We start from the raw sequence: 72,089 nt of genomic DNA on the forward strand, positions 1-72,089 counted from the left end.
AAAAATCTATGGGGTATTTTGAGCTGAAACCTCACAGACATATTCAGGGGACACCTTAGACTTATATTAAATCTTTTAAAAAGAAGTTCTAGGGCACCTTTAAGCGAATTTACAATATTCACATTAGGGGTGTCACAATATACCAGTACTGAAGATAATTGTGATATTTAAAATTTAAATATTGTTATAGTGTTAATTAGGAGTGTTGCAATATACCGGTATTGGTGATAACTGTAATATTTAAAATGAATAGTACACATATGATAATATGGCACGTAAATAGTCCAGCGCCAGTATCTGGTTGACATCCCAAAGTACAGTAGGTGGCGGTACCTGTCACACTGGTTGCCACCTGTCATAAAACACAAGCAGACACAGCACCCAGCTGCTACTGCCGCATAAAAGCATGTTGCCGGATATGACAGACAAGACAAGCACTCCAAGAAAGTTCGCTTGCAAGTGTGGAAGTGTTTTGGATTCTGCGAAAATGTAAGTTGCAATTATTTTGCTATGCCAGAAAATAGAAATGTTATTAACCGGTTATTTTCTGACGCCTTTCTGTGTTTTATTATACTTACACCCCTCGGGGCTTTTAGTCCAAATGTGTTTTCATTTGGATAAAAAAAAAAAAAAAAAACTTGATTATCATGTTTAATTCAAATATCTTTAGAGAGTAGTATTTTTAAAGGTAGTATTTTTACCTTTTTTTTTTACCCAAAACAGGGCGATATGAGCACTATGGATCATTTAAACATATAGTAATTTATGTTTCATTCATACTCGACGCCTGAGGGCGCCCTCATGCAGAAAGTCCACAAGTGAGACTCATAGAAGTAATAAAACTTATGACGTTCCAGGAAATCTGTAATATGGACAAAGACATCCAGCTATCGCTGTAGCTTAGAGACATTTTGACTGATTAACCACGAAGAGACATAACACTTTGACAGTATATGGTTTATCTGTGTTCTTCGAGCCATCTCGGCTATTTTCACAAGGCTAATATACAGTGCACAGCATAAATGAGTACAGCCCCTCTGAAACTTCTGAAAGTCAGCAACTCAATTACTTAGAAGACATGTTAGGGTTCTTTAGAGATATAATGTTCCAGCAAGTCTGTTTAATCAATTACCAAAGAAGCATGTCAAAATTATTCAGGAAAATAAGATTTTCTTATCAAGGTGATAAAATGTTGTGTAGCAAAAATGAGTAGTACACCCTCCTAAAAGTTACTAAATAAAACTAAATAAAAATTTTCTGGTGTAAGTTTAAGGCAATGTTTGATCAACAGGTAAGTATGTTGAACCAAAACATTTAAAGAGAAGTAATTTCTTGACAATTAAAAGTGTTATATAGCCCACTGAATCATTCTCAGACTTAATGCTGACAACAATGGAAGCACTGTCAGTAGACTTATTTCTTAGCACAAAAGAGGACAGTGGTACAAATCATACCAAATCATTGTTTTAAGTGTGAAAATAAAGCAAAAGTAAAACAGAAATTCAAAAACAATGGACTTGTGACAAGGCCCCTGAAATAATCAGGCCTTCATTTTAAGCTTTCATTTAGTGATGAGGGATTTTTTTGTTGGACAAAGAGCAGGAGAAATACCAAGCGAGAGTCTCAGAGACAGCAAAAGCTATGAAAAGAGTGACTGTTTATCTCATAGAGTGCAGAAATGACATGCATGGTTGTTGTTCTCACTGGAACTACCTACTGTAGCCAAAGCACAATAAAGTCAGTTCGCCATTTCCAAAGCCCATATTTACTAAATATAGATTCTGGGAGTCAATACTCTGGTCTCATGAGACCAAATCAATCATTTTGGATCTAACAGCATTCAAAATGTTATGATGTTGCTAGAGGAGGAGTACACGGAGAAGTGCCTGGTTCCCACAGTAAAGTTCAGTGGTAGTAAAGCTCTTATATAGGGATGTGAGAGGTGTTACCCTTTCCTCATTCCCTGCATTGTTGGGCATTTTTTCAACATAACAATGAGGATATGCATTCTCCCAAGGTGAAAACCCTTCTGTGGACATGTATTGCACTCAGTCTTAACACTCTTGAGCACCTGTGGAGGATTCTGTATATAGAGATGAGTTGAGCAACACTCCCCATTAAAGATCAGGGCATTTAAGGAGCTCATCATCCAGGAGTTAAACAGGACAGATGTGACAATTTGTCATGAACTTGTACACTCTGTGCCAAGAAGGGTCAGAGCAGTATATTCAAAATTATGGAGGGTATACTAAGTACTAGAATATTATATAGGGATTATATAGGGACAATAAAACTTTTTAGTAACACTTTAGTATAGGGAACACATATAAACTATTAACTACGACTTTTCCCTCAATAAACTCCTAATTTACTGCTTATTAATAGTTAGTAAGTTAGTTGTTAAGTTTAGGTATTGGGTAGGATTAGGAATGTAGAATAAGGTCATGCAGGATAAGGCATTAATATGTGCTTAGTAAGTACTAATAAATAGCCAATATTCAAGTAATATGCATGCTAATAAGCAACTAGTTAAAATAAAGTGTTACCAACTTTTTCAATAGCTGCAACTAAATGTTCTTTGTCACTTTATTTTCTCACTAGACCAATGCTCTCCTCCAGTTGAGTGAGTCAATAAAGACGCACAGATTTGGAGATCATAATTAATTAGTCGTAGCAATCAGACCTTGTTGACTTTGCAGCCTGTCTTCTGAAATCTGGATGGAAACCAATGTGAAACCTTTTTTGTGACAGCTTTGGCTTTTTGTGACAGGGATTAAAATGTTTCTTTTAAAGCACAGACAGGTTAAGCTGAACTATGCTTGCACAGTCACAAACTGCCATCAGCCCTTTTTGATTGAGCAATGCCTTGGTATCGAGTTCTCTTTCACATTGTTCTCTAAAAACAGCTGATCCAGCTTTGAGTCAGACACAAGTTTTCTTTATAGATGACAAAACGCAAAAGCTGGTGGGATATAATAATACCTTTCTGCACTAAGTCTCCAGAAAGACATGTATTTAGAGTTATACATAAATATTCTGTCTTTCCCATTTTCAGAATTTAAAAGTGGCACTAACCTGTAGATGGCTGGATACTTAATATGATAGATGACACTTAGTATGAAACTAAAAAGAAGAATAGCTGCATGTATTTGAAATACGGTCTAAAAACAGTCCTCGTAAAAATGACAATGGACATTTGACACTTCAAAAGTTCATAAAGAGTAAATCATGCTTGCTTGACTTATGAGAACAGTGAGGTGTTCTCACTCTCATTCTCATTAACCATTTCAATCGTATCCGATGGCTCCGTGAGGCCTCCATAGGGAGCAATGACAGTTCCTCTCTCAAGATCCATAAAGGTACTAAAAACATATTTAAATTGGTTCATGTGAGTACAGTGGTTCAATATTAATATTATAAAGTGACGAGAATATTTTTGGAGCGCAAAAAAAAAAAAAAAAAAAACGTATTTAGTGATAGCCAATTTCAAAACACTGCTTCAGGAAGATTCGGAGCGTTATGAATCAGTGTGTCGAATCATGATTCGGATCACGTGTCAAACTGTCACGTGACTCTGGTGCTCCGAACAGCAGATTCGATACACTGATTCATTTATGCTCCGAATCTTCCTGAAGCAGTGTTTTGAAATCGGCCATCTCTAAATAAGTAGTTATTTTGTTTTTTTTGGCGCTCCAAAAATATTCACGTTGCTTTATAATATTAATATTGGACCACTGAACGAACATGAACTGATTTAAATATGTTTTAGTACCTTTATGGATCTTGAGAGAGGAAGTGTCATTGCTCCCTATGAAGGCCTCACGGAGCCATCGGATTTCAACTAAAATATCTTAATTTGTGTTCCGGCATGAGCGTAAGTAATAAATGACAGAATTTTCATTTTTGGGTGAACTAACCCTTTAAGAAATCTTTTTTTAATTTTTTGGGTGAACCAACCCTTTAAAGAAATTAAAAGTGTTAAAATTATACCTCATCTGTATGCTGTAATTTATGCTACTTAGGTGAAGGCTTGACTCATGAATATTAATTCTTATTAATTACTCCACCTCAGAAGGTACCAATATTCACTTTTTAAAATGCACATGGAGACCCCTGTTCCATTTCGTTAGGCTTCATTTAACTTTTTGGACCAAACTGCGTCCTCTGTGTGTGCTCCTAATCCAATATGAAATTAAGGTGTGTGAATCAGCCATGCAGATGCAAACCATGCAGTATGAACTCACTCTACATGTTTTCTCTGTTCATTTGAGTAGAAAATGATGAAAAGCAGCCACTGGCAGTGTGAAAGTAATTTGTGTAAGGTTAGATGTATTAGGAAGATTATGTTTGTTATTATGTGCCTTACTTTCACGCTGATGATGACGACATGGTCTTTTTCTTGCGGTCAAAGGCACCATCTGTTGATCAAAATAAACGCACAAGTCACAGACAGAGTACCATTTGTACAAATATTATAAAACATGCAATAATACATAAAACATATGTGGTATTCCATATATGTTAGTTTTATGAACGATTTCCTAAAATGCTCTAATTTACAATACACTTAAGCAAGTAAATGTAGCACACCCAAAAATATTGGTGTACGAAAGCAGTTCAGTACTAAATTGAACACATGGCTGTATGGATCAGTAATTAAACATGATGAGAACATTAACAATGTGGGACATCCACACTAGATGCAAATAAAATGTGTTAAACACTTCATAATCACAGCTGTAACACCTTGTCGATCTTTTCACCTGTTTTCCTCGTCCCTGTTTTTTGTTTTGTTTTTCTTCCCATCTGGAACCATATGGAAAGTTTAATGGACATCAAATGGATGTCACTGTGTCTCATTCCATATGCTGCAGCAAACATAAAGGTTTATGGAGTTCATTTAAAATGTTGTACTGCATTCAGGTCATTTCATTAGCTAACTGCACATCAATGCATTCAATAGATCAGGGGTGCGTTTCACGAAAGCATCAGTAGTTCGCAAGTTCTGTTGAATTGTATTGGTAAGGACGGAATTTGCGACCATAGTTGGCTTCGGGAAACGCACCCCAGATTTGGACACAATGGGCCAAATGAAATAAAACATGTTCTTAGTTCATTCCACTTTTTACTAATTTCTATAAGAGGGCATCCTTTACATTTCTGATCAAAGTGTCTTTTCACTTGGCATGCAGCCAAGAGATTTTAATGCAGTCGCCTTCTTCTAACTGTTTTTACAAAGCTTTTGGGTAAAGACCAGTGCTTCATCAAGGCTGAAATGGAGAGAAGAGGGAAGGGAGCTCACTGCAGGCCCATGAAAGGCCTTTTCTCTATATTAAACCTGAGCAAAATCAGACAAAGCACAAATGGCAAACCAGCTGCTTTATTATTTGTCAGTAATTTAAGTTTTCATACTAAAATATTGATTGTATATATCTTCAAACACTCACATTACGGTTACCAGACATATTGAAATGTAAAAAGTCAGAGTGGGATAATGTCAAAATTTGCTAGAAAGTAAAAGGTAGGTTTTCGGTTTATTCAACACCCAAATCACCTGTCATTGTTGTCACACTTGCTGAGCATGATTTGCCAAAAAGCATATCGGACAGATTGCATTTCTCTGGTCTGAAAATTTTTTTCACACTGAACAGCCTCTTTACTGGCATGGAGGACTTTTGTTTTTCGAAGTGTCAAACCTTGTTTCTAGTTTGAAGATCAAGCTTACATGAATCTTTAGCTTTTAGGTCATTAAGTTGCTGCATAAGGAGAGCTGTACTTCACTCAGTGGAAAAGGAACTGATCTTCAGTGCATTTCAAACTGTGCTTATATTTATATATACACATGCACACACAGGGCTAAAGCCAAAGAAACAAACCAAACAACCGCAAACTGTTGAAACCTACCTATCATTTAAAAATTCAGATGGTGACAGCCACCATATAGCCTAGTGTTTCTTACAAAGATAAACTAGCCTACGTGATTAACAGAATTGGTCACTTACCTGCTCTTACAGGGGTTTCCCTCCGATTTCTGACATAATATAAATGATAAAGATGTTCATTATAATCTTATAGATAAGTAGTTAGTTTAAACTGGCATATTCAATTTGCTTAGTCCTTCAGATGCATTCTATCTGACATTGATAAAAATCTATACATCTTTCTGTCAGCATGCCTCTATCTTCCGCCACACTTTTATCTCTTTACATAATTCCTCTCACACTAAGTGACAGGACATTGTGTACAGCTGAAAGTACAACACTAGAGCTGTCGCTCACTGACCTTTTTGAATGTCTACAGAATACAACCATTAGATGAGAAAGAGTAGAGTAAAGAGCAATGAAATTGTTTAGACCTTTAGGTGGGCTATACATTAACATACAAAAGAAAAAATACATTGATTTTAAAATAAGAAACATTTTACAGAAATCATGTGACTTTTCACACCAGCTTTTCTTGTTCTTGAATTAGGTTGTCTAGCTCTTTCCTCAAATAAAGACTGACAAGACATTTAAAATCTACAGCACTGAAAACATAAGCTAAAAAGATGACCATATGACATTAGCACAAAGCTGAAAGGCGTATGTCTTTTAACCGCCTTCCCAGACGCCCAACCTGAATTCAATCAATTATTTTTGGAATGACTTGAGTCTATCACAGGTCATCACCAGTATGACAGAGCTTTTAATATTCTTCAGTTTGTTCAAAATTAGGTAAAAATATCTATAAAAATAGTATTCACTTGGAAGTTGTTGTTTTTTTTTTTTTTTAACACAGCTATTCTATTTCTTTTTTGCATTCCTTATTTATTTAGTTGTTGCAAGGTCTGCTTTGTGTGTGTGTGTGTGTGTGTGTGTGTGTGTGTATACCATGGCCTGTCTGAATCCTCAATTCCGATTGGCTGAAAGTTGTGCATTAAAACCGTTTAATGCACAGGTAGTTCCAAGTCAGTTTAATTATCGTCCTAAATTAATGATCTATTTTCACTGAAGCGCACACACACATCACTCGCACGCAGAGATTGGAGATCGCACTGCACACACACATAAACATTCAGGAACACAGAAACTTATCAATGTGCCCACAACTTTTATTATAAAAAAGCTTTGCTATCGAATCTCTACATTTCTTAGCAATGAATGAGGGTGTTAAAGGGATAGTTCACCCAAAAATGAAAACTCATTAATTATCCTCATGTCATTCCAAACCCGTAAGACCTTTGTTCATTTTCGGAACTCAAATTAAGATATTTTGGGTGAAACCTGAGAGCTCTCTGACCCTTCCATAGACAGCAATTTAATTACTACTTTCAAGGCCCAAAAAGGTAGTAAAGACATCGTTAAATTAGTCCATGTGACTACAGTGGTTCAAGCTTAATTTTATGAAGCTACGAGAATACTTTTTGTGCGCAAAAAACAAACAAAAATCATGACTTCCAGGTTCTACGTCAGAAAGCCGGCTTTCCTGCGTCAGCATCACATGCATGTGTCGTAGTGCTCACGTGAACAGTGTAGGCCAAAACTGGGCCAGCGTTCTGACTTAGAACCTGGTATATAAAAGTACATGTATGCATATTTTAATGCAAATTAATGCAAATATTTGTGAATAGTTCAAAATGATTATTTCCAAACTAGAATTAGAATTACATTCACTGTTCTATTTCTTTATGCTTACCATATACACCGTGTGCAGAATTATTAGGCAAGTTGACTTTCTGATCATATTTTCTTTCCAGGCGCAGTTTACCAATTCCAAACCACATCAATCTTAATAACTACTATTAATTTTGTATTTAATCATTTATAAGTGATATATAATTATTCATGAAGGCTGGAAATGAAAAACGCCTTATAGACCCCTTAATCGCCTACGTCACTGTGACGTCACCGCTCTAGCTGGAGGCAAAACATAAGGAAGAACCCATAGCAGCCGCGCTAAAAGTTTGAGGTTTTGACTTTAAAATGTCGTCTTGTTGTGTTTTTGGCTGCCAGAATAGAAGGAACAGCACTTTTGGTTCAAAACTTTTTGGTAAAGTTTTACCAGATCCCAGCAGACATTCCTTCACAGAAATCATAATTGTGGTTGAATGCAATACGGCGTACAGACTGGACTGACACGATCATAAATAATGCTCGTGTTTGCAGTGCACACTTCATATCAGGTAAAATAATCGATGCATACAGTACAGTCCAAAAGTTTGGAACCACTAAGATTTTTAATGTTTTTAAAAGAAGTTTCTTCTGCTCACCAAGGCTACATTTATTTAATTAAAAATACAGTAATATTGTGAAATATTATTACAATTTAAAATAACTGTGTACTATTTGAATATATTTCACAAAGTAATTTATTCCTGTGATGGCAAAGCTGAATTTTCAGCATCATTACTCCAGTCTTCAGTGTCACATGATCCTTCAGAAATCATTCTAATATGCTGATCTGCTGCTCAAGAAACATTTAATGTGTACAATTGTACAAAATATTTGTGTACAATATATTTTTTTCAGGATTATTTGATGAATAGAAAGTTCAAAAGAACAGTGTTTATCTGAAATCTAATCTTTTGTAACATTATAAATGTCTTTACTGCCACTTTTGATTGATTTAATGCATCCTTGCTGAATAAAAGTATTCATTTCTTTAATTTCTTTTCAAAAAAATAAAAATAAAAATTCTTACTGACCCCAAACTTTTGAACGGTAGTGTATAATGCTACAGAAGCTTTGTATTTCAGATAAATGCTGTTCTTTTGAACTTTCTATTCATCAAGGAAGCAGCAAATCAGCATATTAGAATGATTTCTGAAGGATCATGTGACACTGAAGACTGGAGTAACGATGCTGAAAATTCAGCTTTGCCATCACAGGAATAAATTACTTTGTCAAATATATTTAAATAGTACACAGTTATTTTAAATTGTAATAATATTTCACAATATTACTGTTTTTACTGTATTTTTAATTAAATAAATGTAGCCTTGGTGAGCAGACGAAACTTCTTTTAAAAACATTAAAAATCTTAGTGGTTCCAAACTTTTGGACTGTACTGTATGTAATGGTTTGTTGGTTTTATCTAGTACAAATCAGCAAATTTCTGTTTTATAGGTGAAAAGTCGCCAACCTTCAGCGCACTAGCTAGCTTAAATGTTAAACAAACATACAGCAATAGATGTGTGTGCCATCCTTTGAATGGTCTCTTAAAATAATCCACATTGTTAGCCATAATCATAGTTAGCCCAGTGTTAGGTTACATTAGACAATAAGCCTTGACAAAATTCCCTGAACCACCCGAAAGTAATTCATATGTTGTCTAGAAAAAATCCAAAACTTAAGTTAATTTACAAAAATAGCTGTCACGGTCCCGCAGAGTCAGTGACTGTACATATTCGGACAGTTCTGAACCTTCTTCTGCATCCATGTTCAATAAATCCCTCCTAAAACATGCTAGCTTACGCTTGTCAACATTGCGTCCAGCGCCTCTTTTTGCCTCCAGCTAAGCCCCGCCCACCAGGAAACGTTGCAATGTTTACAAACTTTTAAGGGGTCTATAGTTGTGCATAATTAATAGGCAGGTTTTCTTTTACAGGCAAAATGAGCCAAAAAAAGAGATTTAACTCAGACTGAAAAGTCAAAAATTATTAAATGCTCATGAGAAGGATGCAATACTAATGCAATACTAGAAATTGCAAAGTTAAGGCATGACCAAAGGACAGCAAAATGCTCATTGGGTCAGCAGGGTCAGACAAAAACAGGCGGAGAAAAAGAGACACATGTTAACTGCAAAAGAATTAAGAATTACGGTGAAGAATTAAGTGTGAAACCTTCAGGAACCCAGCGCCACCATTTTCCAGAACTGCAACCTACCTGGAGTCTCAGAAGTGCAAGGATCTCAGAGACTTAGGTTAGGTAAAGAATCCTAAAAAATGACCCCCACTTAATAAGAATCACAAGCTGAAGTGTTGTGAAATACATGAATTCTGATTTTATTTATAGGCCTTATAGACAGACAGATTGAGAGTGACTCTTAAAGGACCAGCACCACATCCTCTTGTACCACTGTTTGAAGAATGTATCTTCCAGAATCTGGCAGTAAGGTGTGGGAGTTCATATTTACTCCATGTCTTATCCTGAAAAGTCCATCTTGCAGATATGGAATAAAAATGACAAGCATTCAGCAAAAATAGTTTATTCAAGCTAATTTTTAAAAAGAATAGTTCACCCCAATAATTCAGTAATTTTTTACTTTCCTTCATGTCACTCTAAAACTGAATGACTTTTCTTTCATGTGCCACAGAACAACATGGCTAAATGATGAAAGATTCATTTTTGGGGTGAAATATCCCAAGTTATCACTATAACAGTGAACCATTCACAATGGGCTGATATTGTGCAATTCCTTACAGTATATGAAGGTGTGCTGGTCCTCCGGACCTCATTATGATCTCAGTGTTCAAGAGCTTAGTATTATCAACTCCTTATTCTTATAACTTATATAATCATGTCTATATCACTTATATGACAAACCAAAAAAGTGAAAATTGCAATGCCATACAGCCATTATATCTTATTAAATGAAGATTTTTTGTTGTTGTTGTTGTTAAAAGGATCTCTGCCAGGGTTAATATAAAATAAAATACCAAATACCTTCATTTTAAGTGTATCAAAATAAACTACAAAATAGCCACACCATGTATCAAAATAAACTACTGTATTTTTGTATTTTAAAAATACTACAAAATACTGTTACAAGGGAGCATGAAATTTATGCACAAACCTTCCATCAATTGGCCTATTTGATCGATCCCTTCACCATTACACTGACTCAGTTGATTAAGTAAACCATGTTTGATAGCAACAGCTTTTCTCCGCCCGAGTCATGCAATAAATCTGACATATGCAACCAGTTAAAAGGCACAATATGTAGGACTTTTGGATTAAAATATCCACTAGAACAGTTATATATTTTGTTGACTTGTGCACTTACATTATCCAAAATGTTTCCAAGAATGTTTAATTCCAGAGGAATAAGCAATTTTAACCAGGACACAGACCGTGTCCGTGCGTCGCCTATCAGTGACATCATTACCCTCGATTTCCAGTTATTTTGTGGAAACCATGGAAACATCAAAGATGCTTTAGTATATGATGTGTTTTATTAGACAGATGAGCAACTGTTTGGATACATTCATTAACAGAAAACTACATGTTATATAGCTCAACACATCAAGTCTTTTTGTTTGAATCTTGTTTTCTTGATATACAGCGAGTACCATGTTTTACCACGACTAATATCAATCTAACTTACTGCAGTGTGCATTAGCACTATAACAACTTTCAACACACAAATGTATCTAATATGATAAAACAGCCCTGCTTTACCCCACATACGCTTGACCGGAAGAGGAGGAAGCGGCGACTGTGGCATAATAAAAGTCCCACTGCTCTCGAGGTTAGTGTCGCACTCGTCTCTCATTATCAATCGCTCCAGTGGCCTCATACAGCTCTCACAGCACTCAGCCATGCTCTGCTTCACACTACAGTAACATTAATAATCTCATCCATGAACATGATTTCTGCCCGAGTCTCGTCCCGATTTTTTCCCACCTACTGTAGACGTAAAGACAACACCTCCCATAATTCCGTGAAAACAAGGCGTCTTCAAGCTATGCCTTTGTTTTGAATAAGCGACCTCTAGGACGAAAATTTACATATTGTGGCTTTGACAGATCCAATATTAACATATCCCTGTGATCTCCCGGATGAAGGTTAGTTTTAAAGTAACCAACAATTTCCTAATTTAGTTACTTGGTGTTTGGTAACAAAGGGCCTACTTTGCATCAGCAACACTGACTCAAAGACAAACAATTTATAAGAGGACAACTGATGGCACCTGTAATCATGGAAATTAGTTTCTAACTAATTAATCATTTGATTGTTAATCCCAAATATAGGGGGCTACTGCTCAGTATAATTGTTTTCAAGAACATCATGTAAATCGGTAAACTATTTAGCCTAGGCTACCAAAACGAACACCAAAACTTAACATGAACTGTTAAAAATTATAGCAATTTATGCAAAAAAAATATGGAAAGCTGGCAGCCCACACGTTTCTTACCTTGACCACCTTCTTCCATATGGATCAATTTTCTGTTCTGATCTCAACCCTGACAGCAACAGTGTTGGGCCAGATCTGGCCCACATCTGGTCTGCGTGTAATCCACATGTACCATGTACCAGATTTGGGCCACACTATGTCTCTGCTGAGTAGCCACCAGTCAAAGGCTGCAAATTTATGATGTCATCATGTAGACTTCTTACAAAGTATTTTACAGTATTTTAAAAATACAAAAATACAAAATACGAAGCCATTTTCATCAACCCTATCAAATACAAATTACAAAATACTATTTTGTATTTGAAATACGTATTTGAAATACATGTATCATAAATACTGCCCATCCCTGATCTCTGCATTATCAGATCCCAAGAGGAATGAACAGTAATGACCAAATGATGCTGAGAAAAAAAAAAAAAGAAAAAAAAAAAATGATACTGTTAAGAAATATCATTAATTCCATGGAAAACCATTCAGTGATGTATGCATGCCACAGAACAAAAAACAGCAGCAGTTGTGTGGGCAGTTCTGATTTATTTTGTGTTGTGTAACAAAAACAATATTTCTAAATCTCACAGGATGCCAATGAACCAGAAACAATGAGTAATTTTATTCAGTTTTTATTTTGAGAGCGTGATCCTGGTATAATGATACCCAACAGTTGCAAACGGCTCCCTTTAAAATGCAAGTCTCCTCTTTTTTAAAATTAAAACCTGAAGTTGTGGACTCAACACAACATGTGTGGATTGCAGTTTGACATAATGAGGTTTATCTGCTACGGTACATACAAAAGCTTATGAATATGAGCAAAACAGTCATCAGTGGTTGATAGTTGAAGGGAAGGGTAATTTACGGTTTTTGTATTTGTGAAATTAACATCAACATCTAATCAGTCTTGTCATACAGCATACAAACAGGATTAAAAGACAAAAGTAAATAATACATTTGATTTGGTTAAAGGTGGCATCCACTCATCATAAATCCAAAACTCTAAATGAATCAATTTAAAATAGGCACATCAGCCAAGGTCACTAACTGGCTGCTGTTTTGCAAATAAATTGATAAAAATGTTAATATTATGCATAAAAGTACATAAAAGTAACACATTTCAAAACATTAACTATTATCAATTGCAGCAAGCTTCAAGATTTGAAGAAACAAAGATTTAAAACAAAAAGTGCATGACAGTGAACTACATCTATTTAGTAATCACTCACAAACCCATAAAGACCTTTACCAGTACATAAGCAAGATGAACAATGTGTCTGTTTTATGAATACTTAGTGTCATGCTCCAAATTCCTTGGTCTATGATGACTGTACGTCCTCAAATCCACTGGAAGTTTTCAATCCGGGGAGGCTGATTGAATTAAAATCAATAACAATCTTTCCTTGTTTAGGCTTGAATTGCCTGTAGGACAAAAAAAAAAAAAAAAAAAGGATTAAAAAAAAAATACATATTACTAAAGCATGTCAAAATAAAACACAAGTAGTCTGTCACTCTTGTCAAATTAGAAACCTCCTTTTAAAACACCTTTATAAAATTGACAAAGAGAATTCACTTCTGGTCCTCATTGTCCAAGTTGTCACACCTATAATTCACCTCAGCATGCTGGAGTTGAGGAAACCAATTACACACTAGTCCTCATGAGAGAGCACAAGCAGCAACCCCTCCAAAAGCAATCCCAGCAGGGACCAAGCACCCCAACATCTCACGAGAAAATACCCTGCCAAGAAGAACCAAATCAGCAGGTGGTAAACTCCTTATTTTCCCACTTTTAGCCTTTTCTTCTGTCTGCTCCACAAACCCTGCTTTTCCTTTCCTTTTATTTTTTCCCTATTCTCAATTCACCTTCTACCCCAGTCTTTTTACTCTTCATTCTTTTATTAACCCCTCCTTCTCAGCGTGAGATGAGCTGGATGTGGCAAAAATCTATTCCTCATCATCAAACCTCTATATCAACAGAAGCTAATACATACAAATAGAATCTCTACTGACAGCGAAATTATTCAAAGACTTTGTCCACGAACATCCACAAAGCTTGGTCTCTCACTCTCCCATGTTCCTTAATGCAAAGCCGGATTCAGCTGATGCCTGAGCAAATCGATCCATCATCTCATTCAGAATTCAAAATGCAGAACTCTGCACAGCAATGGTGAGGTTTCAATAACACCTCTGTCCATCCTTCATTCCTCTTCATCTAGCACTTTATATATAAAAAAATTAATAAATAAATAAACTAAAACCATATGGTCTACTACTGCAGTTCATTGTCAAAGTCAGTTCTAAATTTTTTATCGGACATGCAAGCAGCACAATTCCCTTTTCTGCAGGTCAAAAATGCATGGGGGAACATTATATGCAAACATAATAAAAACAAAATATTAAAGTATAAGAATAAATAAAATAAGAACAAAAATAAGGAGAAGGACGACATTATATAATTTTTTTTCAACAGACATGAAATAACTTCTCCCTCTAATCCCTAGTTTTCTACAATAAGATTTATTTTCTGAAATATTTTATATAAAAAAATTCTACAAAATATCTATTATTTCATAATAAGAAATCTAACTATTTTGTAAAATGTTTTGCTTGAAGTGTTTTACTTTTATATTTCCTTAAAATAAAAGCCACTTGGTTTGACATTTTGTTATATAAATGCTAATCATGCCTAAATTTAAGAAAGGCTTAAATGTCCAAATACCGTGTAGTAGAAATGTTAAATGTCCAGATGGACACAGACTATCTGGACACTGGGTCCAAAAAAATTTAAATTGTGTTGAGTATGGAATAGATTTGAATGTTTTTATTAAATAGCCTATGGCTCTACAATCAAAGAGCTGAAGCATTGGAAATGCAGAGATCCATAGTAATGCTGAAGTATTGGAGAACAACCTTCAAAAAGCGGCAGCAGGGGAATTAACCTTGCTACCCTCAAAAGACAGGCAAGAGGCATGAAAGTATCTTCAAGGATTTCCTGATTTTCATCTTCAGGCGGATCTACTCCTTTTGTCTCCTCAGGCTCATGTCCCCCCAGTCCTATTTGATCTGACTCTGATGAAAGGCTTCAGAGTTTATTTACCGTGCATCTATATATAGTGTGTACATACAACTGGGAAGATGAAATTTCCGTCCTGTCCGCTCTTGCTGTGGTTCCTGTTGGCTCTCTCTAACATAAAGAGGACTGTGTTAGGACTGCAAACCCCACAGAGAGTTCAGTTAAGTTGTCAGTTAACCCTGTATCTCATTAAAAATAAAAAAAACGAAGGACTTCTTCGCTCACATTATGCATTTAAACTAAAGCGTTTACATTTTGCTCTTTTAATCCCAGTGTCCTTGAACTTTAAGCGGACACATTTCAGCATGGAACTCTTTATGTTTGGACTGTCTGGTAGATCTCTCACACACACACACACACACACACACACACACACACACACACACGCGATAGGTTACACTGATGATCTTTGAACTGTCAACTCAAACTTCTTTGTCATGTTTCTGTCTGACCAGTCTAACTGTATATTATGTTTGAAACATTGCTTGGTATGCTTGTTTATTGATATATGTCCTTTAAGTTTTGTAAAACACCTTGAATACTGATTAAAAGTGTCATATAAAAGTATTTAAAGGTGCCGTAGAACGTCTTTTTTAAAGACGTAATATAAGTCTAAGGTGTCCCCTGAATGTGTCTGTGAAGTTTCAGCTCAAAATACCCCATAGATTTTTTTAAATTAATTTTTTTAACTGCCTATTTTGGGGCATCATTAAATATGAGCCGATTTAGGCTGCAGCCCCTTTAAATGCTCACGCTCCCCGCCCACGGAGCTCACGCTTGACTTAAACAGCATAAACAAAGTTCACACAGCTAATATAACCCTCAAAATGGATCTTTACAAAGTGCAAATTGCAGAGAGACAAAGATAATAATAGCCTACATAACTGTGTGCTAAGTTAAGATTCTAACAGTAGCACTTTGTTTTCTGTTCGTAAATATATCTCCCTCAACGAAACTTAAAGGAAGCATATGTCTCAAAATCATTTTGTTATCAGATAAGTTATCTTGGCTCACTCGGGGATAACTTACAGTTGCGCTTACCTGTCATGAATGCAGTGATGGACAGCTGTCTTTCCTCACTCGACGGGTATTTAGATTTCATGTGCTTTCTCATTATGGTGCTGATATTATGATAACTCTGTTTCATTAATTAATTTGATCAAAAGTAATTCCATTTTGTAAGATCATTTTCATCAAAGTAATTCCAAACTTTGCGAGGCAGACGACAACATTGTGATGATCAAATAAAATAAACTTGTTAAACGCGCTCCACAGCGCCACCTGGTGCATTTAGTTATAACTGCGAGTTTTAGTGCTTAGGATTTATCATGGATTCACTGCATTTACGGCCAGCAAAGCAACATAGTAAAATTCAAATAGTATTTTTATTTTTCGAATATTAATTACAGAACGAATATTTGAATATTCGACTATTTGTGCACATCCCTAGCGACGGCTCTTGTCTCTGTGAATACAGTAAGAAACGATGGTAACTTTAACCACTTTTAACAGTACATTAGCAACATGCTAACGAAACATTTAGAAAGACAATTTACAAATATCACTAAAAATATCATGGATCATGTCAGTTATTATTGGTCCATCTGCCATTTTTCCGCTATTGTCCTTGCTTGCTTACCTAGTCTGTTGATTCAGCTGTGCACAGATCCAGACGTTAATACTGGCTGCCCTTGTCTAATGCCTTGAACATGGGCTGGCATATACAAATATTAGGGGCGTACATATTAATGATCCCGACTGTTATGTAACAGTCGGTGTTATGTTGAGATTCGCCTGTTCTTCGGAGGTCTTTTAAACAAATCAGATTTATATAAGGAGGAGGAAACAGTGGAGTTGGAGACTCACTGTATGTCATTTCCATGTACTGAACTCTTGTTATTTAACTATGCCGAGGTAAATTCAATTTTCAATTCGATGGCACCTTTAAGTTATTATTATCATTATTATTATTATTATTAGCAGTAGATACTTGTCATTGATGTCAACATGGCCTCAAGATTTGAGGTATCGTTTATGTCCACTGCACAAACAAATAAATGTTTGTGTAGAGGTTGGTGTATAAAACAACAGCAATATATAAAAATATATTAATAGTAATATATAAAACGTCATTAAAATGGCTAATCAATTGTGGCTGTTTATTGCACTTTTGAGGTTGTTATGAAGGTGATACAATGAATGAGACAAATACAGACTTGTGCACAGTGCTTACTCATTCTTCCCCAAGCATGTATTTTTTTTTTGAAGGCTCACACAAGCTTTTTGAGGCTTCAGGTCACACGTACACCCACACATCTGAGGGTCGGGCTCCGTTACAGCCTTGATTGTACAATCGTTCGGGCCAGTCAGAACCGACAGGAATGCAAATGAACCCTCTTAATTTCCAAGCCACACACCAACCCCTTACTAAGGTCAGATTTGAGAGACTCACTTGTACGTGATGCCCGCCAAGTTAAGCAGCCGTCTTGAGGCAGTCATTTCTGGAGTGTCATGGTATTTGTCTGACAAATAGATCACATCCTTTATACCTGTAAGGCAGAGACAGCAGAAGGATAACATGGGTCAGACAAAGGCACACTTGCACACACACAAACACAAGCAAACAGAAGGAGAAATTCAAACAAACACGCCCAAAGAGAACAGGGACCCAAAATAGCCTGTTAGGAAAGAACAAGAGCTTGTGCTCGGGGAGAAGGAAGGTGAGTCGATAACTTGTCGCTGCAGGCTCAAGCCAATATCAACCAATCCCAATTGAGACTAAATCTGCCCTGTTGGTGTCTAAAAAACATGGTGCATTTGGCAGCACCCCCACGCATCCTGCTGACTACTCACAAGCGGCCCACATGAGGAGAGTCTATAAAAGGCCCTGTTAGCCAAGCTTTACAGAGAAAGGCAAGGAATCTGGTGAAACCACTTAGACTCCCTCTTGCCCTTAACGCTTTCAGAGGTGAAAAAGAGTAGTCCAACATTGCCAATGGTTGTTGCAATCGCAGATGAGTATACCGGAGAGATACACACCCCCACCCCACCCCACCCCCAAAATACACAGCATCTCCATCATGGACTTTTATCTGCACAGGAGGAGAAAAGTGCTCTGATCGAAGGCAAAATGACTTGCACAGAGTGAATTCCAACTGTCATTAAAGGCTGTCATTACAAGCATGTGGCCTCTCCAAGGTACTATTTGAACAATTTTTAAGAGGAAACAGATGAAATTACCATGGAACAGCCTGGCTATGCCTTTTTAAAACCATTTTGCGGGTGACATTTTATGGTGCAGCGGGGGTGGGGGTGGGGGGGAGAGACTTTGTACATCCAAGTCTCTTCCGGCTATTTAAAATAAAAAGCAAGCACTCAACATGGTCCAAATAAGCTCTCAATCCATTTAAAGTGTTCCAACTAAAATCTAACATGATACGTAAAGGAAAAGGCATAAGAAATTCCACGAGTGCTTCCATGTATACATGCCTTTTCATGAAAAGAACATGAGAATAAGTATTGAAGCTGCTCAAAACGCTTCCAAGACGACAAGCTGTCCAACAGAAGGGAAGGCTCTGATGGAAGGTGGAGCAGAACTCTGGAGATGCCACGTTTCCAGAATGCTCTCAGGAGATGAGGTGACAGTACAGTCCCTCAGTCCCTCCAAAAACAGTCACAGGAAGTGACAAGATGGCAGCTGCTTGAGAGCTGAACACTTTAATTCCTCAGAGAGAGGAGAGGCTCTAAAGCCGTGCTTCAGAAACGCTGTCGCCGGCACCGAGAAGCTAAAGTGCAGGGGGGACATCAACATGGGAGCCAGAGGAAGTGAAAATGATTTGGTGTCATTTCATACAGTGAGATTGAGAGATGGACACATTGAACTGCATTCAAAAAGAGCAGTAACACTTTCTCACTGGAGGAATAGCTACAGAATTAGATACAGAAGGGGGGGAATGTAATATCTCGGGTCTTCACTTTCTTGATGCCCCCGTCTCATTTACAGTGAACAAAATTGCAGATCAAGAAAAAAGGGGGAGAAAGTACAGTCAAAGCTCTCATTTTAGTCCATGAACAGTTGACAAATGGCGGACAAGGCACCCATTTAAGTGGGAACAGGATTAAGGCAAAGGGAAAGCGGTGTCGCTGGCACAAAAATGTGTACCAATGGCACCAAAATATTGGAAAAACTTCATTTTAATAAATCCCTCTGGTTGTAATTAAATTATGTTAGTTTTCTCTTAGAGAAGCACACACCAGCAATATCAAAAGGTTTACCATGCACAAATAAACACGATACAGCCCGGATGCCTTTATAAGAGAATCAGGGTGGATTCGCATCCCAAGTCTACTAATATTCCCTTTATCCTCATGTTTTTTCCATGCAGAGGCTTTTGTGTTTCCTCATATCGTGAGGCTTTACAACTTCTAGTAAACAAACATGGCCATAACACCTTCAAAATTAACCAACAGCGACGACACCCCTGACTCATTTCTTTTAAACTCAGCATTCAAACATTAAACATCCGCTTTGTTCAGCTCCATCTGATTGGCATCATCAGAGGACGTTTTTAATGAGGTCGGACGATCATTTTTAGCTGTGTTTTGTTGCATCCTATAGAGTGTGAGGAGACGAAAGGGAGAGAAAGTGCTGTGTGTGTTCCTTAATGATGCCGGAGCATTGAGAGGAAGCTGACACCCCACTGAGAGATGGGCCGGGGCAAGGCCAAGCATCCTGAAGATCAGACGGCATCGGAGCGTGTGTCATGCTATCTTCAGCACACAGCTTCAGTAGGCTTTGCCACAAGAGTACATGGAGGGGAATCAGGAAAAGCAAAGAGAGAGAGAGAAGATCAGGACAAAAAGACTTGGAGGGGAGGAGAGAGAATGGAGGAAGGGGGTGTTAAGAGAGTTCAACAGATAACAAGAGATTGAAAATAACAACAGAGCAGGGTTTGGAGAAGGAAAAATAAGAGGAAGACAACCTGTCACCATGTAGGCTGCATCTAACCAGCCAAGAAAGCTCACAAAGAAGCTGGCTGCTCAAAGTGACGCCCACTGCAGGTTTCTCAGTATGGCAGGGTGACCATAGAGAACCTCAGTTTCCACCTGTCTCCTCTGTCATTTTATCTCCAGCCACATCAGCACTGGCACATATATCTGAGCAGAAATGCAAAGCCTGATGTGTGTGAAGCACAAAGACGGAACGGATAAATGCATAATGCTTGCTGTGTAATCCAAGACGGGTGAAAAGGTTGCCATTTAAAAAAAAAAAAAAAAAAAAAAAAAAAACGCTCACGGTTTGTACAGCGGATCATCTTGTGTCTACCTCAGAAAATATAAATATTAAATGAGTTTGAAGTGGAAAGTGCATAAAGCATCAAAGTGTTTTCAAGCATAATAACAGTCACAACTAACGGAAACTAAACAAATGCAACAAACTAAAAACAAAAGTTATGAATATACAACCCCAAATCAGAAAAAGTTGGGACAGTATGGAAAACACAAATAAAAAAAGAAAGTAGTGATTTCTAAATTTACTTTGACTTGTATTTCATTGCAGACAATGTGAACACAAAATACTTCATGTTTTGTCTGGTCAACTTAATTTCATTTGTAAATATACATCCTTTCCTGTCATTCAGACCTGCAACACATTCCAAAAAAGGTTGGGACAGGAGCAATTTAGGGCTAGCAATCAGGTAAATTGGTTAAATAATAATGTGATTTGAAACAGGTGATGTCAACAGGTGATTGTAATTATGATTTGGTACAAAAGCAGCATCCGAGAAAGGTCTAGTACTTTAGGAGCAAAGATGGGCCGAGGATCGCCAGTTTCCCAACAAATACGTATGTTCAAAAACAATATTCCTCAAAGAAAGATAGGAAGACATTTGCTTATTTCACCTTCAACAGTGCATAACATAATTAAAAGATTCAAGGAATGTGGAGGAATTTCAGTGCGTAAAGGACAAGGGCGCAAGCCTAAGCTGAACAACCGTGATCTCCGATCCCTCAGGCGGCACTGCTTCAAGAATCGGCATTCGTCTATAAGTGATATCACCACATGGGCTCAGGACTACTTTGGCAAACCTTTGTCAAGTACCACAATACGTAGTTACATCCACAAATGCCAGTTAAAACTGTACTGTGCCAAAAGGAAGCCCTATGTTAACAGTGTCCAGAAGCGCCGTCGACTTCTCTGGGCTCGGAGGCATCTGGGATGGACCATCACACAGTGGAAACGTGTGCTGTAGTCAGATGAATCAGTATTTCAGGTATTTTTGGGGAGAAATGGACGCCGTGTGCTCTGGACCAAAGAAGAAAAGGATCATCCAGACTGTTACCAGCAACAAGTCCAAAAGCCAGGGTCTGTCATGGTATGGGGTTATGTCAGTGCCCTTGGCAAAGGTAACTTGCACTTCTGTGATGGCACCATTAATGCTGAAAAGTACATACAGATTTTGGAGCACATTGCTGCATATTGCTGCCTTCAAGAAGACATCTTTTCCAGGGACGTCCATGCATATTTCAACAAGATAATGCAAAACCACATTCTGCACACATTACAAAGTCCTGGCTGCGGAGGAAGAGGATACAGGTACTTGACTGGCCTGCCTGCAGTCCCGACCTGTCTCCAATAGAGAATGTGTGGCGCATTTTGAAGCGCAAAATGCGACAACGAAGACCCCGTACTGTTGCCCACCTTAAGACTTGTTTGCAGCAAGAATGGGACAAAATTACACCTGAAACACTTCATCACTTGGTGTCTTCAGTCCCTAAACGTCTTAAGTGTTGTGAAAAGGAATGGCAACATTACAAAGTGGTAAATGCTTTACTGTTCCAACTTTTTTTTAAATGTGTTGCAAGAACCAAAATAGGAATTTTGTTTTTTTGAAGAAAAAAAAATAAATAAATAAAAATCACGAGGAACACATTAAATAATGTGCTGTTGTATTTTCTGCAATGAAATACAAGTCAAAGTAAATTTAGAAATCACTACTTTCTTTTTTTATTTGTGTTTTCCATACTGTCCCAACTTTTTCTGATTTGGGGTTGTAAATCAGATTATACTTGAGATATATGCATGGCAGATGGCAGTCAGACTGTGTGCACATTGATAGAAAGGCACATGTACACTCTGTCACACTTAAGAGTCACACATCACAGTGCGAGACAAAGTTTAAGAGCTCAGAGATTGCATTTAGTAAACTTGAAGAAAATCCTAAAGAGGGTAAACAATTTATTCAAATGATTTCTCACTGAATCCGTTTTAGTGCTAGTATTGAATTTTTCTCTTCTTTTAAGCACATCCTCTGGTGCCACAGTGACGATTGGGACTGTTCAAATCGGTTCCCTACATATTGCAATTTACAGCATGGTGCCATATAACTTAAAGGCATACTATGTAAATTTTCGCAGTTAGAGGTCGCTTATTCAAAACAAAGGCGCAGCTTGATGACGCCTTGATTTTGCGGAATCATGGGAGGTGTTGTCCTAATGTCTACAGCCAGCGGAAAAGAATAGGGACTCGGGCAGAAATAATTTTCATGGATGAGATTATTAACATTACTGTAGTATGAAACAGAGCAGGACCAAGTGATGTGAGAGCAGAAAGGAGGCCGCTGGAGTGATTGCTAATGAGAGACGAGGACGATATCTCGAGAGCAGCAGAACTTTTATTATGCCGCTTCCGCTTCTTCCGGTCAAGCGTATGTGGGGTAAAGCACCGCTGTTATCATATTAGATTCATTTGTGTGTTGAAAGTTGTTGTAATGCTTCTCTCCGTTCGCTCGGTGGCTACTATGAGACACTTAATGCACACTGCAGTAAGCTAGCTCAATATTAGGCATGGTAAAACATGGTACTCGCTGTAAATCAAGAAAATGAGATTTAAATAAGACTTACTGTGTTGCGCTATATGACATGATTAGATTTCTGTCGATGAATGTATGCAAACAGTTGCTAACCTTTCTAATAAAACACATAATATATTAAAGCGTCTTTGGTGTTTCCATGGTTTCTACAAAATAAAACTGGAAACCAAGGGTAATGCGGGTATGATGGCATTGATAGGCGACGCACAGACATGGTCCGTGTCCTGGTTAAAATGACTTATTTCTCCAGATTTAAACATTCTTGGAAACATTTGGGATAATGTAAGTACACAAGTCAACAAAATATGTAACATTATTCTAGTGGTTTTTGGATATTTTATTCCAAAAATCTTACATATTGTGCCTTTGATGCTTTTGAATATGTGGTGAAACTGACTTTTAATTGACATCGGCCAGACTGAAATAAAAAAATAGAACTAAACAACAACAACAACAACAAAAAAGTTAACATATCCATCAAAAATTCCCTGACCTGTGAGTTCTTAATTGTGACTAGTAAAGGCAAAAGTGCCGGTACATTGGCAATTTGGCACCAAGTCAACAGTCAAATTTATAAAAAGATGCATCAATACCATTCTCTCTGCAGTATCAGTTGTTTAAGGTATGACAATTCAGACATAAACATGTTATATTATATTATACTTGTGCATGTCCTGTGTAAAGAGCACTTGCAGTATGTGGCTGTTCAAGGCAGTGTGAGACTTCTGCTCCTTTTAAATGCACAAGTAACATTTACTGAACTGAAAAATAATTGCAAATATAAAAATCACTTGAATTAGTAAACTGAACAGTCACAAAAGTGAACAGTTAAATTGTTCTTAATTAGTGTCGAGAACCATTCATTTTCACTGGTACTGAACATCATGACCGCACTAGGACGTATCTTTTACACACCAATGTTGCCGCAAAGAAACGGAACATAACCTTGATCAGAGTATTAATGAACTAATGCCTGTTATGAAATTAATATCACAATTAGCAGTTTACCTGTCACTATAGGTTCAATGTGCTAATATGATTACTGATCACTGGAATTAAAAGTGTTGATTGAAAAACCTAAACATGCACAGTTAGAAACAAATGCTTAGATACACTCTCACCTGCTTGAATAATGAGTTTAGCACACTCGTTGCAGGGGAAGAGTGCTACATACATAGTGCAACCCTTGACATCTGCCGAGTTTTTATTCATGATGGCGTTCAGCTCTGCATGACACACTGCAACAAGAAATGAAAGTCCTGTTAGAAACGGTCAGAGGTCACAAAAGCACATACGTGCAGCACAGAATGATGCATTATAGCTATAATTTACAATTCTGCTTCACAACAAACATGGCTTGAGCTCTCTTGGCTTGTCAACATTACACCACTCCACCAGAAAAAGGCTCCAGTCACCAGTTCACTGTTAAAAAGGAAAAAGATTTCAAAGCATGAGTCTGAACAGATGTCAGCTCTCCACAACATCACCCAGAAAAAGCCCTGTCTAATCACTCACTCTGCTCGCCTTAATTACGGAGAATGAATTGGCCCATCAGCGGTGGCACATTACCACTGCACCACCAAACACCAGCCTGACACACGTTTATTTTGGCAGAGCTTCAGCACAAGGCAGAGAGAGAGAAAGGGAGGGCATGTAGTTATGATGGAAGAGAGATGTCAGTAATTCACACAGATACACACGCTCATTGTGTGTTTTAACTGGAACCAGGCGCACACACAAAGCTGAGAGTACGCATGATAAAGTTCATGATGGAGTAAAATCAAATGTGTGCACGTGGGAGGGACTGAGCTATTAAATCTATCAAAATAGCATTTGATGCATGTTTATAACTATTTATCTGACTGGACTGTCATGTTTAAAGATAACATAAAAGATATTGATATAAATGGACTGCAGCAAAATAAACCAGAGCATCAACTAACATCATTCTCTATGATAGCAGCATATAAACATTGTCTCCTATTAGAGTACGAGGTGAACGTGTCGTTATGTTCACAGGGCAAAAAAAAAAAAAGAAAAAAAATCTTAGGCCAATAAGTTTGATATTTGGTATTTCAGCATCCTCTAGTGGCACAATACTGTACAGACAATTCATGAAGTAACAATCATTATTACTATTGCTCATACTTAAGCTTAAGGGTTTGCTCAAATCAGTCATCATCCACTCTCATAAACACTGTAAATAACAGTGTAAACATTGTTATATTATAAACAACTTAATATATTATATATTGACCGATTACAGAAGAGACTCCAAACTATGATTCTTAAGACTAGGGCTACCTCCGACTAAAGATTTTCCTTTCATTTAAGCCATTAGTCGATTCCTTTAAGCCATTAGTCGATTAGTCAGGGGAGAAATGCTAAACCATAATAATGAGCATTTAAAATATAAATTAAGTGCTCAAGCGAGCGCATAAAACTTGCCGCAGCGACACCAGCAAACATTGCATGGAATTTTCTGAGAACGGAACGCAAATAATATAACCTATAATATGAATAGAAGCCTCATCTTAAAATAACAAAACTTAATGAAAATATTTTTTAAATGTAGGACAAATATAAACTATAAACAAATGAATAAATAAATATACAGCAAACTGAAATACCCGTGCAAACATAATCAGGCTGATGAACAAGTAGCCTTAACATCGAATGAAAACTCAGTTTTTTTAGAGGTCAGAACACAAAAAAAATAAATATACATTAATTATACATTACATTATAACATTATACAAAAATACATTACACATTAATAAAAACAAATAAATGAATAGCAGCAAATTGAAAGAGGCAGCCTTTGCAATTTGGAGGCCCGTTTCAAACACCCCCACCACAATAAAAAAAACCAAAAAAAAAAACATTGTCATAATGAGACAAACAGCTGATTCATTTAGGGACAAAGCAAACTTAATGAATGAGTCATTAGACCAATTCATTCAAAAACGCGGATTCATTCAGTAACGAAACATCACTGTGTTGCTCAGAGACACGCAATGGCTCTATTGTGGATCTGTTTGGAACCATTTTCATTGGCAATATCAAGCAAAAACAGACAACATTCTGAGTCTAAAATGTACGTGACCTAGTATTAACTTCTTTTTTTTATTGAACTGTTGTATAAAATCAGTATCACATTTGCAAATGTGCTGATATTCAGGAAAACAGCACTGTTGCTTGTGTGGTATTGTTTATAAATATTAACAACAAGTGAGCTCCGTGTCTAATTTAGGCTAGTTTCCACACTCCGCACGAACACTTGGATGAGCGCCTAATATTAGCGCACATTTTTCTAGCTTAACGTTAATGTTAGACCAAGTGGCCATGTAAATGGCTATATGTTAGGTTACGTTTTAAATTAGGGCTGCACGATTTATCGCACGATACGAAAAATAACATTGAACTTGAACGCGATTATCGCTTAAATGCAATTCTTAGTGCAATTATGAAATTGCAAAGGCTGCGATTGTTTTTTTATGCGCAGCTTGTTAATGAAGTATTGGTCCAAATGCTAATCCATCTGAAAGCACTGCAAGTTTGAGTCGCTTATAATGTTCATTTGAAAAAGCAACACGCGTTAAACTTCTTTTCAGACACAAGAAGCATTTATTAACATCTTGTCCAACAAAAGACAACATTTAATAACATGTTTTTACTCCAAACTCACTTCATAACGACAGTTGAGCATCCTTCTGTGAGATGATGTGGCTTCTTACACAGAATAAGGCAGTCGTGTGTTTATTAGTCATGTTTAATTAATCGAAATATTTCAATCTTCCATTTATTCAGCTACAGCGATATGATGCGCGTTATCTTCTGCTGCAGGGCATATTTTTAGTTTCTGCGCAAGAGCGCCCTCTGGCTTTCAGATGGAGAAGCATTTACTACTGATCACAGAGTCGTACAGCTCTGACAAGCCACGCATTAAATAATCGCAGCCTTTGCCATATCACGTGCGATTTTATCGTGATAAATCATGCAGCCCTATTTTAAATCAATTTTAAAGTCATGTTTGAGGTCGCACATCACCTTTTTGTGGTAATTTTTTACCCTCTCAAAATGTTCCCACACTTCAGATTTTCTGCCCGACATATTAGCCTGGACCAGCCTTACCTAAGCCTATGAGGGACTTCCTACTGACGGTTTACCTTTATTGTGCCTTGTTTGTGCATTAAGGAAGCCTGAGATATGCCAAATGAATCCTTTGAATAAAATTAATGTACCGCCACTATGCATGAAATTGAACTCTACACCTGAGCGCACCACAATTGCAAATAAAATGTTTTTTTTACGACTTTTGTAATCATAAATCACGTCAGGTACTAGGTTTGATTTTACACTAAATATTTACCACAAAATGTTTTTATTAGTACCAAATAAATGGGTAATAATGACAAAGCGTCACAGGAATTTTGCTTTCAAACAAAAAAGTACAAAGAGGTTGTCACTTTTAATATTTCTAGCTCATTGCCTCATAATGGACAACATAAACGCAGCGATCAGCTGATGACATTTGAGAGAAAACAAAATATATTATCATTCAAAGGTTTGTCAGACACAGTAAGATTTTTTAAAAATAAATGAATGTTTTTATTCAGCAAGGATGCGTTATATTGATCAAAAGTGACAGTAAAGACTTGTTACAAAAAAAATCTATTTAAAATAAATGCTGTTCTTTCTATTCAAATAATATTTTTAAACACATTTCCACTAATATATTACACAGCAAACCCGTTTTAACAGTTTTAATAAGCTGATTTTAATATTCAAATCAGCATATTAAAATGATTGCTGAAGAAGGATCATGTGACACTGAAGACTGAAGTAATGAAAATTCAGCATCACAGGAATAAACACTTTAAAATATAAATAGGAATATTATTTTTAAAATGTAATAATATTTACCAATATTACTGTTTTACTATATTTTTTAATCAAATATATGCAGCCCTGGAGAACATCTGGAGACCTGGAGACTTCTTTCAAAAACATTTTTAAAAAATTTAACAAACACAAATTTTTGAACAGCAGTGTACATCTGAAGTACATAATAACATATGCAAACATCATCAGGTAAGCCGGTATATTCAAAGACATCCAAATTCTTAAACAATTAGATTTTAAAACTCTCACCCCCGGTTCCACAGACTAGTCCTAGACTAAAATATGTCAGTGCCATTGTTTTGTCTCAAGACACACCAGTAATGTTTTTTCTAAGGCACATTTATAAAAGCTACTTAAATGTCTTAATTGAACTAAGGCCTAATCCTGGCTTAATCTAAAGCCCTGTCTGTGAAACCAGGCCTCAACATCCATTCAAATTCAAAAGGCAGAGCAGATACTTTATAGTTCAAGATCATTAAACCTCTAAAAAGGTGGCTAGTACAGTACAAAAACATCACCCATGCATCAGTAGTATTTCTGAGTGTCTTACTCTTAGGAATTTTCAGCTTCTTTTCAAACACATCAGATATCAGAAAAGTTCTATCATGGATTAAACAAAACTTTCAAAACTCCATGATCTTTGTGGAACCAAGCCAAAACGAATTTTCTTTTTAAACTTTTTCCAATTTCCCTTTTTGGGTCACTTTGTGGAATCCAACTCAGTTGGCTTTGCTAAAACACACACACACACACACACACAAAAATTAATCATAATCCTGTCCACTGACAACAAACCAGGGAGAAATAGGAAAGTTCAGTGTATCAGTCGAGTGCCAGACTGACAAATCCTTTCCAAGTTCTCACACCTTCCCTTTGGCAGTACGACCCATTCAAAGTCTCAGGTTGGCATGTGCCGCCTTTAGGAACGCCAGCTCCAACTCATTTCCATTTCTCACACTAATAGCTGCCACAAAGTGACCTTGCCCATTCCCTCACTCAGCAGCTCCACCTTTATCTCTCCCATCAGCCCCATGCAGGTGAAAACTAATCCATGACTGCCGCCATGTGCTCAAGAGTATACACGTCGCCACACTGTTAACAGAAACCTTGTGCTGCATTGACAGAACCTAAAACTAAAAAGCCTTTTCAGTAAGTGTTTAATGTGGGTGTGTATGCTAACCTGTCAATGTCAAACAGAGGCTGATGATTATGGGTAAGTGATTCTTGCAGTTCAACAGCCAAGACCCCAGGGGTCAAATGCAGAACTCACCATAGGGGTATTTGGTGTCCAGCTTGTTATCAGCACTGCGAGACCAGGGAAGGAGGTCATCGTCACAACCGTTGGGCATTCCATTGTAGCCAATACCCACTATCTTGTTCTCTTGATTCACGATACAGGCACCAACCTGAAATTAAAATGAAATAAAAGCTTCCAAATATCCATCACCATGCATGCAGACTAGCTATGTGCCAAAAAAAAAAAAAAAAAAAAAAAAGTGAGTGAACTAAACCATTTTAAAGAGCAGTCACACTAAACTTTTCATTCCACTGACTTCCATTCTATACGCATGTGTAAGAGGGAGACAGGAAATGCGAGTTGATGCAAATTTCACTGCATTCCAAAAGTCAAGTCTGGTGAACTCTGACCTGCGAATTCGTATCACGTGAAGACACGTGAACAATAGATGAGTCTTGTTGTGAGCTGAATTAAAAGAATGCAAACTTTAAGTCTACAAGATTGCAGCACTGCAGTAAAGTGGAGTAGATTGAATATTTTTACATTTTGGATGCATTATATTTTGAATTTTGTTTTGTTTTTGTTTGTAAAAAAAAAAAGACGCCACAGAGTGTGACGTCATATTACGACCATTGCAGTGCCAGTTGAAAGTTTGCATGATCAAAGTTTAGTGTGACTGCAGCATTAAAGGAAGGCCAGTAAAAATAAAGCCTACTTTGGGTCTGCCTGACCCCATTTGGAAACGTTTCAATATAAACTAATAAACTTATTCAAAATTAAATTCAAAATTCACTGTTTAAATCCTTTTTGACGACTGCAGAACACCTGTTAACTGTTGCGCTTCACTGTGTTTGACCATACAGTCAAACCAAAATTGATTCAGACACCTTGAACATTTCATTCATTAATACACTTTATTCACTATAGTTTAAAAAAATGGTAATAAAATATGACAAGATCTCAGAGTTAAACTGTGTCAGAAAAAAATAATCTTAATTATGTCAGATAACACTAAAGCAAAACATAGTCAGGTCAAAGTGTCTGAATAATTTTTGGTTTGACTGTATGCACGGAACATTCTTAAAGGGTTGGTTCACCTAAAAATGACATTACTTACCCTAATGTTGTTCCACACCCGTAAGACCTTCACACATCTTCGGAACACAAATTAAGATATTTTTGATGAAATTTAAGAGGTTTTTTATCTCAAGGTCCAGAATTATTCATTATTCAAGGTCCAGAATTATTCATTATTCAAGGTCCAGAAAAGTAGTAAAAACATGGAAATGTTATCATAATATCTTTTTCGCTGCATGTCGCCGGTCTTTTTTACTGTGAAGTCGCTTGTGGGCGTTCCTAGTGCTGTCGCTCTAATATCATTGGTAGACTGCACGTCTGGCCATATCTATAGAAAATGCAATCACAAATGATATATAAAACTAATAAATCATTCTAATTTGACTAGGAATTAGGTTTAAAATAATTAAAAGTAACATTATGCTGTTGTGGATTGATGTGACTGCAGAGCTCAGTGCAATAAATCATTAACTAGATTAACGATCGTTCTATCAACAAATTAAACTCACTCATACTGTCAAAATACTAAAACGTCATTCGAATTTGACAAATAATAAATTGACAAAAAATAAGAAGGGGGCGGTAATGCACCAATAAGCTGGATGCCAACCGCCGTAAAACAGGAAAGAAGAAGAAGCAGCGTCACTGTGGAGCGAAAGCGGATATACAACAGACCCGGAAGAGAAGACAATGCTGAATTAAGTCGTAGTTTGTGTTATTTTTGGGCCAAAATGTATTTTAGATGCTTCAAAAACTTCTAACTAACCCACTGATGTCACATGGACTACTTTGATGATGTTTTTATTACCTTTCTGGACATGGACAGTATACCGTACATACATTTTCAATGGAGGGACAGAAAGCTCTCGGACTAAATCTAAAATATCTTAAACTGTGTTACGAAGATGAATGGGGGTCTTACGGGTTTGGAATGACATGAGGGTGAGTCATTAATGACATAATTTTCATTTTTGGGTGAACTAACCCTTTAAGTATTTGGTGCTGTGATGAACAACATTGAGACTACAAAAAAATTAATGGCTGTTTGAAGCATTTTAAAGCATTTTTATTTGAATTGAAAATTGAATTTACCTTGGCATAGTTTCCTCCTTCTCATATAAATATGATTTGTTTAAAAGACCTCCGAAGAACAGGTGAATCTCAACATAACACCAACTGTTACATAACAGTCGGGATCATTAATATGTACACCCCCAATATTTGCATATGCCAGCCTATGTTCAAGGCATTACACAAGGGCAGAACGTCTGGATGTGTACAGCTGAATCATCAGACTAGGTAAGCAAGCAAGGACAAGAGCGAAAAATGGCAGATGGAGCAATAATAACTGACAAGATCCATGATGATATGATATTTTTAGTGAAATTTGTAAATTGTCTTTCTAAATGTTTCGTTAGCATGTTGCTAATGTACTGTTAAATGTGGTTAAAGTTACTATCGTTTATTACTATATTCATGGAGCCATCGCTATTTTCATTTTTAAACACTTGCAGTCTGTATAATTCATAAACAACTTCATTCTTTATAAATCTCTCCAACAGTGTGTAATGTTAGCATTAGCCACGGAGCATAGCCTCAAACTCATTCAGAATCAAATGTAAACATCCAAATAAATACTATACTCACATGATCCAATGCATGCAAGCAGCATGCATGACGAACATTTTGTAAAGATCCATTTGAGGGTTATATTAGCTGTGTGAACTTTGTTTATGCTCTGTTTTATAGTCGCAAGCTCAGGGGCGGGGAGCGCAAGGATTTAAAGGGGCCGCAGCCTGAATTGGCGCATATTTAATGATGCCCCAAAATAGGCAGTTAAAAAAATTAATTAAAAAAAATCTATGGGGTATTTTGAGCTGAAACTTCACAGACACATTCAGGGGACACCTTAGACTTATATTACATCTTGTGAAAAAACATTCTAGGGCACCTTTAAAAACTTCATGAGCACAGTTGCTTTGTATACCAAAAAAAAGAAAGAAAAAACAGGTTTCCGGGGTAACCGTTGCATTCTGCTGTTCCATCAGCGCCCTCTGCTGTCAGAGAGTGAATGTGCACTTTCATTCAGCGCGTCTCCTTCACTCGTTCCGCCATGTGCTTCTCATGCACCTTGGGCTTGTTTACATCTGAGCGCGTGTTCTTTTGATGCAGCATACAGTGGTGTTGTGCATTTTATACGGTTGATAGGGAAAGTATTCTTAAATGCATTATAAAAATTTTAATAATTGATAATAAATTATGCAACGTCTGTCGAAGGAGCGCATTTTCTCTGCACTGGCCTTATTATTATCAGACTGAGGAGCCAACTTTCACCCGAGCATGTGGATATTCTTTTTTTTTCCTCAACATGAACATGTAAAACAATATAAACAAGATAACCATATTCTGACTCAAGTGTACATGTACGTTTTTGCACGATAACTGGCACAGTCTGCTTTATTATTAGCATTTTTTTCCATTTACTCTGCTTCAGCTTAAATGTTTTTGTCCTGTATATTTTGTATGTTTTTAGAAAAGAAAACCTCAGGATATAAATGTAAGCTTGCAATACTGTGTATATTTGCTAATCATAACCTTGTTCAGAAATGGTGACAAAAACGTAATTATTAAAAAATAACATCTTTCTCGTGAATATGTGAATGTTCGTGGGGTTTTTTAGAGCTGAAATATTCAAATACAATAAAATTGCTCATTCCTAGATATTTTATGACATTTCAGATTAATATATGGTGAAAAAAAAAAAAATCAACCCAAACTTCAAACTAGACTGCAGGCAATCAATCTCTGGGTACCTGAGAACTGGGATCTTTGCTCCTCTGTGCTGATAAGAAGGCAACAGCCATGAAATACTCAGGCCACTCCAGGTAGTCCTGCCTCTTCTTTGTCAGACCTTCACTGTGTGTTGTGGGGAATTGAAAGAATTAATGAAATTAAGGGAAAAAATAAACACCTGTTCCCATGAGAGCACAAAAACACAGACAAATCATATACAACATTTAGGGAAAGATAATACATGATAATATGTGTGAACACCCAAGATACTAGTCAAATGGTTTGGGTATAATTCCTGTTTTCAAAAATGTAAATAAACAGAATAGAAATGTTCAGCATATGTATGCGTGTGTGTGTGTGAGAGAGAGATTGGGCCCTATTTTAACGATCTAAGTGCATGGAGCAGGTGCACTTAGGGCATGTCCGAATCCACTTTTGCTACTTTATGTCATGGGTTTGTTTAGTCATGGGTGTGTTTTGGGCGTAACGTGCAACAAACCAGAGTCTCATCTCCAATTCCCTTTAAAAGCCACATGCACTTGCACAATGGTGGATTACCATTTACATGATGGAATATAGACACCCTCAACCTGACGAGTCAGTTTAAATACATGTGTGTATTGCCACAATTGGTCAAATTATTAGCCAGTTTCATTCATCATTACTGCAAATAGGTAATTCTGATATATATGCAATGACTATCCATTATGACATGTAGGCATTTTTATCTTTATGTACTGTACACAATAATAATCTTTTACATTGTAATTTAATATTTGGCATGTTTGTGTGCTGCTGCATGTCCCTGTGTGTAACAAGCAGAGTGTACGCACATTGTGCACCCACCTATAGGCGCATTACTAATGCGCCCTTTAATAACAATTGACTAATGCGTCATTGACTTTAGACTTCAGTTCTCAACAATGCGCCTGAACACACCTCGTTTTCAGACCAGCACGCCCATGGGAGAACAGAAGCATCTGTTTAAACAACATGGCGCTGGACGTGAAAATGATAACTGCTTCAGGCTGAAACTAGCAAAAAACCCTTATTGCCGGGTGTATGATAGGGCCACATGTCTGTGCGTGTGTCAATTGTTACACTTGTATCTTATATTACACTACCGTTCAAAAGTTTGGGATCAGGACGATTGTTTAAAAGTTCAAAAATACATTTAAATAATAATAATGTTGTGAAATTGTACTATAATTTAAAATAAATGTTTTCTATTTTAATATATTGTAAACCGTATTCCTGTGATGTCAGTTGAATTTTCAGCATCATTACTCCAGTCTTCAGTGTCACATGATCCTTCAGAAATCATTGCTGATTTGCTGCTCATTTATTTGATTTGCTGAAACATTTATTATTATCAGTGTTGAAAACACTTAATATTTTTGTTGAAAGTAGAGTATTTATTTTCAAAATTTTATTTGTAACATTATAAATGTTATACTGTCATTTTGAAATTTAATGCATCTTTGCTGATTAAAAATATTAATTTCTTTAAAAAAAAAAAAAAAAAATCTGACCCCAAACTTTTGAATGGTAGTCAGTGTACATATCTGCATCTCCAATTGTATGGAAGTCTGCTATTGTCTTAGCAGAGTACTACATCTTTACTTGATATTAACACTGGCACCCCGATGCCCACCAATGACTGTCTACATGTGTGATAGTAGCACTGACAGACATTATCATCAGATGGTTTTCCTCCAGGGCTTTCCATTTTAGCTTAAAGTGATATTACACCTTTTGCGACACATCTCAGTGACTGTCTTTGAAAGGCATGGGGATTTTTGTGTGAAAATTTAATGGACCCATCTGAATTGACTCACCCTTTTTCCTAATGTCTCTGGTGATTCTCTCTTTTTTAACAGCTGTCAGAGGAGTGCGTGAGTGCGTGCGCGTGTGTGTGTAATGGTGGAATACTGAGGGTTGATGATCTAAAGCCAAGCAGTGAGACAATGCTGAGGTAGTCATTAAACCATTCTGTGCAGTTATCTGAAAACCATTCATAGGATATAGATGAAAATACCATTGGTTTTAGATTTTACATTTAAATCCAATGTGATTTGAATACAATTATAAAACCTGTCACTGACTAAACATTTTGTAGTGCGCCTCACTTACGGTCGCAATGATTTTGCCAATTAAGACATGTTCCTGAATCAACATATTTTGTTGATCCTGGACATTCCTTTCTAAAAACAGTCCCAATCCTAACCCTAACCATACTTATCCTTAAAAATCAGAGTAATTGTGCACCTAATTAACCCTGGTTGGAAGCCTAAACTTGACATAAATTGTAAAACTGCCCCTCAAATCTGATTGGTTGATTGTAATGTTTTTCCAGAATCAACAAAGATGTTGTACTTGGTGAAATCACTTTAAGCCTCACTACAGCCAGCTTCCAGGGCTGAAGATGGCAAACATGGCCACAAGAGGCCAGTAATCATGATGTCCATGTTCATGTACATCTAGGCTATTTTTGTCAACTAGATAGACTGAATCATTACACCAAGCCATTAGTTGTTTGTGGTAATGTGCCAGAAACATATACATTTTCTTCAAAACATACCCTTCCTTGTTGTTTTCACACAAAGTGCAGTTCTGGTGCACTTCTCGGTACTCTTAACACATTTCTCACAATCTAAAATCATGTCATATTTCTGCCCTAACATGTGCTGACAGTGTAAAACAATAGATAAAACACATTAACGTTACCCGTCGAGCTGTGATGTGCCGTTATTTGTCTTGTCGTCCATGTCTTAATCAGAGAATGTATAGTCTGCTCTTGTCGATATTCTCTGATGTAACGTTAGCTTAATTCACACAAAACATTCAGCTTCAGAGCAGAAGAACTTCCCGCGAAAAAAAAGTCCAGCCCACTCTTCCGGGTTTAGAGGAGGCGCAAAGAGTTGAATAGCGCCATCTCTACGCGATTCTGCACACTGCAGCCAGTCTTTCTCTTTTTACGTGACAGACACTCGACTACAAAAACGGGCATTCGTTCATAAGATACAAAGTGTCATAGATTACGTATTCTTCGTTCTAAATTACTTACTTTTTTTGTTGTTGTCTTGTTGTTGTTTTTTGTTGTTGTTGTTGTTGTTGTTGTTGTTGTTGTTGTTGTTGTTGTTTTGTACGATTAATAAAAACAATAGAATGTATAACATAAAATTCTCTAAAATCATTTTCTTTGAAATTGAATGTCGTTTTAGACAGGACTGTAACCACAATAAACACTGAAGGGGACAAGTCCCCCCAATAATTAGAAATGGCCAAATTGTCCCCAAAGAAACAGTAAAATAATGTATACAAAACTATCAAATAATCAAATATATTATGTAAATTACATTTAAAGAAAAAAGCAATTATAACATATATAATGAAAGTAGAGGTCCCCTGGAGTTGTGTCACTGTTACCATTTAACAAAAATCTTATTTTGAAATAAAAATCACACTGATGACATCACTTGACTTCCCTTTTCCTATTTCCTTGAAGATCTATGAAGAAAGGCCCATGGAAAGTCCACTGTCTCTTTTCAGTTATCAGAATTTTTTCATATGAAGCTTTTATTTGAACTCACTGATGACCTATACTTTATTGTTAGGGAATTTTAAAAAGAACTAGCATACAAATGGATTAAACTACTTAATTTAGGGAGTATACCATGATTGACAACATGTGGTTTGATACCTTGCAGCAGCCATTTTGGAAAATACATTTTTCATGAAAATTGTCACTGGTAACACCAATGATCAGTAGCACCAGTGACTCCCATTAAACTTTATTTAAAGGGATAGTTCACCCAAAAATGAAAATTTTGTCATCACTTACTCACCCTCAAGTTCTTCCAAACCTGTATGAGTTTCTTTCTTCTGCTGAACACAAAAGATAGCCAGACAGTTGATGGACCCCGCTGACTTCCATAGTATTTATTTTATACGGAAGTCAATGGGGTCCATCAACTGTTTGATTACCTACATTCTTCAAAATATATTCTTTTGTGTTCAGCAGAAGAAATAAACTCATACAGGTTTGGAACAACTTGAGGGTGAGTAAATGATGACAAAATTTTCATTTTTGGGTGAACTATCCCTTTAAAGCTATATTAATTTGGTTCTTTTGCATAAAATAGCACTAAGGTTTAGTGACTAACCTTTCTTTCTCATTGTTAATCTTCCTTTGGTCAGGTATGGCTAATTGAGTTCAGCTGAGAAGCAGCGACTTTACAGACAGTGTATTTTACAGACATTTTTAAAAATTATTTTTTTCAAATTATTATTTTATTGACTGCGTTCACTAAGTATCAATGATAGTCTTTGATTGTATACCAAATTTAACAATTTAGTTTCATCTACTTAATTATAGTTGAAGAATATGTCACTGAAGAATATGTCACATATTTTCAAGTAACATATATATTTGGTCTTCTGTATGTCACTGCTGGTGATTCATTGTGTCACTGGTATTACTGTTTTTTCTCTGTCACATTAAATAAAATGTGTCACATCTGACATGATAATAATTTTACATCCACTGAATTCTGCTACACTCAAGAGTTAAGATTTAAAGGATTGCATCATTACTTGTTTATAACTGTTTTTCAAATATTTTATGTTATAGCAAATACATGGTTTCACAAATGAACATTATTCAATCACACTTTTTACAAACCTGATTAAAATAGGCTAAATAACATAATCTCCTTGTTTTGCATTCTCATTATTTTTCTGTAACTCTGACTGCATGTGCTGAAAAAATTGAGAAATAGTATTTCATAAAAACCTAAGGTAAGGTAACACCAGTGACAAAAATGGTACATACTGTCTTTAATTAAATGCACACAAACACAAACATAAAAAACTGTCATTTATGTGTATTTATATTCAAAGGGTAATCTAATAATGTGCTTCTCTAAGTTTAAATGTTAGAAAAATAAATACTTTTTAAGACGGACATTTCTGTAGAATGCCCCAACACCATTTTTTTTTTTTTTTTTTTTTTTTTTTTTTTACAATTGAGTGAAGAAGAGTTGAGTAGGCCAGTTGAATGATTTTCCCTCTGTGGAACACAAAAGAAGATATCCTGAAGAATGCAAGGTAACTAAAAAGTTTTGGTTCCATTTGATTTCCATTGTAGCCTATGGTCAAAAAATTCAGTGGAAATGGGAACAGAAACTGTTTGGTTATTAACATTCTTCAAAATATCTTCTTTTGTGTTCCACAGAGGAAGGAAAATCAAACAGGTTTAGAACGATATTACTTAATTGATATCATTTACTCACTGTCATATCTGTATGGTTTTCCTTCTTCTGTTTTACGGAACGTCAACATAAAGTCATACAGTGAAACTATAAACCCCTCACATCCCATCCCTGCTCGACCCCACCCTTGGACATTGCACAATTCGCAGCCCAATTCAATCAGTCCGTCCAAAACAAGCTGGGTCACAGACAGCAGAAAACCGAGGAGAAGTTTCCATGAGAAGTTTCGCAATACAACAACAGCGAAACTCACCCTCACTCACCCAATGGCTATAAATAATTGTGCCCTTTGAATATGGGGTCAGAACAAATACGAAAGAAAATAAGAGTTGTCACACCTACAATTTGCTCAAAATCAAGTTATATCATTTACATTGTATTTTGTGGAAATAGATACTATATAGGCTATTTCGGGAACATTCCAATCCGTTCTTAATTGTTGTCCATACGGTCTGTTTTTCAAGTAGCATATTAAACGATTTCAGCATAATGTTCCATAGTCACAGACTGTTTCATTCCTAATATAGGCTATATTTCTGAGCCAGTGTTATAATGCAACTGCACACCCGTCCTCAACCAGTGCAGTCAGTGCGATCTACTGGTAGTAACATCAAGCTCCAGCAGGTGGTGTTAGGAAGCGGAAGTGAAAGTGAAAGAAACCGTTGTTTCAAACATCAGAACGACCAATGAAGCGCTTCGTTGTTTCACTTCCGCGGTCTGGTTCTTGGTGACGTTTTGCGTCATTCTATCGAACGCGAAAGGCTCGATTTCTGGAAGAAGAATTCACGTGTCGATTCAAAAAGCACTACGGCGCTCCTCATAAGATGAAGAAAGACAATCTAAAACGAAACATGCTGATGTTTTCTGCGTAGTTCTGGGACAGGGTTTTATAACACATCTCATCGAGGGATCTAGGAGTCTTACCGATTGCCTCTCGTCCAGGTAAATACATGCCTTAAAAGAAGAACTATGGATTTAAAAGTCTGTTTATAAATAGATGGATTCTACAAGATTCCCTGTCTGTGCTGGGCTGCAACATGCTTACATTAGTAAACGTACAAATATTTCACATTAGGTTTTTAATTGACGTTATCTTTTATTGTTTATTTGTAAACGATCCTTTGTCTTTTACATATTCTGAATAATAAATGATTGGTCTTGTATAGGATTTGTGAAAGGTAAGCCATTTAAAGATGGAGCACGTCGTGTATTGTCGCAGCAGAATGAATCATCGTTATAAGAGCGTGGATTTGATTTGAACATTGGGAGGGTTGAAGTGTGAAGCGTTTTAGTCCTGCGGGATTCTCCATTGTGAGATACAGTACTGAGATTTATTTGATTTATTTGTGCAAAGTTGATTACTATAATAATAATTATCAGAATTCCTTATTTGCGTAGAATACACAGATATAAAGTATTTTATATTATTTCAGTTTGACAGAATTTTGTATTTCAAAGTGCCATGGGAAGTCTAATTTCACTTAAGATGAGAGTTCACTTTCAAATTAAAATTTCTTGATAATTTACTCACCCCCATGTCATCCAAGATGTTCATGTCTTTCTTTCTTCAGTCGAAAAGAAATTAAGGTTTTTGATGAAAACATTATTATTCTCCTTATAATGGACTTAAATAGCTTAGGTCAAAATTACAGTTTCATTGCAGCTTTAAAGCGTTCTACGCGATCCCAGACGAGGAATAAGGGTCTTATCTAGAGAAACCATCGCTCATTTTCTAAAAAAAAAAAATTAAAATTATATACGTTTTAACCATAAATGCTCATCTTGAACAAGCTCTTCTTCTTCTTCTCTATTTGAATTCCAGCAGTGTAAACACTGCTAAGTGTATTACTGCCCTCCTCAGGTCAAAGTTTGAACTAAATTGTCATATACAATATGCTAGTGCAAGTATATAACAATTAGTTCAAACTTTAACCTGTGGAGGGCAGTAATACACTTAGCAGTGTCTACACTGCCGAATTCTTATAAAGAAGAGAGCTAGTTCAAGATGAGCATTTATGGTTAAAATGTATAAAATTTTACACTCATTTTTTTTAGAAAATGAGTGATGGTTTCTCTAGATAAGACCCTTATTCCTCGTCTGGGATCGTGTAGAACGCTTTGAAGCTGCAATGAAACTGTAATTTTGACCTTCAACCATTTGGGCTCCATTAAAGTCCACTATATGGAGAAAAATCCTGGAATGTTTTCATCAATAACCTTAATTTCTTTTCGACTGAAGAAAGAAAGACATCTTGGATGACATGGGGGTGAGTAAGTTATCAGGAAATTTTAATTTGCAAGTGAACTAATCCTTTAAAGAGAGAGTTCACCCAGAAATAAAAAAATAAATTTTAAAAAATTGTCATCGTTTACTCACCCTCAAGTTGTTCCAAACCTGTATGATTTTTCTTGTCTTCTGGTGAACACAAAAGAAGATATTTTAAAGAATGCTGATAACCAAACAGTTGAAGGTAGCCAATCACTAACATAGTATGGAAAAAATTCTAGGGCAGTCAATGGCTACCGTCAGCTGTATTCTTCAAAATATCTTCTTTTGAGTTCATCTGAAGAAATAAACTCATTCAGGTTTGTAACAAGTTGAGAGTGAGTAGTAAATGATGACAGAATTTCAGTTTTGTGTGAACGATCCCTTTAACATTTTTTTTTTCTATTGAAAATATTAATTTCCTTCTCTTTAACAGATATTGTTTTAATTTCATCAGGCTCTTAATGTTTTTGTTTGTTTGCTTGTTTCTTTCCACACATAATGATTATTATTTTTTATGTGAGGCAGGATGTCCAGTACATTCAAATCTTAATTCTATTCGATTCTGTTTTTTGTTTTTTTCAGCGTCAAGATGCCAGTGGACAGAATGAGAATGCGCCCCTGGTTGGAGCAACAGATTAGCAGTGGGGAAATTCAAGGTCTTCACTGGGTTAGTGAGGTGAGGGTGGAAATTCTGTTCTATTCAGTTTAAGAAGAGACTTAGTTAAAGGGTTAGTTCACCCAAAAATGAAAATAATGTCATTAATTACTCACCCTCATGCCGTTCCACACCCGTAAGGCATTCGTTCATCTCAGAACACAAATTAAGATATTTTTGATTAAAACAGATGGCTCAGCAAGGCCTCCATAGACAGCAATGACACTTCCTCTCTTAATATCCATAAAGGTACTAAAAACATATTTAAATCAGAATATTATAAAGCAATGAGAATATTTTTTGTGTGCCAAACAAAACAAAATAACTTTTTAACAATATCTAATGATGGCCGATTTCAAAACACTGCTTCATGAAGCTTTGGAGCTTTATGAATCAAATCAGTGGTTTGGAGCGCCAAAGTCACGTGATTTCAGCAGTTTGGTGGTTTGACACGCGATCCGAATCACTAATTTGACTCAAAAGATTCATAACGATCCAGAGCAGTGTTTTGAAATTGGCCATCACTAGATATTGTTAAAAAGTCGTTATTTAGTTTTTTAGCGCACAAAAAATATTCTCGTCGCTTTGTAATATTAAGATAGAACCACTGCACTCACATGAACTGATTTAAATGTTTTTAGTACCTTTATGGATCTTGAGAGAGGAAGTACCAATGCTGTCTATGCAGGCCTCGCTGAGCTATCGGATTTAATCAAAAATATCTTAATTTGTGTTCTGAGATGAATGAATGCCTTACGGGTGTAGAACGACATGAGGGTGAGTAATAAATGACATTATTTTAATTTTTGGGTGAACTAACCCTTTAAGTTTGAACATGTGACTCGTGTGGCACTTTGTCAATACGTTGCCAAATTACAATACGTTGTAATTTCGAGCATGCTTGACATGTTAACTAAGTTTGTACATGGATCAGTACATGGTCAGTCTAAATACGATTTTTGCGCATATCTGATCTGATTGGAATCCAGTCATATTTAGCAAGTGTGAACAGCAAAAAAATCAGATGAAATCTATTTTTTTACAAATCAGTTTCAAGCTACATTCATATGTGGTTTGAAATCCTGTTCAAATCTCATTTATGGAAATCCGTTTCAATCTGACCTTTCTGATCAGATTTTTGCATAGCTTTTCTCCCTATGTGTCACTTTCTCACCATGTAAACATGTCAGATGTCATTTCAGAAACAAGGTTGCGTTGTGTTGTTATCAATGTGCAGGTCGCACAGAAAAATTATAATAAAATAGAAACATCTCTGTGGTCCTGTGATGAGGTGTCTTCACTATTTTCATTGTGTGGCAAAGACGGCCACACAGAATAAAGCTGCTTCTCCGTTTCTGTCGTTGCTTCATTAGTGATCCAGCACTGCAGCTACACATTGTCATATTCTAAAGACAATATTGCAAACCCTTCCATGTTGTTTTTTGCATAGTCATACTAACGCAACATCAATGACATGGAAACCAATGCAGATTTTCCAGAAAATGAAAGAGAGCCAGAGACACACAAATCAGATCTGAACAGTTGCGATACACAGTGTGGACAGTCAGTCATTTAGATCAGATTCCAATCGGATACACAAATAATCGGATTTGGACTGACAGTGTGAACATATAGTAAACTATTCAAATGTTTCCAATAACAGGAAAAAAGGATATTTCAGATACCGTGGATGCATGCAGCCAGACATGGATGGGATTTGGAAAAGGATGCACCCTTATTTAAGAACTGGGCCATTCACACAGGTAACTGTTCACAGAGCTGTTGCCCATTGTCTCTTGTATAAAGAATGAGGCTGAATAATTTGTCCACTATGCATTTGAGTTGATTCTGCTTTTCGTTGTGCTGGATCTACCCGTTTGTGACTCCATTTTGTTATAGATTTTGATTCCATTATTACCAAATTATTTCTTATACAGGAAAGTATCGTCCCGGCATTGACAAACCGGATCCTAAGACATGGAAAGCAAATTTTCGCTGTGCTATGAATTCTCTACCAGATATTGAGGAAGTGAAAGATCAAAGCATGAAGAGAGGAAGCAATGCCTTCAGAATGTACAGGATGCTTTCCCCATCTGAAAAAGCAGTTAAAAAAGGTAAGTTTGGTCATTAACTTAAAGGGTTAGTTCACCCAAAAATGAAATTTCTGTCATTGATTACTCACTCTCATGTCCTTCCAAACCCGTAAGACCTTCGTTCATCTTCGGAACACAAATTAAGATATTTTGATGAAATCCGAGGGTTTCTGGAGCACACATAGGCAGCAATGTCATTGTACCTTTTGAGGTCCAGAAAGGTAGTAAAGGCATCGTTAAAATAGTCAACGTGACTACAGTGGTTCAAAATTAATGTTATGAAGGGACAAGAATACTTTTTGTGCGCAAAAGCAAAACAAAAATAACAACTTTATTTAACAATTGGAACTATTGTCATACGCAATAGGCGTAGTGAACGCAGTTCAGCGCTTCCGTGTTCTACGTCAGAACGCCGGCTCATTATTGGTTGGCTCCTGCATCAGCATCACACACATGCGTCGTGGTGCTCACATTTACAGCCTCGGGCAATACTGAGCCGGCGTTCGGACGTAGAACCTGGAAGCACTGAACGGTGTTTACTAATGTCAACTGCTTAGGAGACTGACAGGGGAGAGAAAAGATTGTTGATTTTTTTTTTTTTTTGCGCACAAAAAGTATTCTCGTCACTTCATAAAATTAAGGTTGAACCACTGCAGTCACTTCGACTGTTTTAATGATGTCTTTTTTTTACCTTTCTGGGCCTTGACAGTGGTATTCAAATTGCTGTCTATGGAGAGGTCAGAGAGCTCTCAGATTTCATCAAAAATATCGTAATTTGTGTTCTGAAGATGAACGAAGGTCTTACAGTTGTGGAACGACATGAGGGTGAGTAATTAATGACAGAATTTTTGGGTGAACTAACCCTTTAACATGATACTATAAATTCCACCATGTATTTTATACTTATACACTTATCCTTAATGTAGAATTACATAATTTTATTTTGGTAAATAAATACTTCCTTTGATGTTTAAGATCCTCTAAATGCATATTGTCATCTTTTTCAGGAAAGAAAAAGATGGACCTGGAGCAAAGAGCAAAAGTAGGAACACATGACTGTACACTTAAACAACAGTGCGTACTTCTAACTAAATATTGCAAATGATCTCACACCTGTCCTAAATTCTTTAAAAGGGTTTTCAGAAACGGAAAGCTAGCACTCCCAGAAAAATTAAAATGCTTAAAGGACAGCGTGAAGCGGAGCTTAAGATGGAAACTACACCGGACAGCACTGTGCTATTTGCTGGTAAATAACCACTTGTTATCCCCTCATTTATTCTACCCTCAGATGTCACCGCAATAACAGAGACCACACTTATTTATCTAGTGTTCCCAAAACATATTTGAAAATTTAAGCCATACTTAAAATGAATGCATTTTATTGCAATGATGCCAGAGCTCAGAACTAATTTTTTATTAACCTTTTTTTTTTTTTAAATCAACTGGTCTCAGTGTGATTTCTGACCACCAAAAAATGTCTTTGCCTTCAACAGTAGATTCATTGTTTTATACTTGCTTACTCATCAACACAGATCAGGAGAGCTCCTCTGAGCCCGTGTCATCTGAGAAGGATATGGCTATAGCTGAACTACCTGATGTGTGTGCAGTTGTTGAGGTGGCAACAGAGAATGAAGAACCTGAGGATCAACACACTGAAGTGTCTCTGCCTCTCCAGGACTCCCATGTTTCATCCTACAGTGGTAATGTTCTTTCTTGCCTTTATCTCTACTGTCTACTGTGTTGTATTCACCACAGGAGTCATAAATTACTTACCATGTTACTGACATCATCATGGTGGATTTTGTTCTGTTCTATACAGAGAGTGACACTGAGAGCACATGCAGCGAAGAAGACTTAGTACAGGTATGTATATTTTTAAATACAACAATTTATATTTCAAAATACAATTTAGACACTTGGATCTTAAGAAGTTGTGTTTTTTGTAACAGCCAGTTAAGCAAAAACACTACCATTCAAAGGTTTGGGGTCAGTACTACTTTTTTTCTTATTCAGCAAGGATGCATTAAAGGTGCCATCAAACGTTTTTTTACAAGATGTAATATAAGTCTAAGGTGTCCCCTGAGTGTGTCTGAAGTTTCAGCTCAAAATACCCCATAGCCTATTATGGGGCATCATTAAATATGAGCCGATTTATGCTGTGCGGCCCCTTTAAATGCTGACGCTCCCCGCCCACGGAGCTCGCGCTTGCCTTAAAGGTGCTAAAGAGGATCTTTCCGTTGACTGAGAAACCAAAGACTGTTAGTGAGTTTTTGAAATGAGCGCATGCGTAAGAACAACCCCCTCCTTCACAGCTCAATTCGAGGGAACGCCTCCCAAAACTCGTGCACGAGTATTGGAACACGAGTGTTTACCACCAGCATTCGCTGTGTCGTGTTAGTGGATTCATTATGTCGGACTCACCGCCGGTAACTCATAATCTGCAGTTGTTACTCCTGTCTCCTGACAAAAACATTGCATGCGGCGCCTGTGGAGTGTGGAAAGTTACTGGAGCGCGCAGCCGCACACGTCTCTCACAAGGAACGTCATGGCAGTGATTGACAAGCCAGAGGGCCAATCATCGCGTAAACGATTGGCTGATGTTTTTAAGGCCCTACCTCGTGCACAGATGATGTATATTAATATTATTCCTTTCAGTGCACCTAATAAATAGTCTTTTATCAGTTAGTAAAGACAGTTTCAAGTAATATTGCAAAAATGTATAAAACAAAACATCCTCTTTAACACCTTTAAACAGTGCCTAAACAAAGTTTACACAGCTAATATAACCCTAAAATGGATCTTTACAAAGTGTTCGTCATGCATGCGGCATGCATGCGTCGGATTATGTGAGTATTGTATACTGTTATATTGTTTACATTTGATTCTGAATGAGTTTGAGGCTATGCTCCGTGGCTAACGGCTATTGCTACACTGTTGGAGAGATTTATAAAGAATGAAGTTGTGTTTATGAATTATACAGACTGCAAGTGTTTAAAAATGAAAATAGCGACGGCTCTCGTCTCCGTGAATACAGTAATAAACGATGGTAACTTTAACCACATTTAACAGTACATTAGCAACATGCTAACGAAACATTTAGAAAGATAGTTTACAAATATCACTAAAAATATCATGATATCATGGATCATGTCAGTTATTATCGCTCCATCTGCCATTTTTCGCTATTGTTCTTGCTTGCTGACCTAGTCTGTTGATTCACCTGTGCACATCCAGACGTTACTGGCTGCCCCTGTGTAATTCCTTTCATAATTTTGGGAACATGGGCTGGCATATGCAAATATTGGGGGCGTACACCCTGACTGTTACGTAACAGTCGGTGTTATGTTGAGATTCGCCTGTTCTTCGGAGGTCTTTTAAACAAATGAGATTTATATAAGAAGGAGGAAACAATGGAGTTTGAGACTCTCTGTATGTCTTTTCCATGTACTGAACTCTTGTTATTTAACTATGCCAAGATAAATTCAATTTTTCATTCGAGGGCACCTTTAACTTCATCAAAAGTGACAGTAAAGACATTTAAAGGGTTGGTTAACCCAAAAAATGAAAATTCGGTCATTAATTACTCACCCTCATGTCGTTCCAAACCCGTAAGATTGCTGTTCATCTTCAGAACACAAATAAGATCTTTGAAATCTTTGTATGCACCAAAAAACATTGACCACTTTATTTACAAAATATTAATTTCCAATGCGTTTTTTTTCACGCACAAAGTGAATGATTTCTTAAACGTTATTAAAAAGTTATCAAAAATGGTGATAATAAAATGATTGCAAACTTTAACCATTTAAAATGTCAAATTAAATTTTACCAATTCTTTTTTTGACATAGTGCTGCACAACAGAGATTCAGATTCTGTTTAAAATAAAACATGGACAAAAAAATTGTGATATTCCTTAAATAATGCAGACACAAGCAGTCTTCATTTTAAGTAGCAGTCTTTTATCAAGTTATATTCACAGATACTAAGTTCAAATCACAATTTGATTAAGTGTACAGCCCTACTTTTGAATCTTGCCAAATTATATAATATTCTGCGTTATACATAAATTCCATTTTTAAGATTGGATTCCACGATTCTGTCAGCATTGCTGAAATCATAGGGCCCTTAGATTAACACACTGACAGGCAATAAAAAGGTCTTTAGATGGTTCAACTTCAAACCATTGGCAAAGTTACATTTCATTCTTACTTTGTAACCAAAGCAGCTTATCAAAACAATGAATTTAGTTATTGTTATATGTTAATATTTCATAGTATTACTGTTTTACTGTATTTTAATATTAATAAATGTAGCTTCAGTGAGCATAAGAGATTTCATTCAAAAACATTTTTTTTTTTAAATCATACCCCAAACTTTTCAACTGTAGTGTACATAGACATACAACAATAGAAACATTCATGTTGTCATCAAGCCTATTTGTTTGTTTGTTTTGTGCTAAGAGTGTTAACTTTCCCTTGCAGCTTCCTCAGGACCTGTCCATAAAAGCTTCACAAAGATCATCATTTAGTTCTGTGTTAAGGATCCCACCATCAACCTCACCAAACATATTTTTCACATCAACGAAAACAAATTTCAGAGTGACCAGCTGCAGAGAGGACTCGCCCCTAATTGCTTATAACACTCCTCCATGGTTTCCCTGCCCGTTTAATTTCCAAAATGTCACAGACGTGCGACCCTCAAGCCCTGCCCCCAAAACAGATCTCACCAGCAGCCCAACTTCTCAGCTAAGTGTGATGGCTAAAGCTGTAGACCTCTCTGTTACAAAACACAAAACACTACAATGAAGACACCCGAAATGTACAACCTGCTGCTGTTCAGCTGATAAACTTACAACCCATAATTCAGTAATAATCAAGTGCTCTCAGGTGTGTTAGACTTGTGTTGATGTTCAGCTTTTAAAACCAAACAGCTTTAAGCTATCTGAATCCATGATACTAGATTATATTTCTGAAACTTTTTGCAAGACACTACCTCGTTCCCATAATTGTATTACGTAAGTTGTAGCACTACCTCACAGTCACAGATGCGACTTTTGATCACAGATGTCGTCAGTCTAAGCTACTAATAATGCAGCTTTGGGAGCATAACTATTTGTAGAACGCAGAATATGCATAGTATTAATTTGATATTTGAGTAACATTTCATACATGTTGACAGTAGATGTAACAAAACAATCATGAATGAAATAGAACTGTTACTGGAGAGTTGCATGTATGTTTTTCTACAGTGTGTAGCACAATATTGATAGTTTTTGAAAGAAATGTTTGAATGATTTTTTTTTTTTTTTATGAATTTGGCATGTTTGTCAATTTAATAACAGCATTATTGAACTGCCTGGCATCATTTTTTTAGTTTTACTTGAGGATCCTCTCTCACATGTACGTGGGACTACGAATACTTGAATAGAGACATTCAACTGATTAAGAGTTGTGCATTAACTTGTCAAACCGTTTTCCTTTGTGTTCTGACAGAATCCTGTTTCAGTGTAATTGAGATTTTGCTAAGGTTTCTTGTATAAACTATTTTTATACAACAGTCAATGAGCATTATGAAGAAATACAGCACTGAGATTTAAAAGCAAATATAAAAACAGTTTTTATTGTAGTGTCTTGATGATTAAAAAACATTAAACAATACAAAATCTCTTCAAAACTCATTTGTATGATGTACACTAAAAACAGTGGTTCAAAGTGTTAGTGGTACTAGTTAAAAAGATGAATGTGCAGTAGAAAAGCAAATCACTTTGGTTGCTGTATCTTGCTTAATTTTACAATAGACAGAAGATAAGTGAAAATGATTTACAATTCAGACTGCTTAGTATGCAGTGGCATAAATGATAAAATGCATTCTTGGTTTTCTTAGACTGAGATTTTCATTCTTCATGTCATTCATTTTGTCTATGATTTCATTTTTTTTACTGTACAAGGCTAGTGGTGTGCATTTAATGTTATTAATGGTGCTCCATTTATAACAAAACTTTGTACATAACAAGCTTAGTATAATGCTCCTTGCTGAAATCCAAGTATGTTTTACTGAACTAAGGACATATAACAAGAGTGGAGCAAAGCTAATATAAAAGGCAAATTCTATGAACTTAGATGTTTTAATACAGTCTGTGTCTTCTTATGAAGTAAGACTATATTGTTGTGCGTGACATTCTAAATCACAGTTAAAGCTTTGCTGATGCATTTTTTTTTTCTGTAGAAGTTATACTTAGACCTGTATACAGACTGGCTTTTAGGCTTTTACAAAAATTAAGAAATTGTTTAGAAAACCACTAGTAACTGAGGTTGTAAAAATAGGTCATCCCCTCACTTCATTTTTTTTTTTTGGGGGGGGAGGGTGGTGTGAAATGATAGGCAATCCAGACCACCGTCTGGATAATGTGAAGAGAAACAGTTTACTTCTCAAAGTACGGCAAATAAAAGAACTTGAATCCTCTTCGTCCCCGAACTGCACAGCTTATATAGATCACATGATACACTGAAAGAAAAAAAGCAAAAGCAACAGTTTTGTTGTTTTTCTCTAGCATTTGTCTTGTCAATGCTGTCTATTTTAAAGAGGACCTATTATGCTTCTTTACATTTTCAATTTTCTTAAGTGCAGGGGTCGGCAACCTATGGCACGCGGAGGGGTAATTGCTGGCATGTGAGCAAAAGCGAGAAAGGTGCAGGCCTAAAATTAACACTCGCCAAGCACCAAATGCATGTAAAAATCGGCGTTGGCGAGTATATGATGCAGTGTATATGATTTCACTGGTATCTAAAATTTGTCATTACTGCTTTTTTTTCCCTTCAAAAACAGTTTAATTTTCTTAAGTCACCGACCATTGGCAGGTGTGGCAAAAAGTTAGTTTTAGGCCCTGGGTGTATAATGTAGTTCATTCAGTTAAAGTACCTCGTACCTGCATACAGATCTACATTTTGAGGTAATCATTCCTCATAGTAACACAGCTTGTTTTAAGTTAGGAGTTATAAATACTATTAAAGTTTGAGAATTAAACCGTGCAAGTCAGTAAAACTCGGAGCTCTGACAAACCATTAGCGAGACCACTGCACATCACACGCACACAAGTTACTGACTGACAGCTTACAGCTTGTTCCGCTGTAAATAGTTAATGCTATACATTTCTGAGATATTTAACCAAGTATATTGAGTCCTATTAAACATTCCACACACACATTGAAATGACTGATGAAACTCTGTTCATCACTTCATGTGTTTTCTCTAATCGGATAGCTATCCAATCGTGCAAAGAGCATTTTTTGCATTTCAGATGCATTGTTGTTTGAGCATAAAAAAGGTCTGCAAAGTCACTAAGCACAAAGTCCACTCCAAAGGAAGTTATTCTCTATATCAGTAAGCACTGTTTAACTCCCTGAAACACCTTGATTGTAGTCTTAAGTTTTGGGAATGTACACGTCACAATATTATTCATTTAAATAATTCCCACCCAAGGCATAGGTAAAATAAAGTTACAAGACCTGGTCAGTGCGTTGAAACTTGTGTTTATGGTAAGGGGCATGAACATGCTGGAAGAAGTTGACCAATCACAGCACTGCTGGCCAAGCTGACCAATCAGAGCACATTGTGCTTTTCAGAAGGAGGGGCTTCATAGAGACCGGAACTTATCAGGGGTGCGTTTCCCGAAAGCATCGTTGGTGAACTATGGTCGTAGTTCGCTTTGGGAAACGTACCCCAGAGCGTTATTGACAGACTAAGAAGAGAGGTGCTGCAGCTATATAAAATATATGAAAAATAATGGGTTTTTTACATTCAAGGATGAAAATATATTCTAGTAGACCCCAAAAACAAAATCAAGACATTGTAAAAGGGCATAATAGGTCCTCTTTAAAGTCAGTTTCTTCCTTTGTATACACATTTCTTGACTGCATTACAAAGATAACTTAACAATTCATAAAACTATAATATATTATCTAAGGTCCAAATTCCATTACTGATATTCGCAATGGCAAACAATTATATAATATATATAAAAATTATATAAATTCACAATTATATAATATAAAAGCTTGTACTGAGAATACACTTAGATCTTACCACCAGGAATGAAGAGAAGAAATCCAGGAACGAAGAAAATTGCACTTGAAACACCTGAAAAGAGGCATCAATACATGCGTTACTGGCCAAAACTGGCATGAAACCAGTTAGATGCCTGAGGGTGGTGTTGTCTTTGTTTTCATGAAGAACACTTTTTTTATTAACTAATATGATGCACTTATAATTAGCAGAAGAAGTTTGTGTGGTAAAGCAACCCTGCCCGTGTCTCATCTGTGTTAACAACCAATGCCAACATGACAGGTCTTACCTGCGTGAGGGTTTAACTGTATGACAATGCCTGTAAAGATCAAAGCTGATAGGAAGGAGGCACAGGGAGAGGGAAGATAAGGAAGGAGAAGAGATAATACATTTACTAAGCAGCTGACAATCGCATCTGAATTTACCGTCTGTGCTCAAGATCAGAGTTGACAGCAAGATAAACACTAACGGCACTTTACAAGTCAGACAGAAACAACAGTTCCCATTGATATCTGTAGTACTTATTATGATCAAAGAACATCACAAAAGGTATAAAAGTCTCACCAACTCCAGTGATTAAGAGGAGGAACGATGCGAGAACGACTCGTCTGTTCTTCTTCACTAGTGGGTGTGACGTCCACCTGGGAGCAATACACACACAAGAAAGGTTGAGGAAAGAAAAAGATTTTAGTTATTATCAGCTTAACATCTCATAGAGAAATATATAAATAGAGGTTATACAGTAATGTGTGCGTTACCCGCAGCAGTGAGCAGACAGCTGTGTGACTGAGCTGAGTGTGCTGAATGACCACTGAGAGCTGCAGTAGGACAGAGTAGCAGGATCACTGGAACACAGACATACACTGGGCTTGACATCTCGCTTTTTCAAGTACTAGCACTTGTGATAAATCAAATAAATCAAAGCAACATATTTTGTTTTAGTTTGTCATTTTGTTTGTTTTTCAGCTGGTCGCTTCTTGTTCTCAGATGAAAAATGTGGAAAATTAAGTAAAAAATATAACATTACCCTAGAGTTGTTTGGCAATGACATCACAGTGTATGTATAATTGCCATTTAAAATCTGCCATTTCATTTAAAGTGCAGATACGTAAACTTTCATATGTACTCATTATTAACTGGGTTAAATTCGCCTTTTAAATTTCTAAAATTGGGGAAAAAATGTTGAAGTAAAATAGGTGATCGTACGTTTTCAGTAGCAAAACTATCGGACCCACTTTATATTAAGTGGCCTTAACTACTATGTTCTTACATTTAAATTAATTATTTGATACAATGCACTTATTGTGTACATACATGTTTTTACATTGTACTTATATCTTAAAAACACCTGCATGTAATTACATCTGTAATTAATTTCTGTAATTACATTTATAATTACACTGTTGACCCATCCCTTAACCCTTACCCCTACCCTTAAACCTACCCATACCACCAAAGCTTTCCCTAACCTTACACGTATCCCACCTCAATAGCAGCAAAAGTGTTTTGCAATTCAATATGAACCCAATAAGTACATTCTACTTATTTTTTGATGTAAGTACTTAGTAGTTAAGGCCACTTAATATAAAGTGGGACCAAAATATCAATAATATATTAAATAATAAATAATATCAAATGTATTGCCATATCAGCTTCACATGCTATTTCCAGGCACATGCAGATTCAATGTTCAATAGATACAAATGATGCAATACAATTCAAATAAAATACAACTTAGAGAAGAAAAAAAAAAAAGATTAAAGGATTAGTTCACTTTAAAATGAAAATTACCCCAAGCTTTACTCAATTTCTTCTTTCTGATGAACACAATCAGAGTTATATTAATAAATATCCTGACGTGTCCAAGCTTTATACTGGCAGCGAGCGGGACCAACGAGTATGAAGCTCAAGAAAGTGCATGCATCCATTATAAACATACTCCACACGGCTCCAGGAGGTTAATAAAGGCCTTCTGAAGCGAAGTGATGCATTTGTTTAAAGAAAAATATCCATACTTAACAAGTTATAAAGTAAAATAACTTGCTTCCACCAGACCGCCTTCCGTATTCAACTCACATCAGTTACGCTTTTTCCGTATATTGAATAAGGAAGGCGTAGGACATAGCGTTTTGAACTGCAAGAGTTTTACACTTTCTTCGTAAGTTGAATATGGAAGGCTGTCTGGCAGAAGCTAGATATTTTAATTTATAATTAGTTAAATATGGATTTTTTTTTTTTTTTTACACAAATGCATCGCTTTGCTTCAGAAGGCCTTTATTAACCCCTCGGAGCCGTGTGGAGTACGTTTATGATGGATGGATGTGGAAGGAGGCACTTTCTTCAGCTCATACTCATACCCCCTGTTCACTGCCATTATAAAGCTCGGATGCATCAGGATATTTATTAATATAACTCTGACTGTGTTCTTCAGAAAGAAGAAAGTCAAATACACCTAGGATGGCTTAAGGGTGAGTAATTCTTGGGGTAATTTTCATTTTAAAGTGAACTAATCCTTAAACAATTTTGTATATACTTAAAACTCTAAAAACAATTCTTTAAAAAAAATTATAAAAACTGTTGTTGCCTCATGACATTAAAAATTGAGCAGACCTAAAATATGTCTGCCTGTTTTCAGAGGAAGTACCCATTCAAAGAATTGGTTAAATAATATGATTAAATAATAAACATTTTTTTGCTCCCTTAAGGCCAGAACACACCAAGCCGACGCCGACGAACTAGCGGAGACGAAAGCAGACTGCGGGGTTGGCTCACGTCGGCAGCGTCTGTGTCCAAAGTTGCCCTGCCACACCAAACCGACGCTAAACAGCCGACGGCCAAGCAGCACGTCAGTTCTGCGCCTGCGTGAGATGAAATGCCTTTCCGAAACAGCAGGCGGCAGTAGCTGAGCAGCCAATCAGAATCATCAGATGGCCCGACGAGCTCCAACGCCGATTCAACATTTCGAATCGGCCGAAAAAAGGCAGACGAGGACCAACTTCAGCCGACGGTGCGGAACACACTGAGAAAAACTGCCCGACGGCCGACCGTCGGCTTGGTGTGTTCCAGCCTTTAACTGATACAATAAATATTTTTTTTATTGTCTGAGAGTTGTATAGTTCTGCTTCAACATTTTCTAACTCTGCTTGTTCAGTTTGTTCAAAATCATTCAATATAATATTTTAACAATTTAGCATTTAATAATGACAGTAGAAAATGTACATTACACACTGGTGAATCTATCGTCACTGACAACTGCTGTTAATTGCATCTGAAGGTTTTAATCACAGGTGAAAGGTTTAATTAATGATTTGTTAGAGGTGCAAAATAGCTCAAATTAAAATAAAACTTAAATTAACAAATTCTGGATTAACTTTAAACTCAACCCATCCTTCATTTTGCACCATTCTGCTCATATTATTACATCCAGTTAATATTCTTGCTTAATGAGAATGTTCAAACCAAAAGTGTCATCAACACTGTGCAGTGAACTGCCAAACCTGATTTTGAAGAAGTTGTTGAAAGAAGAGTTCACAGTGCCACCTAAAGCATCTTCATTTTCCAGGTTCTGTGGGAGAACACAAAATAAAGTCAGTCACATCTGCCTATAAAAGACTCTCAAAGAGAAAGCGACAAGCATGACATGCACCTGACCTGATATTTCAGATTACTGTGTTCGGGAGTGCCAGCGGATCCAGACGGATGGGATTGCGCTTTGGCAAAAGAGAGAGGTCCAAATGTCATCTCTCCCCCACCGTCCTTCTCTCTCCCCTTCCATTCCCCCACATCCTCTCCAGGCACCACACCTTCCTCCTCCTCCTCCCCCTCCAGGACAAATGCGTCATCAATTGTGAACGGTGTCCCCATAGCTACAGGCCCTCAGACATTGACTGGATGTTAACCGGCAAGCACTGTGAAGTTGATAAACACCATGGTTGAGTTACTTATCATCTGCGCTCTGCCCTTTACATTTCTCATACCCTATTTAATTCCTTCACAATGCACATTAATGAGTTTTACATCTTTCTCTCTGAACTTCCTCATTTCTAATGTACAGACCATTTCAAAGTGATTAGTCTACAAAACTGTATAACTTTAGTAAACACAGCAAGGGAAAGTGTTTCTATTACAAGAAAGTTTACGACCTATTCGGATTTGTTATGAAGATAACGCTTTGTTTTTAATATGTATTTTACTTTTTTCATCCTGTTTTTATTTTAGCGCAAGACATTGTTTGATTGAATCTGATCAGTCGCATTTCCAGATTTTAAATCTCCACTTGATAAGGCAGATTTATATGTGGAATAAATGCCCGACTGTGACATAATATTTGCCCTTAGGGAGCATGTGACTGACACTCTCTTCCGCTTGTTCTTAAAAACACAATGTTTGTATCCACCCAAACAATCTTCATCTTGCGTTTTACAGAGAAGCTCGTTACATGTATCACACTTGTAATTACGTATCACAATAATAAATGTAAGTTTAAAATCATTTTTTTCAGTAGCAGAATTTCTAATGCTAATCTGCTGAGAAGGTTTCTGGAATATTTAAACAGCTGAACATCCCGTTATTAACACCAACAATAGCGCTAAATTACAAAAGAAGGATCCTCTACTCACTGTCCATTACTGTTGATCCTCATCAGTTACACAAAGATCTGTCTGCCATGGTCCTTAGATCACTTCCAAGGAATACAAGGTTAGTAAATCTGTTTAAATGTATTGTTTACTGGCCGGCGGAAAACTTTAACCTAAACTTTGCTACTAACAGCTGCTTCTTTTTTGTGGGTCGACTCTAAACAGACAAAAGCAGCGGTGGTCTCTTCAGCGACACCTGGAGGACTGGAGGATACAACAATTACCGTAGTGATTGTCCATGAGAACATGCAGCATATTTTCTCTCTCTCTCTCTTTTGCAGAGCAATGAGGAATTTATGTTTAACATTTGCTTTATATTGTTATTATAATTATTATTCATAATTATCTGTAGTAGTCATTATAAATAAATAAACAGTATAACTTCAATTGAAAATAAATGTTTAATAATGAAATGTACAAGAAAAAAATATGGTGACGTTTGAAATTTGCACAACATACACAATCTAACTAATTATTATTACCATCAACACCATTAAGCCATCATAATTATTTAATACAATTTTCATGCTTAAATAGTAAGTTATAGTATATTATACATAATTGGAAGTATTATTCACAATTCTTAAATAATATATTGATATATGATGATATACAATGGTAAAATGAGTTATAACAGTAATATTTATATTAACAAGTATCATAAGCATAGAAAGAAACATCTACATTGCATATGTGTGTAATGTACTATACTTAGATGTAATTATTAAGGTATAATGTACGATATATGTTAGATATTGTATATAAATACATTGTTCTTTATATTAGCAACCGTTCATTAGGATGAATACAGGGTGGGGTTAAATAAGTTCATCTTCTTCCCACTCCTTTTCGAGCTATAATAATATACAAACTGTGAACATGTCTGAAATATATTTATAGATACTGTTATTCCGATTGTTTCTTTTGTTTGTTTTTTCTACCCAGTGTGGGTATAATGTATAATATTGTACAATATATTTATTTTTCTGTGTACAATACTTTTATTTCTATGGCTCGAAATAAAGTAATCAAATCAAATTTGAATTAGAAGAAATTTATTGAGATAAAATCAATCTTGATGGGTGCAATGACCAATTCATAAAAACAGTCACTTGCTTTGCTTCCCGAATGAATCAGCAATTTTGAACGAATCAGTTGAATGAATGATTCGGTGACAAAGACAGTGACATGTTGCCACCATTCTTAGGCTATTTTATTATGGGAATGAAAATGCACTAAACCACATTCTCAATTATCATTGATCAGTTCTAAGTACAATATGTTTTCATTGGTTGTTTTACTGCTCATAGAATTAATTACATTCTGCTCATTTACATTATTCAGTCACATCTTAGTACTGTAACCAGTATTATCACACAAGCAAAAGTGCTGTTTTCCCAAATATCAGCACAATTGCAAAAGACATATGAACAATATTAATTTAAAATATGTATAGCTTACTATATAGTGCATAATAAAACAAACTAATCGTAATTCATTTCACTTGATAATTAATTACTTCATAATAACAATAATGCTAATAATAATAGCCTACGTGAACAATTGAACATCATTACGTTATTTTTAGGCTACCTGAAATATTTAAACATTTAACACTTTAACACGTAATTACATTAAGATATCAGGCTAATCGGGTATCTGTATGTTATGCTACATAATCAACTGGCGGTTTCGGTTTCATATAAAAGTATCATATACAGAAAAGTATCATTTCATTTTTTCATTTCATTAGGCCTGAAATATTTGTCATAGGCGTATTGTTCAACATATGTTCTGGTGGGTAAACTGCAGTATAAATCTTCCAATAAACTACCCTCGCTTAATGTTTCTTCCTTACGCAAGAAAATCAAATGAAAATTAATTTTGTCTTAACTTGGCACATTTATAGCCAATAACAAGTGATGTAAATTCATGTATGTTGTCATGGCCTAAATAAATAAATAATAGTTTTATTAACATTTTTATTTCATACATACAAAATAGAATATAAAAATAATAGAATATAAAAATATTTACAAATATAAAAATATACATATACAAATGACTTGCTGATAACCTAGTAGCCTACAAATGCACGACCCCGTCTGTACTCTTTATAGTCAAATAACGAACGTTCTACACGTGCATGAGGTCATAAACCATAGGGTCATCAAATCATAGACATAAGCATCAAATAACTCCATACATTTTTCACCATCATGTGACTTTAAAGGTGCAGTGTGTAAATTTTAGCGGCATCTAGCGGTAAGGTTGCGAATTGCAGAATAAATTAGCTACGGTGGCCAACCAACGACAAATATGTCATAGTCTGACCCTGCATTCCATTCGCAAGGGTTCATCCCTGTGCCCTAATCCCTTCAAAGGGTTTACCCTCCGGAGTGAGATCTTCGAAGGGATGAGGGGTGTAGGGGTCAAAAAACTCTTTAATTACAGATTTCATTTCCCAAAAAAAATCCAAACGGGTGACCCCTTGAACTTGGTAAAAAGATAATCTGTTAACCATCCTGACTGAAAACATGATTTTTTATTATCAATTTTTTGTTTATTTTTGCTAATTTTAGGAAACTTTCACATTAGCGTGCACATCCTACGCTGTAATTAATACGGGGACTGGCTGGAAATAGCGACCTCTCCTGGTTGGATTTAGTATTATCATAATCTGAATGCATAACTTGCTTTTTAAACATTTTAAAATTGATATCCGGGTGTTCCAGCGGGCCATATGCGGCCCATGGGCCGCCAGTTGCCCATCCCTGTTCTAAGGTAATAAAAACATAACGGTTCATTATATAAGGTCTTTATACACCACTGAAAACATAGTTATGTATATCATATTGCATCCTCCTAAAATGTACACATTGCACCTTTAAATGTATCAAGTGTGTCACTGCATCTGACCATTTTTAAAAATTTCTGTCGATCAGATTTTGCTAGTTGATATTCACATCTAGTGGTTTATGTGTGTGATTCAAATCAGCATATTTGACCAATTTTATTGTCCATAACCTATGTGTATTGAACTGTAATCTACAGTCTGTTCTATAGGTCTAAATTGTTTAACGCTGTTTAGCCACTAGATGGTAGCAAGATACAACCTACAGAAACTGATACTTGACTTTGCTTTCCTGTCTCATCCAGTAAAAACAGATGGATTATTGATTCAGTTTTACAGGGATCCATGAAGTTCATCCATGAAGCACTTAAATGTCAGCTTTTTTCATTAATCATATTCAATTACTATTCAATGATTTGTTATGTTTAATCTGTAAAACAACAATCTATTGTTTACAATTATATTACATATGCAATAAATATAATAAAATTACATGACAGAGTATAAGCTCTGCTTACACTCTTAGAGGAAAATATGACTTTAAAAATTTCTGTCAGGTGCTTCATATACAGATCATAGGATCATTTTATGGATTAAGTTTTATGCATATTGTGCCCCTTTTCGTCTCAGGTGTTCCCAGAATGTGTCTGTGAAGTTTCAGCTCAAAATACCCCACAGATCATTTATTATATGTTGTAAATGCCCATTTTTGAGTGGAAAGAAAAACATGCTGTTTTTGTGCATGTATCTTTAAATGCAAATGAGCTGCTGCTCCCCACCCCGCTTTACAAAAGAGCTTGTGCATTGGATACTCTGCCAAAAACGAACAAAACATCTGTTTGGTTTTGATTATCATATCTATCGCAGTCACGCTCACCTGACATTGCAGTTCTTCATCATCATGAAAGTTAATTATGCGTTTTACAGCCACATCAGTCTAAACGTCTGATATATGGTTTTCTGAGTGCACATATCTGAAGCATGCGCACAGAAAGCTGGCTGTCAGACGGCACGTCCTTTGAGTAATAAACTAAGTTCTCTTTCAGGTGTTATTGTGCTTAAGCTGTCAACTCACAAGGTTATGTCAAAAACCCACAAAGTTCACATAAACACAGTTGGTTATGTCTGTGAGCATAAACAGCAAGTAAAAAAATCGCATATATTAGATATAGATTTCTATGTATATTAGATCTGTATTAAAATGAAAGCAGTACCTACTGCTATAAATGCTGTTAATATGAATCAAACAACAAAAGAAAAACAGAAAATTACTCACTGAATTCCTTAGTATACTCTAATAAGAATAAATTTCTTACTTGAATGCTGCTGTTAAATGCTCTGGCAAGGAGATAAACATGGCGGACTGTGTACAGCTCACTTAGGGCGGGGTCTATGCTAATAGGGCAGTTTCGTCAGCAGTCGTGGGTGGGGCCTAAGCATTTGTGACGTCACAAAAGCTACAATCTGCAAACTGCTTGTTCTGAGACACTGCTTATGATTTATGGAGATTAAAAAAAGAGGAGTTGGTGGATTTGTACCATTATAGGGGGTTGTATACACTTAATTAAAATTTATGAACTAAGCAGCTCATAAACACTTTATCACAAGAAAAAAAATGAGTTAAACATGAAAGTATTATACAATCATTAAGACATTTCTCCTTAGAACCTGAAGGGTTCTTTATTGTGTCAAGAACCCTATGGTTCTATAAAGATCATTTCTAACACCACATCAACCTTTTTTTTTTTTTTCTAAGAGTGTAATATTTAAAATATAAATAAAAATGTTTGTTATGCCCTTCTCACACAATCGTTTTTTAATTGTTTACTTTGAATTTCATTTGGCATGCCAAAAGATTTCTTCTAAAAATTGTATAAAAGATTACGCAGAAATGTCATGTGCTGCTTAGTTAATATTAACCAAACACTTATAATAATATTGTAGAAGTGTCAAAACTAATATACTAACAACTAATGTTATAAATCTTAGACATTCCACAGGTTTCAAGACACAAGAAATTTTAAAACATATAACCAAACATGTTATTTTATTGTCTGAAAAAGTAACACAATCTCCCAACTGGGTTTATCACATACACTACCACAACGATGAAACACCATTACTACACAAATAGGGACTTCTTTTCAAATATTATAGACATTACAAAAAGATCCCTCATATCTTTCAGTTTTCTTTTGAAGTTATACTAAGCATGGCAGATTGATTTCATTTACAGTATGATACTGTACACTGTCACCATTTAGAAACAATGTTGTCTGACGTGGTTCTAAAATCCATAATGTTAAGGGAAGACATTTCATGGTCATTTTTATTTCATATGAAATATTTTACAATATAAACAAAGCATCCGTCTTGGATGGACTTAACAGCAACCAGAGGCCAGGCATTTCAGTGCAAACATGTTTTTTACAAGGCAGTCTTGGCTGCATTACTCCCTTTTGTCTATCAAAAACTAATGTGATAAAAAAAAAGGGAAATAAAAAAAGATTACCAGATGAAGGAGGGGTGTGAAATTAAAACAAAATTTCAAAAATGTGACACATACCCAAAATGCATCCTCTGACAAAGCCTTGCCAAGTAAGGGAGGTCATGTGTTTGTATTAATGTCCATCAGAAACCATTCAAAAGGTGTATTCCTCACTAAACTGAAATATACTTCTGGACTTAAATCATTGTTTTGTTGAACTGTTTTGAGAAAGAATCTATTTATAGAGCTGACGTTATGAGTTGCTTGCTCTGTCTAATGCGGCTCTCTGATGTACATCTATGATGTCTAGCAATGATATAAAATTACCATTTAATATATGAGGCTCCTGTCTTTCCACAATCTTCATCCCACCTCCAACTACAGGGTCTAAGAGGCTGTTTGGACCCTAACCACTGACCTCTCAAATATTTGGTGGGAAACTGAAAACAATACTATTGTAACCAGTATTGCCAATTGCCAAAAGCAGATGAACAAGTTTTGATTTGGGCTAAACATTTCAGATTGGAGGATACCTGACATGATTCATTTTAATATACTGTATCTGATGAGGTGCTTGTTTATACTATAGAATGTAGTCCCTTGATTTCCGTCTAGATGCATTTCCAACAAACTAGAGTTGAATAGAGTTACTCACTGGGCGTGAAATCATGAAGCAGATAAAGAAATATTTATGTAAAGGGGGCAGCAGAGAACTGAAAATGGCTTCTTACACAAATCGGAGGGAAAACAAAATTGGGAATGTTTTGTAGATGTGGTGCTAGACAGATTTATACACAACTTGCAAATAAGTAAAAGACACTTCTGTCAAAAACTGAGAAAAATTGAGTTGAAACTACAGCACTTAATACTGATTACTTTAGAATAAGTCCTCTTAGTTACAATGTCCGCCGCTCCTTGTCAACATTCACAGAGAAGAGGCTGATAGCGCTGTGTTCCACAGGCAAAGAATCCAAATCTGTACACGTCCCTACCTTGTTGTTACACAGGTGGTGGAGGTAGCTAGTTATGTGCATGTATGTGGGGTTTAGGGTAGTTTGCATGGCTGATTGCAGGTGTGTCTGTGTGTGTGTGTGTGTGTGTGTGTGTGTGTGTGTGTGTGTGTGTGTGTGGATAATAGTCGAGTGAGAGGGACTGAGCTGAAAGTGGTTAACAAGAAGTCCCACAGGAGGATATCCACCTGAACACTTATCATAAAGCAATGAAACTGCGGAGGGTATGGGAAAAGAAGCAAATAAAAGATAAAAAGGGAGGATCACCACATAATAGCACCAATGGATGTGACATGAGCTCTGCTCTTTTTCCCAAATCTCACGAGTCACTGCCAGAAGGGACACGACCGTTGGTTCTGGTGCATTGAGATGGCACGCCAAACAGTTAAAGCCATAGTCCAAATGTTCAAAGCAAGTAATTTAATGTTTAATTCAATCTTGGAAAGGGGGCCTTTGCTAATGGATCGGAGCCTTACTGTATATAACACAGGCAGGTCCAAATCTAATGTAATCTATGTTCAGCTCTGACATTTGAGAGGAATGATAAATAACAGTGGAGCAAATTATTTGTACATACTTTCACTGAATCAGTTGTTCCAACCTAAAAGAAGCATTTATTGAAATCATGAAAAGGTTGAGAATATCGTGAATATACATATCATGTGTTGGCTGTGGCAAAATTTTTAACCATGTCGTCTGCTGACCATATTTTGCATTTAGGCCAGGGACATGGCTTGAGTGATGATCAAAACCAGCTCAATTCCCAAGGAAAACAACAAAACAAGCAAAAAAAAGGTGAAAATAAAACACCATAGTGGTCTGGATTCAACTCAAGTAAGAACATTTTTCAAAATAAAAGTTTTATCAGAGCAGCAAAAGGGCCGAGTCTCTGAATCCCACTGGCCCAAAGGAAGAGAACTGTATGACCTTTCCTTGGAGTGTTTTGGATGTTTCGGACACAACACCCGTGTTCCCGCCATTGCGATTTCCAACATCTTCCTCCTTTCGTGACAACAAACAGAGCCATCAAGCTACACAGAAGACAAGCATGTTTCCAAACCAACAATGACATCCACAAGTGTCCTGGTTCATGAGACTTGGTATCGGATTCACACTTGGCGCAAAACAAACACCTGTTTTATTTCAAAAGGGAATGAACATAATAAAAATATTCTACATCTGAATTAAACTTAGACGGAAATTAAATTGAAATCATTTATATTTTTGGCTACCAAGATTTAGGTTTTATTCCCTTAAGAAACAAAGACTGGTGAAACGATCCACAGAAACATGATAACAGACTAACTTATGCTTTACCTCTTCTTAGGAGAGTTAACTGTTCATGACCTGAGATTAAATATGAACTTTAATGAAACAGGTTAATTCATTACGTAGTGTAAAGTTGCATACAAAGTAATTGTATGCGCAATAAGTTTGGGTAAAAAAAAAAAAATCAATAGTCCTTTTTCTAAAAACAGAAATAATAATCCTTTAATTTCAGAACGAGATCATTTTTTTCCACTAATTCAGTCTATGTACTTGTTTTAATAAGCATATGAGTATGATTCTTATTGTTTCACCAATGCAGCTAACAGTGTCATGACAAATGAGTTTATTTTTAGGAATATTATACAGCTTTATGAATCATGAATTAAATGTTGCTTAGATGAGAGCTTTTATGCCTCATTTTTTAAACTTGTACTGCATACCAATATCACAAATCTTTAATACCTTTGACCTGCACATCAGCATCTATTTCTTAATGCGTGCAAACTTAATCCATTGGCTGGATGATCTCTAATCTGTGACTGACAAAATATACTCTTGAAAACAAAACATTGTTAAATTACCAGTTACTTCAAGCCTATTTTGAAAATAACGGTTGATTCCGACTGCAGAATTTCCTGATTAATTGCTTGTCAAGGTAAATCCTATGATGAGAAATTTCCTTTTCCATTTTTTCCCTTTTTCTCTTTTTTTGCAGTGACCTTTGATGCTGTGGGAACAGTCTCTGGAAGCCATGCCTGTGGGTTTAACAGTCCCCATGTAGTCGAGGTGCTTGATGGAGGGTGTCACCCAACCTCCTGCACTTAGGCACCCCAACGTTGCAGATCACCCTGACCCTACGTCAACCCAGATGGGCCCATGTCAGACGCTGGTGATGGAGGCAAGGCAGTTGGGGGATTTCTGCAGTTTCTCAGGTTGCGTGGTAGGGGGCTCTGGGATTGCACGGAAGCTGAATGGGGGGCCGATGCTGGTGGTACCCATGTGGCCTGGACTCAGGGCCGGATTCTGTCGCCGGTTACTCTCCACGATGCTTGAGGTGTTAGACGCCAGACTCTCCCGTGTGCTGAAAAAGTGGTAGATGTGGGAAAATGACCAGAGAAGAAGAAATGGAAAGAAAAAAAGAGTGGGGTTTAAGACAAAATAACAGATTATTTCAGGGCATGAAAAATAATATATAAAGTCCTCAGAAGGAGAAAACATAGAGCCTATGTGGTTTTACTCTGGTTTGCTGGATTGTTTAGCTGTACCAAAATGCTATAGTTCTTTATGACAATATGACAACAATAAAATTACTATAACAGAAGCACTGATAGCCAACCATAAGAAAGCAATATATAATATATATAAGAAAGAATATATTTTTATATTGAAGGTAGAAGTGGTTCACCAAAAAATAGTCTTAATTTGACTGTATTCCACAGAATTTTCACAGAACACAAAAGGATACATTTTGAAGAAGTTTTCCCTACTCTTGTCCATGCAATTACAATGAGCAGGTACTAAAGCTTACACAATTCAAAAAGGACACAAAAGAACCATAAAAGTATCTATCTGATAGTGTATTATGATAGTGGGAAACCGACTGTAATTTAAATCTTTATTCACTTAAAATTTTCACATAGCTCTCCAAGGTGAAGCATGAGAGAAGTAGCAAATGTCATATTCATAACTAAATATTTATTTTGAGTAAGATCTAATTTAGTTTTCTGAGGCATGAAAGTTCAGTCCCCATTCTCTGTAATTATATGAAAAATAGCAATCAATATACCTCATTTTGTGTGCCACGGTACAAAGTAAGTCATACGAGCAAGTCAATTATGACACATTTTTGGGGAAAACTATTCCTATTAGCTATTGCAGATAGGATGTTTTAACATACTGCATAGAGAAAAGTGCAGAGTTGTTGTTGTTTTTTTTGCATGTCCCACTCCATGTAATTGCATTACTACCTCACATCAATCACAAACTAAATTGTGTCTATGCACAAGAGCTATGCTGGTGTTTTTCCAGGAGCTGTGGAATGACATCATCACTAATGTGATGAGTCATCCAGAAAATAGTGAATGATTTTGTGTGTGACTGTGTGTGTGTGCATTTTTGTGACACATCAGGATACAAATTTGTATAATGACATGGGTATGACATAGGTATTACAAGGAGAGGGTGACTTATGAGGACTTTACCCCATGTCCCCATTTTTCAAAAGGCTTATAAATCATACAGAATTAGTTTTTTTGAGAAAGTAAAAATGTGCACAGTTTCCTGTGATGGGTAGGTTTAGGGGTTGGGTTGGTGTAGGGCGATAGAAAATACGGTTTGTACAGTATAAAAACCATTATGCCTATGGAATGTCCCCACAATTCACAAAAACAAACGTGTGTGTGTGTGTGCACGCATAAAGGGGCTGCTGGGCGTCTTAAAATGAGAGAATTGTTGCAGTTTGTCTCGTAATCTTTTTGGGGCTATTTATTCAGAGGCAAACACCAGACATACAGACTAAGCTTATGGAGCGGACAGAGCACAGTCACTCTCAGATAAAAGGTCTTAAAATGTGCGTGGGAGTGCCAAAATAGCTCCATCACTACGTGACTGCCTGGGCCACAAATTCTGTATATTCAAGGCCCTTTACTTTTATCATCAATACATGGCACTGATCGTATAAAGGTATGTTGCATTACACACATTTTCAAAACATTACAAATTTAATGCAAAGTTCAGCTTTCTATGAGTTTGCTTTTAAGAACTGGCATATCAGTCAAAGAATGAGGTCAGAATGTCATTATTAGGTCAACATTTTTAGACACCTGGATCAGCAAGTGCAGCTAAAACACAAACTTGCACTATACTGAAAGAAAAACATAATATTTTGGCAGAAAATTATCAGTATCTTTTCCGTTAAGTATACAGACATTTCCTTGAATGATAAAACAATGCAATGCATAGTTCAAAATATGGGCAAAACACCTGTGAAAAATCAATACAGAAATTTCCTTCATATTGACAATGTACATTGCCCTTTATTTTATGTGCCTTTATGTGAGTATATTGTATTGTAAGCAGTTGAGGCAGCACATGTGCAGAACATGTAGGCTCTCTCAGTTATTCTACTCCTGCCATATCCCTCTGAATGAGTCATACAGGCACAAGGGGTCTATTTTTAGCAGCTGAAAAAAGTCCTCACCCTCTCACTCATAAAGGGCTTGCTAACACATACACAGCCCTGGGAAACCCACTTAAAGGCTGTCTGTGCTGGTTTGAGGCCTTGACAAAGGAAAGGGGAGAAACCTTGCTATACACCTCAGTATAAGACGGGATAAGAAATGTGTTTCTTGCAGCTATGTGATATATATAAAAACTATTAATTTTTTTGATTCCAGCACATCCCAAATAGTAAATAATTTTATGACTTTGGTAATAATAAAAAGAACAGAACAGAACCTAGAAGAATGGCAATAAACTGATGCACTAAACAGTGGTTCACGATCAACAATTGACAATGTACACTCAAATATGAGTTTTCAATTGCAGCATCTTCTGTCTATGAAGTGAGTACTTACCGAGGGGAGTTAAACCCACTGTCTACAGTCACACTACTGCTGTCCATGCTGTCCAGCCGTGCCGAGTGAGCCGTCTTTTGGCTGTTATTATTCTCGCTCTCCTTAGGGCTAAGCAGAGTCAAGTTGTTCTCAAACTTCCGCTGTAAATCCCGCTCTTTCTCCCGTTCTAGCAACCACTGCATGGTCCCACCACCTCCGCCACTATCTCCGGCCCCTGCCCGCCCCTTTGTTTCTGTTGGGGCCGCCTCTTTACGGGAGGCCTCTTCTCCCTCCTCCTCATCGTCATCATCTGACACGTTGTAATAGTCAAAAGCAGCTTCAGATGTGGAGGGAGCACCCTGATCTGTGCCTGTAGGTGCTGGGGCAGAAGCAGACAAAGGGGTGGAGTTAGGTGGCTGTTGGGTCTCCAGAGTGTCAAGGACCTCGGATGATTTCATGTGCGGAGTCTTACGCAAAGTGCCTGACTTTGAGTAGCCACTGTCCACATAGCTCACAGTCAAAACATTGTGTGGCGGTTTGAACAAAGTGTCCTTACTGAAAATCTCTTTCCTCTTGTCCACCCCGCCACCAGTGCTACCACCACCTCCCCCGCCCCCTGGGTCAGTGTTGTGTTGGTGCTGTATCAAACGTCCATTGGGCATAGGCTCAGGGGTCTGGCTCGGTGTGGGTTTGCCAGAACCGTTGTGCCCCTTGGTGGAGGAGTCCTCTTTGTACTCCAAGGGGTGAGGAGACGTGAGGTGCGGTGTCTGCCGGTCAGCTGGAGAGCCCTTGCGGATTCCGTCAGATGGGGTTAAAGTGTCATGATCAGATTTGCCCAGAGGCAGCGGGGCAGTAAGGATTGTTTCATTTGATGTATTGCACTGAAAGTAGTCATCAGCCAAAGGCTTTGGCGACAGGGCCTTTAGATCACTATAGGCTGGGAGGCTGTCCCTGCTCTTGTTCCGTTCTAGAGGACTACAGAGCCTCGATTCATCCAAACTCATTTTGCCCATATCAAGTACAGACATTTCAGAGCTAAACTTGGCAGCAGAAAACATGATGCATGAGTAGTGCGGGGCCTTTTGGGAGGAGGCCCTCAGCGTCCCATCGTCGGTATAGTAGCGGCTTCTGTCATCGGGACTGCGGTCGTAATCCTCAGCCGTGCCAAGCGTGGAGCTCCCACCTCCCAGCGGGCCCTTGGAGTTGTCCATAGAACGCGATCGCTCTTTAGCCTTATCGGGCCGCTCATTGCGTGACTTGCGGTCCTGAGTGTGGCTGTGGCTCCGGTGCACTCTAGAATGTGATGTCCCACGTGAAGGCTCAGGGAAAGGCATCTCTGTCCGCCTCTTTGCAAGCTCCCCTGAAACATCCCACTCTGGGGTGACAGGAAAGTGTGACTCAGCAATGTTGGGGTTGCTGTGGACAAGATAGGCACCACCGCTTCTGCGTTCCATCGTGTACATTCCCTCTCTTGGCGAGCGTACCAGAGAATGGCTGAAAAAACGGTAGTCCCTCTCCAGGCTGACTGCTGGCAGGTCCAGATTGGAGCCCTCTGAGGGGTCTCCCCGAGAAGCTCGCGTCTTGCTGTGCGAACGCGACTTCCCGTGTGGCACACGCCGGTGACCTCGGCTACGGCGACTGCGGGCACTGTGCTGTGCGGATGAGCTGGCCTTGCAGCGCTGAGCTCGTTCCTCTTCCAGCCGCTTCATGACAGCTGTGTGACGGGCCACGTTCTCCACTGTCAGGTCTGGGTTGATGCGGCGGATGATCTCCATCTCCACCTCACGAGGGATTGCTGCAGCCGACGGTGTGTCCTCGTCCCTCAAGGGCCACTCTTCTGGAGGAAACTGTGCTGAAAAGGTGGCCAGCTGTTTGGTCTTGTCCTTTTTGAAGCTCAAGCGGAACAGCTTCAGCCCAAACTTCTTCGACTGCCTCTCACTGCTGCCCCCACCACTGCCCTCCTTCTTCTTGGTTAGCGTGTCTGTCTTGTAAGAGAAGGTGGCGGTCATGCTCTTGCTCTTGTCGGTAGGGTCAGGTGGGTGCTGAATGGCAGGTGGAGGAGGTGGGGGTTGTGGGTATGAAGGGGGATCTCCTTTGGGTTCTTTTGGGGATTTCCTTTGAATTGTGGAGGTATGAATGCTGGGCACCTCATCGCGGTAGGCATTGTAGGAGTCGCAGTGGTTCTTAGGATTAGGCCTTTCTCGTACACAGCCAGAGGTGGAGGGAGTGATAGTTCCAGACTGTGGTGATGTGCATTGCTGTTGAGGTGGTGGCTGTTGCTGTTGTTGCTGTTGCTGCTGTTGTTGTTGTTGTTGCTGCTGCTGCTGCTGCTGCTGTCGCTCTGGATGCCGCTCGTCCAGGTGGTACCACTTGCTGTTGGTGCGGATGAGGGACGGGGTGATGAAGTAGGTCTGTGGAGTAACAATGAAGTAACCTTCTGGTGTGGGATAGATCTTTCTCTCCCGTACCAACATGTTCAGTGTGTGCCGCAGGATCTCTGGACTCGGAGTGGGTACACCTGAAGAAAATACAATCATATGTAAATTTCATAATAATTTTCAGAGCGCAAACTAAATTCAAATGCTGACACAATGTTTTCTATTTGGCTAACATTTGTGATGTGATAATAATACATCTTCAGTCAATGCCAATTAATTTTTCAAAGGAATAGCTCAACAGGCAAACACTTAGATGTGGGGGGGTTGCAGATTAATGGGTTCATGTTGATGTCATCATGATCCAGAACAACTCTGACATGCCAAAAGTAGGATTAACCTTAAGTAGGTGTGATCACACAAATAACTACAGAAGGCAGATCAAAACAAGAGCATTGGTTGCTGATTTATGTCACCACCAATCACAACACACCAGCCATTACCTCATCTTTCATCATCACGTCTGTAAGCCCCTCAATGTATTAACAAGAGAAAAACTGCCATTGTGTGACTTACCAAAGGGGTTCTCCTTTATGAGATTTACTCATGATTTACAATGAAAAACTTTAAAAAAAAATACAACATAATAATAATAATAATAATAATAATAATAATAATAATAATTATAATAATTCTTAATCTGGGAGAAACTACCAAAACAATTACCAGCACACTCAAAGACAGACATCAGATTTGTGACATGACTCAGTACTGTGGACGTTTCTTTGAGTTGAATATCACGTTTGTAAACTAAGTAAACATTGTCTATAACTCACAGACAAGGCGCACCAACAGGGTAGACTGCACTACAGGGTACATGGTGTCCTCGCTGCACTCAAGTCCTCACTTCACCCAAATCAGCTTTTCAACACTCTCAATCACAGAAACACACACATAACGGATAAAGGAGCAGATAAGCTGTAACTAGTCAGGGTTAAGTGTTGCCTGCCATTACATCATACAGTGGTAGTTGCCATACCAACATGACGCAACCCAAAGCCTCTGTTCCTTTTTTTCTTTTTTTCCCCACTCCTTCTTTGAGGGAAAGCAGACAGACTATTCAGGTGAAGTTTGCAAACTTTGCACTTCGATTGACTGATTTCTCTGAACATAGCTGGGCAACGTAAGCTGTACAACAGGGTCATTCTACAGATATTAAAAATAATGTTTAATAAAAAAAACAAAAAATAGCTTTGGACATTGAGCTGTTTCTGAAACTGTAAACTGTTGAAGTTTCCCATGGAAAAAATTTACACCAGTACCATGAAATAATATTAAAGGGGTAGTTCACCCAAAAATGAAAATTATCCCATGATTTACTCACCATCATGCCATCCCAGGTGTATATCTTCTTTCAGACGAGCACAATCGGAGATATATTTAAAAATATCCTTTCTCCTCAAAGCTTTATAATGGTTGTGAATATGGGGCCACATTTTGAAGTCAAAGAAATGCATCCATCCATTATAAAAGTAATCTATACGGCTCCAGGTGGTTTAATAAAGGCCTTCTGAAGCAAAGTAATGTGTTTTTATAAGAAAAATATCCATATTTAAAACTTTATAAATTCAAATCTAGCTTCCGGCGGACTACTGTACGCATAGTGCGCAAGTCGACCTGTGCCAAATGAGTAATCCTCTGACGCAATATATGACGCAGGATGTAGGAGTAGCTCAAGCTTAGATGCCTCTTGCGTTTCAAACAAATAGGGCTGGGCAACAAACTCAAGCTCTTATATCGAAATCCTCCAACATTTCTCTTTAAAAATGATCATTTTAGACTTAATTTGAGACGTGTTTTATTTTGCTCTATACTCTGCGCTTGCGCGTTCGTCATTGCGTCATGCGTCACTCAGGTCAGAGGATACTCTTCCATAGCAAATCGATGTGTACGGCCGTCTGCCAAAAGCTAGTTATTATAGTTAATAAAGTTTTAAAAATGGTTGTTATTTTTTTTTTTTTTTACAAAAAACCATCAATTTGCTTCAGAAGGCCTTTATTAACCCCCAGGAGCCGTATGGATTACTTTTATAATGGATGGATGCATTTGGGCTTCAAAATGTGGGCCCCCCATTCACAATCATTATAAACCTTGGAGGAGCAAGGATATTTGTAAATATATCTCCGATTGTGAAAGAAGATAGTCATATACACCTAGGATGGCTTGAGGGTGAGTAAATCATGGGGTAATTTTCATTTTTGGGTGAACTAACCCTTTAAGTGAGGTAGAAAATCAATTTGTATTGTCCACTCCAAAAAAGTCACAATAATCATATCCAACATTTACAATTAGTACAGAAACACAGTATTTTGTTCCAAAAACATTATTATAAAATGTATATTAAAATGTACATTATTCTAAAAACATTTTTATTGTGATGGGGTAAGAATATCTTCCTTTTCATTCAACAAATCAGAATTATGTTCAGT

General features: G+C 37.0%; 4 protein-coding genes across 6 annotated transcripts in view; 1 reads left to right on the forward strand and 3 right to left on the reverse strand.

The window, feature by feature from the left end:
• Nucleotides 1–12,718: 12,718 nt before the first annotated feature.
• On the reverse strand, nucleotides 12,719–36,020 carry dctd (dCMP deaminase). Of its 2 annotated transcripts, XM_048196723.1 has the most exons (6): nucleotides 35,789–36,020; nucleotides 33,082–33,184; nucleotides 29,225–29,360; nucleotides 24,171–24,287; nucleotides 17,628–17,724; nucleotides 12,719–13,524 (listed from the first exon to the last, which is right to left on the reverse strand). In XM_048196723.1, exons 1-6 carry the CDS (start codon nucleotides 35,827–35,829, stop codon nucleotides 13,422–13,424), a joined length of 597 nt encoding a protein of 198 aa, XP_048052680.1. In that variant the 5' UTR covers nucleotides 35,830–36,020; the 3' UTR covers nucleotides 12,719–13,421. The 2 variants fall into 2 exon arrangements, with proteins under 2 accessions (XP_048052680.1, XP_048052681.1); XM_048196724.1 differs by lacking the exon at nucleotides 24,171–24,287.
• A 2,920-nt stretch (nucleotides 36,021–38,940) lies between these two features.
• Nucleotides 38,941–49,009, forward strand: irf2a (interferon regulatory factor 2a). The gene is made up of 9 exons (XM_048196725.1): nucleotides 38,941–39,276; nucleotides 41,186–41,279; nucleotides 42,922–43,021; nucleotides 43,196–43,372; nucleotides 44,359–44,393; nucleotides 44,486–44,597; nucleotides 44,884–45,051; nucleotides 45,171–45,214; nucleotides 47,834–49,009. The coding sequence occupies exons 2-9, from the start codon at nucleotides 41,193–41,195 to the stop codon at nucleotides 48,155–48,157; spliced, it is 1,047 nt and encodes a 348-aa protein (XP_048052682.1). The 5' UTR covers nucleotides 38,941–39,276; nucleotides 41,186–41,192; the 3' UTR covers nucleotides 48,158–49,009.
• tmem134 (transmembrane protein 134) lies at nucleotides 48,944–56,228 on the reverse strand. Its single transcript, XM_048196726.1, has 8 exons — nucleotides 56,033–56,228; nucleotides 55,065–55,321; nucleotides 54,911–54,978; nucleotides 52,172–52,258; nucleotides 51,978–52,054; nucleotides 51,703–51,747; nucleotides 51,435–51,488; nucleotides 48,944–49,856 (listed from the first exon to the last, which is right to left on the reverse strand). The coding sequence occupies exons 2-8, from the start codon at nucleotides 55,275–55,277 to the stop codon at nucleotides 49,774–49,776; spliced, it is 627 nt and encodes a 208-aa protein (XP_048052683.1). The 5' UTR covers nucleotides 55,278–55,321; nucleotides 56,033–56,228; the 3' UTR covers nucleotides 48,944–49,773.
• Nucleotides 56,229–60,934: 4,706 nt separating this feature from the next.
• Nucleotides 60,935–72,089, reverse strand: part of stox2a (storkhead box 2a) — a 58,078-nt gene continuing 46,923 nt past the window's right edge. For both annotated transcript variants that reach the window (XM_048196727.1, XM_048196728.1), the window contains exons 3-4: nucleotides 67,247–69,743; nucleotides 60,935–64,752 (exon numbers count right to left, since the gene is read on the reverse strand). In XM_048196727.1, the coding sequence (XP_048052684.1) occupies nucleotides 64,551–64,752; nucleotides 67,247–69,743 (2,699 nt within the window). In that variant the 3' untranslated portion in view covers nucleotides 60,935–64,550. The remainder of the gene's footprint in view (nucleotides 64,753–67,246; nucleotides 69,744–72,089) is intronic.

The sequence above is a fragment of the Megalobrama amblycephala genome, linkage group LG7 (assembly GCF_018812025.1).
Source record: "Megalobrama amblycephala isolate DHTTF-2021 linkage group LG7, ASM1881202v1, whole genome shotgun sequence".
NCBI lineage: Eukaryota > Metazoa > Chordata > Actinopteri > Cypriniformes > Xenocyprididae > Megalobrama > Megalobrama amblycephala.

Bases quoted from the DNA above. Each gene is read 5' to 3' on its own strand.
- dctd (XM_048196723.1), bottom strand. From the start codon at position 35,829: ATGGACGACAAGACAAATAACGGCACATCACAGCTCGACGG. The intron at 33,185-35,788 runs GTAACGTTAATG...CACAACACACAG, and splicing joins GGCACATCACAGCTCGACGG to TGAAGGTCTGACAAAGAAGA. The intron at 13,525-17,627 runs GTGAGTCTCTCA...TTTGTCCTACAG, and splicing joins TTGGCGGGCATCACGTACAA to GCAATTCAAGCCTAAACAAG.
- irf2a (XM_048196725.1), top strand. From the start codon at position 41,193: ATGCCAGTGGACAGAATGAGAATGCGCCCCTGGTTGGAGCAACAGATT. The intron at 43,022-43,195 runs GTAACTGTTCAC...TTTCTTATACAG, and splicing joins GAACTGGGCCATTCACACAG to GAAAGTATCGTCCCGGCATT. The intron at 45,215-47,833 runs GTATGTATATTT...TTTCCCTTGCAG, and splicing joins GCGAAGAAGACTTAGTACAG to CTTCCTCAGGACCTGTCCAT.
- tmem134 (XM_048196726.1), bottom strand. From the start codon at position 55,277: ATGGGGACACCGTTCACAATTGATGACGCATTTGTCCTGGAGGGGGAG. The intron at 52,259-54,910 runs GTTTGGCAGTTC...TCTGTGTTCCAG, and splicing joins AACAACTTCTTCAAAATCAG to TGATCCTGCTACTCTGTCCT. The intron at 51,489-51,702 runs GTAAGACCTGTC...GCCTCTTTTCAG, and splicing joins ACAGTTAAACCCTCACGCAG to GTGTTTCAAGTGCAATTTTC.